General features: G+C 36.7%; 2 protein-coding genes across 2 annotated transcripts; one reads left to right on the forward strand and one right to left on the reverse strand.

Annotated features, from left to right (window-relative positions):
- Positions 1-4,921: 4,921 nt before the first annotated feature.
- On the forward strand, positions 4,922-5,356 carry LOC122011084. Its single transcript, XM_042567520.1, has one exon. The coding sequence runs from the start codon at positions 4,922-4,924 to the stop codon at positions 5,354-5,356; it is 435 nt and encodes a 144-aa protein (XP_042423454.1).
- A 5,048-nt stretch (positions 5,357-10,404) lies between these two features.
- Positions 10,405-59,357, reverse strand: LOC122009878 (CSC1-like protein At4g02900). The gene is made up of 11 exons (XM_042566188.1): positions 59,029-59,357; positions 54,074-54,223; positions 31,302-31,437; positions 24,827-24,928; positions 14,249-14,368; positions 14,078-14,158; positions 13,372-13,712; positions 12,867-13,112; positions 11,771-12,095; positions 11,264-11,494; positions 10,405-11,152 (listed from the first exon to the last, which is right to left on the reverse strand). The coding sequence occupies exons 1-11, from the start codon at positions 59,340-59,342 to the stop codon at positions 10,919-10,921; spliced, it is 2,280 nt and encodes a 759-aa protein (XP_042422122.1). The 5' UTR covers positions 59,343-59,357; the 3' UTR covers positions 10,405-10,918.
- Positions 59,358-72,089: the final 12,732 nt, after the last annotated feature.

Here is a 72,089-nt window from a genome sequence, read left to right on the forward strand (position 1 = left end):
TCTTCGATCCTTGAGATCTGGTCCACCCCCTGCATCATCTCAGTAGCTTTAGTGATGACCTACTTCTGTAGCTACACTACTTGTAAAATATTTTGGATTTATCTAGTGGCACTTCAAACTTACATTGCATATGTTCTATCTTAATAGACTAGGATCTTTCAAAAATACCTTCAAAAATGATTTTACCAACTTATAGGCTAAAATTGCTTGTCTTTCAAACTTTCCATTTTTAGACTTTCAAAAATAGTTTTGGCCTTAGACTAGTTTTACATCTTTAGAAAGCATGTACCCATAGGACTAGTTTTTAAGCATCTCACCAACACCCTAGGGCTACCTTGCTTGTGTTTGACAAACATAGAAAGGGGTGAGATGCATAGGCCAACTGTCTAGACTTAAGATGCTTATTTCAGTGCATCAACATAAGTCTGGACGTTAAATACAATTCAGATATTAATCAGATTAAAGTTCATCAGTCAAGTCAAACACTGACTGATTATAATTAACTTTATCTGACTAACCAGGTGAAAGCTACTATCTTCTGATAGTTAGTTAGTACCTAATTGGTTAGACAGCTGGTTAAAGTTATGTCAGGTTCAGGGGGAGGAATTAATTAAAAATTTTCCTTTATATAAAATATTTTAAATCTTGTTTGAAAAATGTTCTCCTAAAAATTTCTTAAACCTACTTTTGAAAAATAACACTTATAAAACTAAGTTGTTTTTAAGAATTGGGTTTTACTTTTTATTGAAAATTGATTCTAAAAATTAGATTTAACTTAGTTTTGAAAATTGTGGAAATTAGATTTTTCAAAACTTAAGTTTACAAACTAAGCTTCTCAAAATCAACTTGCTTAAAATTGTGAAATTTTTTTCAAAATTGTTTGTTTTAAATCACAAACTTTTTATCCTTTTTACTTAGTCTTTGAAAACTCAACTTTTCAAGTATTTTAAACCATGGTTTTGAAACTAGTACTTTTGAACTTTAAAATTTTGATTTTTGAAAATTAGATTTAATTATTTTACTTTATCAAAATTAGTTCTACCAAACTCCTTTGAAAATTAAAAGTAAAGTTCAAAATCAATATTTACAAACTGAAATTTGATTTGCAAAGTGTTAAAAATTATGAAAGTTAGATTTTTCAAACTTAAATCACTGTCAAAACTTAAGTTTTAAATTAAATCGTTTACAAACTTAGTGTTGAAAAATAAAATTTTCAAACTTAGTTTTGGAATTCTGGTTTTTGAAAACTTGTGTTTGAAAATGAAAACTTAGCTAGCTTTCTAAAAGCTAAAAGCTAATGCTTTAAACAAATTTTCAAAAGCTTAAACTCCCCCAAGTCAACTTGACTAATTTTTTTTTTTTTTTTGCTGTTAAAAATTATACTTTTATCAATATCTTTGAATTTTTTTTAACCAAACTTTTTATTACTCTACACTATGCTTGTTTACCCCTGCTTACTTTTTTATGAATGCCAAAGGGGGAGAAGGGTTAGGTGGTTAAGTTAGCTAAACCAATTTGAAAACACAAACTAACTTTAAAACCACACAAATGCATGTTGTTTCGTACATATGCTTTCACTAACTTAACCAGGTTGTCATTCCATCAAAAAGGGGGAGATTGTTGGTGCGGGTAGCACTAACGGTCTAACCCAGGTTTTGATGAATGACAAATAGGTTAAGTTAGTTGTGTTGTTGTCTGACACTTTGATCGAGTGTGCAGGAGAAGTCTAGACAGGTCGACGGGATGCACGAAGTCCGGCTAGGTCGACGGGCTGACCGGATAGGCGAGAAGTCCAAGCGGGTCGACGGGCTGACCGGACGCTTGGCGAGAAGTCCACTAGGTCGATGGGCTGACCGGATAGGTGGCGAGAAGTCCAAGCGGTCGACGGGTGACCGGACGCTGAAGAAGTCCGACGGTCGACGGGCCGACCAAGCGTCTGGCGGTAAGTAAGGTAAGTCGGAGGGTGATCGAGGACGCGTTCCCGGGAAGGGGACATTAGGCGTCGATCCGGCTTAGATCCATTTCGGATATCTAAGTCGAGATCGTGACTAGATTCCGGTCTCGGAAAGACGGAATCTAAGTCATACTCTTGATGCTAATTTTTATTACTTAGCGTATCTGTAAAAATGTGCTAACAAACTGTGCTGCAGGATTTATTTGCCTCGGACTAACACTGTTTTGCAGGTAGGGAACAGTGAGGGTCCGGGTGCCCGGAATGGCTCCAGGCGCCCGGAAGTCCGGGCGCCCGGAAGGGATCCAGGCGCCCGGAAGGGATCCAGGCGCCCGGAGGCAAATTTTATCCCCAGGACGACGTTGACACTTGGAGCATGCTGGTTGGGAGTGTTACGTCACACTCCAGGCGCCCGGAAGGGATCCAGGCGCCCGGAGCAGCATATAAAAGAAGCCCCAGGCAGGAGCTTCAACACATCAGTCTTCTGAGAACTCTGAGTCCAATCACTCTGCTGCTCTGCGCTCCAACAACGTTCACAAAGCTCCGACGACTCACTCCGGCTCTCCTTTTAATTCATTGTTTGTCGGTTAGCTTTGTTTTCTTTCTTTTCATTAGCAATATTTGTACGTAAATTGTAATTATCCGAATTGCTAGTGAATTGCCCAACGAAGGTACTCAAGGAGTACGGGCCTTCGAGTAGGAGTCGTCACAGGCTCCGAACGAAGTAAAAATCAACCGTGTTCATTTCTTTACTTCCTTACTTTTCCGCTGCGTTTTAACTCGAGATTTTCGAATCGATATTCACCCCCCCTCTATCAAATCTAACGGTCTTACACTACGTACCAGCGACTCATGAACAAGGTGTTCCGAAAGCAGATCGGGCGAAAACCTAGAGGTATATGTTGATGATATACTCATTAAATCACTCCGAGCGGCCGACCTCTGTGTAGATATAGAAGAAACCTTCCGGACACTGGGAACGTACGGGGTCAAGTTGAACCCGCAAAAGTATCTGTTCAGAGCAAAAAGTGGTCGTTTCCTAGGCTACATAGTCATCGAGCGAGGCATTGAAGCCAACCCTAGCAAGGTCAAAGCGCTACAGGATATGCCGCCACCCAGAAGCTTGAAGGAAGTCCAACGCCTTACGGGTCGCATAACAGCACTATCCCGGTTCATCTCCAGGATGGCCGATCGGAGCATGCCCTTCTTCAGGATCCTGCGCCAAGCAACCAAATTCCAATGGGATGAGGAATGTGACCGGACATTCGAAGAATTGAAGGCCTACCTAAACTCATTACCTATATTAGCTAAGCCATCGATCGACGAGCCTCTCCGCATTTATTTGTCTTCAATCGAGCGCGCGGTCAGTTCGGTGCTAGTCCGGCAGAACGGCGAAGAACAACCAGTGTATTTCCTTAGCCACATTCTAAAAGATGCTGAGTCTCGCTACATTGGTCTTGAGATGCTTGTCTTCGCACTTGTTCTCGCCGCTCGGAGGCTCCGACCCTATTTCCTGGGGCATACGATCATTGTCATGACAAATAGTCCCTTAGGCCGAGTTCTCCTTAACCCCGAGGCATCCGAGCGACTGATCAAATGGACCACGAAGCTCAGCGAGTTCGACATACAATATCAGCCTCGAACGGCTATCAAGGCGCAATCGTTGGCAGACTTCGTCACTGAGGTACAAAATCCCGAGCCCGAAGCCACCTGGAAGGTGTACGTAGACGGATCATCCACTCGGCAAGGAAGTGGGGTTGGCGTGCTACTGGTTTCCCCCCACGGAGAACGGATGCACCTGTCCGTACGGCTGGACTATCGAGTAACCAACAATGAAGCATAGTATGAGGCGCTAATAGCAGGGTTGCAGGCCGCTCGGCATGTGGGAGCTAGCAATGTTTTGATTCATTCAGATTCACAGTTGGCTGCTCAGCAACTTCGGAAGCATTTGAGATAAGCAACGTCAGGCTCAAGCTTTATGCGGAAGCCTTCGCAAAACTAAAAGCTGGTTTCCGAGAGGTGCTGATACAGAAGATCCCCCGAGTGGAGAATCAGGCTGCAGATGAGCTGGCTAAGCTAGCCAGCTCGATATCACTGATCGTCATCGAGCAGCCAGTCGAGCAAGTGTCTCTGGTCGCCCACATCGACCGGATGGAGGGGTTCACATTCTCAAACGACTGGCGGACAGCCATAGCGGAGTTCCTAAAGTCAGGAGCAACACCGTCCAGTCGAGAGGAAGCACATCTGCTCAGGAGGAGAGCTGGTCGGTTCATCCTCATTGGCGACCATCTTTACAAAAAAGCATTTTCCAGGCCCCTGCTCAAGTGCGTCGGTCCGGATGACGTGGACTATATCCTACAAGAGGTGCACCAAGGCTCGTGTGATGGGCATCCGGGCGGTCGCTCGTTAGCAAGGAAGATTCTTTTGGCCGGTTATTTCTGGCCGACTCTACAAGAAGACGCCGCTCGGATTGTCACCACGTGCCTATCTTGCCATAAATACCATAACTTCTCACATCGCCCTGCGGAGGAGCTAAAGACGTCCACAGTATCCTGCCCGCTCGACCAATGGAGCCTAGACATTGTGGGACTATTTCCAATGGCGACCGGACAACGAAAGTTCTTACTAGTAGCAGTGGACTATTTTTCCAAGTGGATTGAAGCCGAGCCGCTAGCTAAAATAACCGAGGAGATGGTCAAAAAATTTATATGGCAGCATATCATCTGTCGGTTCGGCATTCCGCGGCGGCTCATCTCCGATAATGGGAGGCAGTTCTCGAGTCAGCAACTCAGGGAATGGTGCGACGGGTATGGCATCCAGCAAGCCTTCACCTCCGTAGTGTATCCCCAGAGTAACGGGCAAACTGAAGTCACCAATCGGGAGATCCTATGAATTCTTTGGGCTCGGCTCGACCATGAAGGTGGGAGTTGGGTAGACAAGCTACCCGGGGTATTATGGGCACTCCGAACGATGCCCAAGGAAGGAACAGGAGCGACCTCCTTCCACCTGGTGTATGGGGGAGAGGTCATCGTCCCAATAGAAGTCATAGTAGAATCCGATCGGATCCGAGTCTACGACGAGAACAATGCTGAGCGGAGGCATTTGGAAATGGACTTGGTGGACAAGACGCGAGCCAAAGCCGTCATCCGGTTGATGGCGTATCGGCAGAGGATGAAGCAAAACTACAACAGACGAATAATTCCCAAATCTTTTCAGGTCGGTGACCTCATCTGGAAGAAAGTCAAGCCGGTCGGCGATATGACCAAGCTGGGAGCTCCTTGGGCTGGACCGTTCAAGATTGTAGAAAAGCTCCGTTCGGGCGCCTATTACCTCGAGGATGAAGACGGACGGAAGCTAGTGCGACCCTGGACTGCAAGCCACCTCCAGCCTTACCGAGCTGGATAAAAGGTACGACAATGTAATATACAACATATATTTGTCACTCTTTGTCTCCTTCAACCGCAGGAAGTAAAAACAGAAGGGTTTTTGCAAAATCACGGCCGAGCGGCTAGTCTTCCCAAACCGTCGAACAGCAACGTTAAACTCTAGAGTCGAACCAGCGACTATAAACCCCCCGACCTGAAGACCGTCGAGCGGCGACGTTAAACTCTAGAGTCGAACCGGCGACTATAAACCCTCCGGCCTGAAGACCGTCGAGCGGCGATGTTAAACTCTAGAGTCGAACCGGCGACTATAAACCCCCTGGCCTGAAGACCGTTGAGCGGCGACGTTAAACTTTAGAGTCGAACCGCAACTATAAACCCCCCGGCCTGAAGACCGTCGAGCGGCGACGTTAAACTCTAGAGTCGAACCGGCGACTATAAACCCTCCGGCCTGAAGACCGTCGAGTGGTGACGTTAAACTTTAGAGTCGAACCGGCAACTATAAACCCCTCGGCCTGAAGACCGTCGAGCGGAGACGTTAAACTCTAGAGTCGAACCGGTGACTATAAACCCCCCAGCCTGAAGACCGTCAAGCGGCGACGTTAAACTCTAGAGTCGAACCGGCAACTATAAACCCCCCGGCCTAAAGACCGTCAAGCGGCGACGTTAAACTCTAGAGTCGGCGCGACGACTATAAATACCCCACCTAAAAAACCGTCAAGTGCCGCTCGGGAAGAATGCGTTTTAAAAAGTAACAAAATTGAGAGGTTATATTAATTCTCCGAATGACGGGTACACAGATAAAGGCTGGGTAATTCTAACTCGCTTATCGGCAAGCGTACAGATGAAACTTCAAAAATTCAGAAGCACTTCTCACTCCAAGTAATCAAAAATCAGCTCGGGGATGGCATCGAGTAGCCCGGCCAGGTCCTTGGGAGGGATACATGTCGCTTCGGGAAGTTGACCCTTGCTCTTCAGATAAGCAGTCGTCGAATTAATGGCTTCCTCGAAGGCAATAACAAGTCGATCACACACCTTCTGGGCAAAGTCATCTGAGCGGATATAACCCTGCCTCATCACAGCAAAGCGGCTCGATTCGCCGTCTTGGTACTCCTTGAGGGCGGCTCGGGAATCTTCAAGGGCATCTAGGAGATTCTTCAATTCTCCTTGGAGTTCAGTCTTCTCCACCGATCGGCCTTTCCGTTCGGCGAACAGCATGTCAGCTAATTCCTGAACACGTTGCTCCAGCGCCCGGGCCTCAATATTTTTTGCGTCTAGATTAGCAATGGCCTTGTCCTTCCTCGAAGTCGCCAGACTGATCTCCTGGTCATGTGTCTTGATCATGGCTTCAAGTTGAGCCGCCGTGGTTTCCATTTCGAAGGATTTATGCCACTCATCTTCCAGGAGTCTCTTTGTTTTAGCCAGCTCGGCCTTCAGCTCAACAGGAGAAGGCTCCTGGACCGTGCCTCCCCTGGAGATCTTAAGCTTCTTCAGCTCTTCCTCTAGCATCGCCAAACAGTTGCTGACTGTGATGCTCTCCACCCAGTTCTGCACTTAGAAAAAAATGATATTTAGGAGTCAAGCAAAATAACAATGTAAAAGGAGGTTGGGAAGGCATACGCGCAGTGGCCTGCTGCAGATGGTTGTCGCCGAGCTGACCGGGAGTCATCAGGGCAACACGGGCCCTCGCATCCTCCCATAATTTGACGAGCGACCCCCGAATGGTGATCTGATGTTCAGGAACTGTAGGTCGGTCCGCTGCCAGGAGGAACTCTTCTGTTGGAAGGTGTAGAACGGCGATGACCGCTCGGAGCAGACTGAGCTAAACTCGAAGGACCGGAGGACTGACCGATCAGAGAAGAGGTAATATCGGAGCGACGAATACGTCGACGGGCCGGGGGCAGAGAGCTGACTGGTTGCGCGTCAATCAGATCTGCCGGTAGATCGAGCTGTGAAGGAGTCTGATCCAAGGAAATTGCTTCGACCAAGGCCGGAGCCAGGTCAACCCCTGAGGAAGGAACGTCGGCTCGATCAGACACCTGTTCCGCGGGTGTGGCCGACCGGGCGGGTATCTCCGTCCGGCATCGTTTAAAGATTATCAAAGGAGCATCCTCGGCTGAGCGCTCTGCGTCCTCGGCTTAAACAGAAGGAAGTCCAGCGGACGAAGTAGCATCGCCACAACTTTGGTTATAGAAATCCGAGCGGCCGATCTGCCAGCAGCAGAAGGTGCTTCGCCGCTCTCACCTTCGTGGGAGCCGACCGGCGCAATGCCAAGGTCGGCCATCTCCTTAGCAGCTGCCGCTTCGATCTCGGCCGCCCTCAACCTCATCCGCTCGGTAGCACGAGCACGCATCATGATGTCAGCTGCAGCAAATGAAAACAAATCAGTTAGATTAAAAGGAAAGAAGGATCAAGAATGATCTTACCCATGCTGCTCGGAAGCTTTGAGCGGATCAGACTCAGCCCGAACACGTACAACACGCCTTCACAAAGCAGCTTGTGGATGTTGAACTTTTGGCCGGCCGGCATGTTGGCTGCGTGAAGGTAGTCCGGCTGGCTCCTATATTTTCCAAGATCTGGTGGAAGCGGTATGGCGGTCTGGCACTTGGTTCGGAAAGATGGCAGCTCGGGAAGACGCAAGTAAAAGAAATACTATTTCCAATGTTTGTTCGAGGTCGGCATTTTGTCGAAGAAAACAAGGCTGATCCGCGACTGAAAGAGGAAGGTGCCCGACTCGGACTGTTTGGGGTAGTAGAAATAATGGAAGATCTTGGGGACTAAGGGGATGTCGTGTAGCCTAAATAGGACAACTACTCCGCACAACAGCCTGAAGGAGTTTGGGACGAGCTGGCCGAGCGGGAGGTGAAAGTAATTGCACACTTCATGGACGAACGGATGTAGAGGAAAGCGCAGGCCGCCTATAAACTGGTCCAGGAAAAAACAAATGGTGCCGATCAGCGGGTCATGTGGCCGATCGGATGGGGTAGCTAATATTAGTTCGTGGTCAGAAGGAAGTTCGAAGGTTCGGACGAGGCTCAGCGCGCCCCCTTCATCAAACCGGCTCTCCATGGTAGCATACCAGAGGACGGGGGTGGGGTCGGACTGGCGAGAGGAACTAGCCATTACCGAGACAAGGGGCGAAGCAAAGAAGAGACAGCAGGGTCGACGGGAAAGATGACTGGAACAGTGCCAAAAGGGGGCCAACACTGCGAGAGTGCGAAGAAAAACACAAAAGAACGGAAAGACGAGGGGCAAAGAAGCCTTACAGAGAAGAAGGTGATCGAAGAAGGAGACGAGGGGTCGTCAGAATGCTGAAGAACGAAGTCGCCGGAGCACCAAACGTGAGCAGGAGCCCGAAAACACAAACGCAAGCAGTGGCGAAGGAAGGCGATAAGAGCATTATAAAGGTTGGGCTCGATTACTCCGAGCCGTTGGATTCAGGTCACAGGGCCCGAAGACCGGATCATGCCGTGGAATTCAAAAGGCCAAGGGTCGCATCAGCCCTGACAACCTGATCGCGTGGTGTCGGCGGCAGCGCCACGCGTCACTCGCTCATAGGGGCACATTTAATAGGATCCATTACTAAGGCATGGTCGCATGCTCGCCCTCAATGGTGAGGATTTACGCGAATCCCGGGGAAATCCTAAAGACGCCAGCATTGATCGCCGTTGGATCCCAAAACTCTCAAGTTCCAGGGAATGTGCTGCCGAGCGGCAAGGTTCGCCTCCAGGGTTCCCGAGTGGTTAAGCATTTTCAGCAGAGCGGCTGTCAGATCACCAGGCTAATAGTCCAGTCAGTCGGACTTGAGGCATCCTTCGACTATACTTGAAGGGGAGGCACGTGATCTGGCGGTAAGCATAGGAGGACCCGCATGGACAAGGGTCAACGACACATAGGGGTCAACCTACGGGTTTGACCGATCGGAGAGGTCTCATGACTGCCCGCCCAAGAGAAGTCTCATGGCCGCTCGGCCAGGATCGCGCCAGGACTGGTGCGAAGACAGCTCGACCACGAGTCGGGCTTCCGACGCTCATAAGTTGCCAAGTACAGAGAAATTGCCGAGCCGAGCAGCCTGTCCGCTCGGCTGAACTGCAGCTCAACCAAGAAAGCGTTCACGCTCGGTCTGGCATGCCTTCATGGCCGAGCCCTATGGTGTCGAGCGGCTCTCCCGCTCGGCCCAAAACGAACAAAGCGCAGAGGGAGACAAAGGGAGCAACTAAGGATATCCTTCTTAAGATGTGTGTCGCCGATAGATAGCATGGTTGGCGGCTGGACCGGACAAAAAATCGTACAATGGAAGTTTCCACTGTCACGTCAGAGATATGCCCAGACGATTGCGACATGACGCCAGACATATTTTTCTGACACGACCATTTATGTATGCTTTGAGGAGCGTGCACGCTTTGAGACACGTGCACACATCCTCTCGGGAGTCCTATATAAGGACCCCCAAGCTTCGACGGAGATATGCATTCTACATCACTGTAATTACAATTTTCATTCTCGTCATCTTGTTTCGATCTCTTCCCGCCGAAGCTGACTTGAGCGTCGGAGGACCGTCGCCAGGAACCCCTTCCCGGCTCGATTTTGTGCTTACAGGTTCTCACCGGAGGTTCACAACAGTCGGAAGTCTATACGTCACCAACGGGAGCGCCACGTCCCCAACATTCATCGACTCAGTACACAGACAGAATCACATATGATGAACTAAACTTCAAATTATTAATTTCTAAAAATCAATTTCTAATTATTATATTAGAGATATCATACGTCCATCGTCATCGTTATTTCCAAAAAAATTTTATACACGAATGCTTTTAAAATGAGCCATTTTCTCTCCGGAAATCTGCACTCCAAAAAGTCAAAAACCACAAGTGTTTCCTTTTAATAAAGTTTCAGATAAGTACAGCTTGCCATAACTTTATTGTAGTTTCTAAAAATAAATTGAAAGGAAATATTTTGTTAGGCTTTAACAATGAATAACAGAGATAAATTTGTGGCTGCTGATTTTCACAGTGGCCAAGTGTAAAAATGTTCTAAATTTAGTATGATTTCGTATTTTTATTTTGATAACAGTGTATTTTCCACTTAGGATTAGACGTTAAACTCCTACTAACAATATCTATTAACAGTACCGTCATACAAATGCAAAAGTACTTTTAACTCGGAGTCTTAAATTTAACTGGCTTATCAGTAGACCGAATGACTGTTGATAATAAGCATCATCTGCTACTATATCACAGTCTAAACGTAACCACCATCGTCAGACCAAGGCCATCCATAGTTGAACCATCATCACGCAGATATCTATCCTCCTATCTTTTTACTGCTCTGTGGGTCCTTATTATGATATGCTTCTGGACTTTCATTCACCTCTCCAAAATCAAAGGAAACAAAAATGCACTATAAGTTTGATAAAAAGCTAGTTTATCCAAACGTGTACAACTTCTCTCTGTCATCCTGAATCTCCATGTAGGGTTTGAATTTAAGCATCAATGCCATTGTTGAATAGAGACGGTGGACCGAAGGATTCCGAACAAGCTCATATGGACCTCTGGGCAGAGAGAATATGTAGGATGACAAGTCAGACATCACAATCAGAACCTATCTCCGAATTGTATTTGCTGTCTTTGGGTGTGCTCCTATATGAAGTCCGTTTTGTAGGCACCAGTAGATTGTTTTCTTCTTCATCAATTGCCAATGGGCGTTCAATATCTTCTCTGTGAAAATCAGGGTGCACATATGCATCTTGAAGGTAAGCTCTCAAATTTAGGAGTGGTTCTGTTGCCCGTTCTAGTGTGTCCTTCACCATTGCATCCTACAAACACATAAATTATCGCTTTAGACAATGTTTTTTCGGTTCATTTCAAAAATAAATAAACTCCTATTTGCTTTTTTTTTCAATCAAAGTGGCTATGTCTGAGCAAACCTGCAAAGGAAACTTGACAAATGCAGGCTCAAATCGGGTCTTGCAATATATGTGGAACCATATTGTCAACAGAGGAAGAACAAGTATAGGAATGGTGAGGGAGCCATCCTTGGTGCTCATCAAGCCCATAAGTAGAAGTTGTGAGATGATCATTGCAATAATCACTCGTTTAACGACATCTGGCCAGAATGCTGCAGCACTTTCATATTGCTGGTTGTATACATTTATGATCTTGGAGCATATCACACAGAACGTCAGGAAAAAATGAACAAGTAATATGCATATAGTAAACAATATTTCTAAAATGAACGGCATCTCAATTCCAGATTCAGAAAAAAAAAAATTGTGTCGATACAAGGAAAATAGAAGCAACAGGCAAACTTTAACTGGAATTCGTAAACTGATGTCATGGAATACAGGTAGATGAGTGAAAAGTTCTCAAATTATCCTGGTCAAAATATCATCATAAAAGTAAAGAAGATAACTATAAGACACTGAACACTATACCTGATGGCGAAATACCACATATGCTAGGCCGAAGAACACAAGTAGGAAGGGAAGAAAAATTGGAGCCACGACAAAATATACGAACCCAAGCAAGAAGTATAGTTGTATCCTTGGTTCTGAAGAAGCAAATTCTAAACACCCTGGATCCATAGCCTGTTCACGATCTTGGTCAGTTTTAACAATGAATGTGTTCTTCAGATGAAAAACAATTAATGGTTTGAGTCGAAGTATTTCTGCAGCAACACTAGCCCATCCGTCAACCATTATATATGTGATGAAAAATGTTGCTTTCATTGGAATGGACATCCCAACAGTTTTTGGAATTCTGTTTTTTTAAAATGAAAAAAAAATATATATCAAACTTACAATGTGAAAAAAGGAATTAAATCGTCAATCATTTTGAGTAAAGCTTGCAAAGACTAACAAATGAGAAGAAAGTAACTGTTTTCCCAAGTGGGTTTCAAGAATGTATTCAGCCAAAAGAAAATTAAATTATATATATATACAGATTTGATATGGTGCTCACCTCTTGTGCATGATTCATACGTAGCTCTGAGCACTTCCGAGTGCCTAGATCACTTCAGGGCGCCCCGCGTGGGCTGACCCTCTCAGTCGGGCACGGGAGTCAGATACAAGAGGTGAGCACCATATCACTACCATATATATATATGTTTTAGATCTTGCATCAGATAATATCTATATATTTTTAATTTAGCATGCAGAATGAAATTTGTTATTTAACTGATCTACGGTCATTTAAAGGATCCCACATTAAATGTCTAAAACAAAAGAATTTTATGTCAACCTATTCTAGGAAAGGAGATGTATATGCGGTCAGGTAATATATAAAATAGAACGATACTCGATCGATTTGACACAGTTTCCATGTTTCTCATATGTTAACATCAAGCAAGGCAAGGAAGAAAAGTACAATATAGAAACAATTCAATTTTCAGATAAAAAAAATCCTATTATATTAATGATCTAATTGTGTGAGCATCCATGACATGCATAAATCACTTCTGTTTCTAAGTAACTAAAAATAGGAAAATCTAAACATGTACAAGATAATAAGTAAAGCAAAATTTTCACATACGCATCAGCTGATTGGTGGAGGAAACTATCTAGTTGTTGGAATGCTGTTCCAGTAATAACACTCCCAAGAAATACATTAACCAGAATGAAAAGATAGTACTTAGAAGCAGATCTCCTGTCCAATGATGATAGGGATATATAACCTTCTATCTTGGACATCGTCATGAGAATTGTGGGTAGAAGAATAAGAAATATCTTTAATGCAATGCCCGGTAGAATACCTTGTATAAACGACTTAGTGAGTTCCCTGCAATGGGATTTGACAATTCAAGATTAGACATTGTGTACAAACATATATAAAACAAAAATTAATTATGCTTTGTTTTAAGATTTGAACAATGGCCTACAAATGCAAGGAGATTAAGAATCATGTAAATGTACAAGAGAGTAATTCTGGGGAGGTCCTTTTGTGTCCTCACAATTTCCTATACAAATAATTTTGACAAAAAATGAAATGTCTCATTACAAAGATGAATGTTAAAAAGAAGAGAACAATACAAACTTACCATTCCATTACAGGCCTTAAAAACGGCATGACCTTCTCAATTCCCTCAATATTGGCTAGAGACTGAACAAATGCAATTGGGATCATGAAGAAAAAGGTAAGAAAGAAAAGTGCAACAGCCATAAGGAACCTCCTAATTGTGAGCTCCACAAAAGGGATGGAAAGATTGGACCAATAAACATCACGTGGCTCAGGAGCCCAATCTGTTAACCACAAAGTTGGATTACTTGATTGCTGTGTTTGAGCACAAACTGCTGCCCCCCATCTGCTTTTGAAGGAGACAAAAGCTGCTGGCATTAGAGCGGCAGGATCACTGATTATCCTTTCTCGTTCTGCTGCTTCCTTTATCAAATAAAGGTAGCTATTATGAAGAATTAATTTTAAGTAAACAATGAACAAACCCTAGGCAAACCATTTCTAAGGGGCAAGAACAAATGCAGCATTATTTTTTCTAGTTTCCAGGATTTGTTTTGAGATTATGTAATTGACACTAATTGATTCCATCATGTAAACTAGAAACAAAATCAAACTAAGGAATTCAACTAAAGCTACCTTTGGGTATATATATAGTACATTGGAGAGATGCTTAAAACAGTCAAAGAACCTTAAATGAAAAAAATGTAACTTTCATTATGAATACTGCAAGAACAATATTTATATCATGATTATTGTTTCTTAAGAAAATCTGAAGAATACTAAATGCTTACTTCCTTCCGTAGCTTCTCTATCTCAGCCTTATAGTAGTCAATCGCATCCACAGTCTTTCCCAGTATACCAAAAAGCCCTGTCTATGAAAAATATAGCAGGCCAATATATAAAATGTTGTTAATGTCAGTCATGTTAAGAAGAGAGGCTTCATGCATCATCATTACATGTACCTTTGTAGTTGGTCTTTTGTTAGGATTTCGAATAGACTTGTTTTCATAATAAACAAACCAGTTCTCCAAGCTTTTCCTATTCTCCACCAATTTTGCAAGTTCATTAGTATTGTATACCACCTATCACCATTAGAAAGAAGCATCATATGGGGTTAATGGATTCATGAAAATCTTTCATTCTGCATATTATGTATAAAAAACAAAGAACCATGCTCCAACATATAACTTTGGTGATTTTCTTAATGTATGGACTTTTCATTTTCAAAACACAATAGAATATTATTAGCACAAGGAAAATTATTGCCAGAGTAACAAGCATACATTTTTGCAGGTCTTTTCAAATCACAGAAAACATGTCTCCATTATATGAATGTTTTAACATTTTAGGCTACTCCACCAAATTAGTCCACAAAGGGATGCAGTAGAGGATTAGGCACTTAGGAAATCAAGGCTAACCATTTTTCAAAGCAATTGCATAAGACATTTATGCAGTTGGGGAAACTTGAGACTACCTATTTTGGCATAATTGTTACACTGGCTTAATCAACCTCTATCTTGTTAAAGTCATACCCAAGTTTATACCAGTTTCATTTAAAAATAAACAAGCATAATCTATCAAATGCTTAGATTGGTTAGGGAACTAAATAAAGACATTAGAGCTTAATTATAAATAACTATGCATTATAAGGACCAAAGTATACTACAACAACAAGCCTTATCCCACTAGGTGGGATCAGGTATATGGATCCTTTTACACCATTGAATTCTATCCCTTACTATATCATCATTTATATTTAAAAATCTTCTTTGGTCTTCCTCTTCCTCGTTTGATATGTATAATTATCACAGTTTCACATCGCCTAATTGGAGCATCTATTGATCGTCTACATACATATTCATATCATCTTAAACATGTCTCCCGAATTTTCCTGAATAGGTGCAACCTTGACTTCCTCTCTAATATTTTCATTTTTTATCTTATCCATCCTTGTATATCCGCACATCCACCTTAACATCCTCATCTTTATAACTCTCATCTTCTACTCATATGCTCAAGTCATAGTCTAACATTCAACTTCATATAACATAACAAGTCTAACCACTCTTTTGTAAAACTTTCCTTTTAGTCTTAGAGATACTTTACGATCGCAAAGAACACCTGACGCTCTCCTTCATTTCAACTATCCTGCTTGTATTCTATGTAAGACATCTCTCACAATCCCTATTCTTTTGCAAAAATGATCATAAATACTTAAAGCTCTCGTCATCTTTTTTTTTATCAATTATCTCATTACGTCTAATTTTACTAAACTTAAATTTCATATATTTTGTCTTTACTCTACTAAGTCTAAAACCTTTCACTTCTAGCGTTTCCCACCATGATTTGAGTTTAACATTTATACCTTCACGTGTCTCATCTACCAAAATAAGGCTAAAATATAGATTGCATAAATATTACGTTTAAGTAAAGGGGACTACTGAGGGTGAGATTTAATCCACATAATTTCACAATTTCGTGGTACTAGAGCCAAATCGATCCTTATAACTTATTCTCTCAGCATTGAGATTTCTTGTTAATCATCATCTCAAGCATCATCTTCCCCGCATAGAAAATGCCCATGAGACGACAACCTCGACTCCTTAGCCTCCCATTAGACCATCTCACTTCCTCCTTGACACTATTCTTCTTCCTAATCTACTTCTTCCTGATATGGTTAGCTATCAAAAACAGAATCTCTCTGTTCTGCCTTTTCCTCAAAGAGACTGCTTCCTTCTAGTCCATGGGATTCTGATATGCTTCTGGTTGTGGTTTTCAATGCTAGATAGCAACACCGAGCAAATAAATTCTTCATCTTATTGCCACTGTTGCTACACTTTTGGCCAGCATAAGGATAATCTTCACTAACTTGCCCAAGATTCTCAGTGATCGTTAACTAGTTTTCAAGTATTTTTGGATTTCTAGCCCACCTGCAATGCATCTATCCTTTATCTAGTTGAACATACTAACCGCTTTTGTCTATTGCAGCAAACGACCTAAGAAACCAACTGTATTGAGTTGCCTTCAATTCCAAAATATCAGATTGCTCAACAATATCAGAGCTTATTCAGTCTATTGCTTCATTCAACCCTTTAGGTTTTATGATTGTTACCCTAGAGAATCTTAGTGAGAATAGTTATGCTTCATGAGCTACAAGAGTTCGAGTTTGATTAATAGGTTAACTTGAATTGGAACACGTCATCACCTGGACTGCCAAGATTTCTAATTTCACCAAAGCCTCATTGGAGCATATTGATGCTCAATTGCTTTCACTTCTTTGGCAACAAATTGATCAAAACCTCACAAGCATCTTCCAATATTTCTTCTCTTGCTTGGAGAGTTGAACATGGGCTAGGTCTCCAAACAGGGGTGATAACTATCTATGTGATTGGCAGCAATCTGACACAGAGATGACCACACACACACATATATATTGGATAGTCCTAAGTTGCTATTGCTGATATTTGAGCTATCTTCTTGATTACATTTGTTGTTAAGGTTATACACATTTCAACACATTATTATATTACTTCATATAGTTCATCATGAGTTGGAGACTGTAAAGATTTAAATCTTGAAAGGCCAAAAAACAATTAAAATCTTGAGAGGCACTTACATTCCACCTCAATTATGTTTTTATATGAAGATGCAGAGGGTGTTCATCACATTTGGGCCATCATTTGAACCATTAGTGAAAATATCTACTTTCGTTATACAGTTGACATTTTAAGGATCTCATACTGATGGAGGTAGCTAGTGGAGCCATGGAAGTTATATTTGGTGGATAGGAAAATCCCAAATATACTTATTATAAGAAATATAGATATGCTAAGAACACTTGTTAATCCCTCTATTATAGTAGTCAAATGGTTGGACCAAATTGTAAATTTATAAAATTTATGGACTAAATTGCAAAGTTGCCAATTAAAACTAGAACACTATTTCTCCTCTCCACTATGTGCATGCCAGCTTTTTTTTCCAGGTTTTTGTTTATTCTTCCTGTCCCCTTCACCGCAAACACCGCCTTCTTCCCTTTTATTTTTATTCTGTCTCTCACCACAACAGTGTCGTGTCATTGCTCGGTTGTCACTACCACCGCCCTACCATCGTTGCCAAGCGGCCCTTGGAACCACTGTTGGTGGTTGCTGCAAGTGCATAAGGCATTGATCTGTGTGAAACAAATCATGCTGTTGATATGTAACGATACTTTCTTTCCTTGGCGAAACACAAGATCTAGACCCAATCATTTAGGGTAGGCTTTCTCTTATATTATTGAAACTTTCAAGGGCCCTAATTGTGATTCATAGGAAAATTTGGACCTTTTGCAAATTTACCATTAAATAACTACCATCCCACTTCTCTTCTCTTCACGTAGATACCTAGCTTGTTGCCATTTTGCTCCAGGCTTTGTTGGGACTTCCCAGCAGGGAGAGAAAGAGCAACAAGTGAACCTCCACAGTCGACAGCGAAATCGGCGCCATTGCATGTGCCGCTATGTGGTGTCATCACCATCGTAACTTGCGGCATTGATTCATGTGCTACACACTAACAAGCTGCACGCTGCCGCTACCGCTGCCGCTACCACTGCCACCAATGCTACATATTGTCGTTGTGGTCGTTGCTACGCACCATTATCACTGTTGCAATAGTCCCACGACGTTGTAGTTTTGCGGAATTTCCATTCCACATCGCTTTCTATTAGAGTTCCCAACAAAGGTAATCCTCAAACGAGGACCTCTTAACCAGAACAACTTTGAACCTTTTAACTAATCAGGTGGATTTTTTTTTCTTGATTCACTATAGAAATTACCTTATGCATGATTAATTGGATAAAATAGATGATATAGACTATCTATGATTTTTAGTTTAGCATAAATGAATTAGTTATGATCCTTATTACACTTGATGCCTGAGAAATTTCTCCTAAATTGCTTGACTTTATATTATAGTCTATTCCCTATTGAGACTTACCAATTAGACTACCACAAGATAATTCTAAATTATACGAAAATTTATGGAAACATAGGGAAGTCCCTTTAAAGAATTAGAACTACCATGGAAATTATGGTAAATTGAATTAAACAATCAATTATGCTAAACTAGCCAAATGACGGATGAATCATATAAGAGAGCATCAACTCTACTCTTCAAAGGAGTCAATTATGCAACTTGGACATCATGGAGCTTCAACTCAATGCTTTATTAGAGGGCATGACTATTTATGTTAGAATAGAAATATAATAATTCTCATAATTACAAAGGATTAGCTCCGCACGCAACAAGCACTCTCAAGTCCTTTTGCGTGTTTTTAGGCTTCGACCATATTACAGGAGATATCACTAACAGGGTGGATTTTAGATCATTCACTCTATTCTTATATGAGGTGCATTTCGGGTGGATTGAGGATCGTTCGACCTGTATATATATGCATATATGCATACACATGATGTATTTCATTACAAGTGGATTATGGGACATTCACTCTTATATAAGATGTATCGTTCTCTGGTTTATAGGTTGTTCGCCCTTATGTTACATTTATATATGATGTAATTTATATTGGGTGGATTATGAGTCATTCACCTCAAGTATATACGATACATCTATCGGGTGAATTGCGAGTTGGTCGGCTTATATATATTTATATATGTTTAGGATGCACTTGGTCATTCATCTCTATATATTAGGCATCTTTTATTGAGCAAATTATGAGTCGTTTGCCCTTATATAATTTAAAAGGGCATGTAAGTGTAAAACAAGAAACACGAGAAGAAAATGAAACCGTCTAAGAAAATTTGTGTTAACCGAACAATGAGATTAAATCGATAGAGAATGATAACCTTAATTACTTATCATTCGTTGGTTATCATTCTGCCATTACATTCATTAGGAGACAACTCGAGTCATCCCTATGCTACATTAGTGTAGAGAGGGAATTAATTGAGTTTGAAATCGTAATACGACACAATTATCAACGCCCTTTTGATTTTTTTTAAAAGAGGCACTCATTTGATGATTTGCATAATTTAGGATGTCCTTTTGATTATTGCCCTAGTTTTATTCTCTTGTACAATATTGTCATATTTAACCAAAAAAAATGATATTATCACCTCTAGTGATGAGCAATATGCAGCTAAAAAAAAAAAAAACTTTTTAAACACATTCAAATCAAGGATTTGAATGACCTAAGTTATTGTCATGGTACAAAGGTGGGCAAGGAGAGAATTTATATCACCCTTATGGTCATAGAAACATATTTGAAACTGATGTTTATGACAGAAGACATCATTAACTAATCTAGAAATGTATAAAAGATTGGTGGAAAAACTAGACTACCTTGTAGTTATAATACCGAACTTTTTTTGCTGTGAGCATGATTATAATTTCCTGAGCCATGTCATGATTATTTAAAGATATCCTTGAAAATCCAATAGTACTTGATGGATGAAAAGAATGCCCAAGAAAAATGTCTTTTGAACCATAACCAAAGTCACTTTTAGATGGTGGGATATACTGAAGTTACCTAGACAAGCTTTCTCATGGACAATATCAACAATGAATGACCAAGTTGAGACATGCTACTACAAAGTGAAGTATAGGGTTATGACCCTAGCTATGTATAAACTTATTTGATTAAAGTAAGGTTTGAAATCTCGAGCCGTGCGGCTCATGTTTTGATCTTTAACTGGAATAATACTATTTTGGTATTATGTTGACGTTCCGATGTATAACGTCGGTGGTAAATTGAACATAAAAGAAGAAAAAAAATGAAGAAGAAAAAGATAAACAATTAAGTTTAATATTTACTTTGCATTAGGAATGTTATGCTATGATTTTGACATTATCATGTCAAACTACAAAATAAATAAAAATAAAAATATTATTTCAATTTTCTAAGAAATTTTAAAAATTTTTCGGGATTTAAACAGAGTTTGTATGACATATCTAAGGAGATAAATCGATTAAACGTAGAGAAATACTGTTTGGAATATCATTTAAGTTGAAAGTTAATTGATTTAATCAACCTAAAGTTAAGATTAATTAACCTATCTATATTAATCGAAAACCTAGGTTTCCTCTCCTATTTACGTCGATTTCCCTTTCTCCTCTTATCACTGCCGACTCTCTCCCTGCTTCCCCAGCCAATCACAGACGTTGTCATCACAACGAGCCGGCCATCATCAGTGCAACCTCCACATAGCCACTGTCGTCAGCTATAGCAGCGGCTAGTATCGTGGCTAACACAATCGGCCCCTTTTTCGCTGAGATTATCCCAATCCGGTCGCTGCCCCTCTTCCATCTCCGATCCATCGCCGCTTGTCGCGAGAGGCGCCACCACCAGCTATTGTGAGAGATGTTGTCGCTCTCTCTCTCACTTGCGGACCCGAGCAGGGCAACAACTACTGCCACAAGTGAGTTTATCGCCTCGATATCCTTCCTTTATCCTTATTACCACGCCGCCCATAGCCAGTACTAGAAGCCAGCAACAAGCAGGCCGTGTTTAGACCACCCGATCTGCCACCATCTTGCTCATTGCTTGTCGTTGTTAGTCGTCGCTGGAGGATTCGAGTGCTGTCGGATTAGGTAACGGGTTAATTAATTCGAGTTATGCACTGATAAATCCATAGTAGCTAGATTAATTTGGGTAAACTGGTAATTAATTGATTAATTGTACGTTGACAGGATTGAAGGAATGGAGTTGATAATTTAGTTGTGGATTAATTTGGTATTGAGTTACATATTGAATTTATTAGTAAATCATTTATTTGGAGAATTGAATGGGAGCTTGGCACAACGGTAAAGTTGTTGCCATGTGACCAAAAAGGTCACGGATTCGAATCCTGGAAACAGCCTCTTGTAAAAAGCAGAGTAAGGTTGTGTACAATGGATCCTTCCCCGGGATCCCGCATGGCGGGAGCTTCGTGCACCAGGCTGCCCTTTTTTTTTATTTGGAGAATGGTTAACGTGGATTATATTAGTTGAGATTGATTATGGGTTGGATCAATCGGAGCTCAGTTGATCACTTTAGATTGATTCAATTTGGGGTTCTTTGATCAGAAAGGGAATAGGGTTTTCTATTTGGTCCTGATATTCAGTTTAGCTAAATGATACTTGTTAGAGTAGCTAAATTGTATATGTTTATGCGGGACTCTGAGTACGGGACAAGCGTCTCGACGTGGGAGTTATTTAGGCACAAACTATAATTAAGACAGGTACTTCTTCCTTGGCCTTTATAGTTCATTGAACTTAGTGCATGATTTTTAACTGATGGATTATGTCACTTTACCTTAAATATACTCGTATTTATCCATGCTTGATACTTACCTGATTGACCTTTGAGATGATCTAGTTATTATTTATACAATCTTAGCTTTGGATATCTATACTCTATAGAGTATGCACATGTATGGTATGTACCCTAGGAGATACCATGTTGATTGCTTTTATGCATGTATGGTGCACAAGTGTATGATATGTACTATAGGTACTCAATTCGATTACACATGTTAATAGATACCTGATGGATCTTTTAATATATATAGATACATGTGATTGATACACTTATGTTTATTATGCTAGTTGCATTGATGATGACTGTGTTTGAGACATAGATACTAACATCCTGTACATCATACGCACTGTTTGCATGCTGACGACCATTGTCTCCCTTGTGGTGTGAGAGTCGCCAGTCATATTCGCTGTCCACTAGGCCACTCAGGGGTAGTGGCAGCTAGAGTTGGGTGCAGCTTGTCTTCTAATGCCCACTCAGCCACTCAGTGAACCTCCTTGTTATGTAGCTCGATAGCTACTCAGCATCCTGCCCAACCGGCCACTCCAGAACAGTGGTAGTCGGAGTCGTGAGCAATCGTCACAGTCTTATCTATTCGGGCACACAGATGTCGTGATAGCTTGAGTGGAGTGTAGGAGTGGCACATACATGTTCATATGCACAGATGATGCGTGTTGCATAACTTGGAAATACTTATTGTGCATATGCATGTGATATGTTGCATTTGCTTGGGATATGATTGTTGTATATGGTTGTCATGATTTATACATGTTCATTTATCATACATGTATATGTTGTCATATATATTACTCAGGTATTACGAACAGATCTGTTGTTGATCCCTAGTGATTTAATAATCATACTATGTGTGTTAGACCGGTACTGGTATGCACATTTATTATATTATATATGATCATATTCTTATTTCCCTACTGAAACTGTATATTTTGATCTCCATATTCTACATTGACCATGCACTATCATGTCTATTACCCGTTAAGTCACCCGAACTCACCACCCTTTGTATGTTTTATATTCCTTAGATAACATGTAGATGTTGCAGAGTCATTCGACATATCAGAGAACAACTTTATTTTATCTTTTGCTTATTTGTATTTCCTTGGATTTTATGGGCTTGGCATTGTAATAATTTTGACTTCGACTTGGTGTTTAGCATTGTGGCATGGCGTTTTTAGTTTGGGTGACCTACCTTATCTCTTCCGCTATGTTCTTATTTCAACAGTGTGGGTTGCTTATTATCCTGCATGGTTATGTATATTTCCAGACGTGTGAGTTGTAGTTATTATACATGTTCAACTATGTGGTTACGTATCCAAGTTCCATACGTTGTCATAAGGAAGGAGATGTTGTCCGTTTGTCGGACAAGGACTCCTTCGGAGCATAACAGTTTTGGTATTATGTTGATGTTCCGATGTATAACGTCGGCGATAAATTGAACATAGAAAAAGGAAAGAAATGAAGAAGAAAAGATAAACAATTAAGTTTAATATTTGCTTTCCATCATGAATGTTATGTTATGATTTTGACATTATCTTGACAAACTGCAAAATAAAAATAATAAAAATATTATTTCAATTTTAGCATGTAAAAGAGTGTCGAATGTTACATAAAATGATACTCATCGACATACTTAACATAAACAATACAAGGGTGCTGAGTTTCAGACATTTATTGAAATAATATATTTTGGCAATTTCAGTGAGCATAATATGAGATTTCAAATGGGATAAACAATGGATGACCAAGTTGAGACATGCTACTATAGAGCTTGACATTGAACTATGACAAATGTCATAGAAAGAGCTATTTAGTATTCCTAAGACACAGATATTGATAAAAGTTATTTAAAGAAAATATAATTTAATGAAGTTATCACATCATTTGTTAGCTCAAATGATATGATAGGATTGACTTTATCGATTTTTATGATATTGTTGAGTAAGCTCGAGGGGAATGTTACAAACCTAAATATATATACCAAGGTATACATACCGAGGTTCTATTGTAAATACTATGTACTCTAGGGACCAAAGTGTTATGTTAAGAGTTATGAATAGTACAAATAGGTAAAAGGATTTTTACCAAGGAGACAATTAACCCTAATAATTTCTCCATTAAAAGAACAAGTTGATTTCCTTCTATATGATTTGCTTCTATCGATTAACACGCAACTACTCATAATTCATATTACGTATTTTCTGTTATAAAGAATGCGTAAATTCATACATAAAATTTTAAAATAGGATAATGTATTGCTTAGGATGTTAATTTAATTAGTGAGGTTACAGAAGTGGTTTTTATTACTTAGGTAGATCATTTTGATATATCGTGTGATAGATGAAAACATGGTGAAATGTGATATTATGTGTTATTGTTAATAGAATTAAATATACTTTTGAAAAAATAGGCAATCATATGCTCATATGCATTATGTGGTGGCTCAATCATATATTCCTTGCATATCTTTTTTACAATACTGCAAGGCACTTAATATTAACTCTAAAAACAGAAGAAAGAAATGTTCAGAGCTAATGTAATCACAAAACATCTAATATTGCACAAGAGGAAAATGAGTTTAATAGCAATATATCGATGTGCAATATATTCATTCTGTAATGAATTAAAAGTACAAATTTACGTAAGCAATATTTTAGATCTATAATGAACAAAACACCAATTTTACGTAAATCAGAATTTTATACATGTCACAGCAATTAACATGTTCATTGATATGATATATATCATACAATAAATATGATCTGTAGTATTTGTAATATATGCTAAGCTATGATTCTGGCAGCATTAATTTCAACTTACAAATGGCCTGGACCATCACAGTTATAAGGACGAAAGCTACAATGACAATCCTTCCTCTCACTCATGATAGGAATTCTGTTGAATCCCTGTTCCATTAAGCTACATGCTATTCAAATTTGGATAATTATTTCCCTTACAACTGTGAGAAACCAAGAATCCATAAAGTTGATGCATTTTAGGCAAACATTGAAGAACAAATACAATTAAAAGGAATAGTTTAAGGAGCCATATGCTTTCTTCCTATCTAAATTCATGAAACCAATAGGTAAATCACATTGAGGTTTCTCAAAGATGACTTAAGATGAAAGGATAACATGCAAACTGTGAAGTAGAATGACAACAGAGTAGAGAAGCAAAAACTTAAACAAGTTTTAGCACTATGGATTTGGTAAGGTCTTTTACATATACAAACCTGGTGAGTTAGATAATGATCATGATGATTCACAGAAAAGAAATGCTCAACATGCTCACTAACTGATTCATCAGGATCAGGCGGAACATTTCTCACAAGAACCTAAATAAGCCATGAAAAAGTTAGCACTACAAGCTATAAAAGTTACAATTGGATACCAGAATATATAGATCAAGTGGTTCGTCAGAACTAATCAAAGATGACAAAACTTGAGAAACCAAAGCAAAAATTTTCTACTGTCAACACATTTATAAGCTATGTATTAGATTATGTGAATATGTTACCTAATTCATACAAAGTTTTGTGTCATTTGTTTGAAATATAATTTCAATATGTCCACAGCCATGACTGTTCTGTAAGATCAACAATCAAACCAAAATAGTTTTAGCAAGACAGATTATCTTATAGAAATTCAGCACAGAAAGTTGTTAGTAAATTGTCTAAGTAATAAGGTACCGATATGACTGTTTAAAGGAAATAGACAATAAATCATTAGGAAAAAGTATCTCTCCAACAATTCTTTGAAGTAATCAGGATATTTTTATAGTATCAAAAGGCTTATAAGATGTCTGAAAAATATCTCTAGAAGCACTTCATAGACCTGAATGGATGTTAGCATTCTTGGCAAGTCATGAATTTATAGATGTTATGCATAAGTTATAGATTTAGGCATAAGCTAGGATATGCCTTGGACAAGGTTTCTTATTTTTATCTAACACTCTCCCTCAAGTTGGACAAATATTATGTATGTTTAACTGGCTAGATAAACCATAAAATGGTATCACAAAAGAAAAAAACAAAACAGTATAGACAGTTGGAAGTTTACAAATACTAGTGTAGCTAGATTAACATGCAGGGCTCTGATCGATCAGCAAAACTCATCAATTAGAATGTGGTGACAATTTTACTTAATATGACATCCTTGACTCTATCTCAAATTGAAGACACCACATGATTGTGAAGTTTGTAAGGATGCGAGAGGTTGCTTAATGAAATTGATGGATTATGCTGTATCATCTACTCTTGAAATGAGGATTCAATATAAAGAAGAAACTAGAGACCGAGTAAAGGCTGAATATTACTCCAAGAGACAAAATTTCCTATAAAGTTTGAAGTTATAATATCTACTAGAGAAAGAGGATACTAGAAAAGAGACAAAAGTATGAATCCATTTTCTCCATGTTGCACTAGAAGTGTGGAAACAAGTGAGCTTAAATTTAAACATCCAGTTTTAGAAGGGAGAAATGCTAGGACACATAATTTTTACTCCAAGAGAGAGCGGATTTAAAGTAACAAATAATAATTAATCTCATCTTAAATCAGGCATAAAAAAACATGTGAAAGAGGAAGAAAAAGATGAAATTGAATCCTGATTATACTTACGATGACAAGAGGAAAAGAAATTGTGAAAATTGTAAAAATATAATAAGTCACCTTTCTTTATTATATATCTCTCTCTCTTCTCCACAATTATAATTTTTTTTAATTTCTGATTTCTTTTTTATTAAAATATATTGCAGCTATTTATCTCTCTCCCTTTCATTCTTCTCTTTTTTTGGTATTCATCTCTTTCATTCTTATTTTTCTTCAAAGCTTGCCTTTTCTTACATCTTCAAAAATTTGGAAAGGTGGCTTGCCTCGATCAAGCCACATATTGAGGCAAAGTAGATGAGCGCATTTAATAAGGGACTGAGAACCAGAGCAAGCAAGTACCTTGTTCCTCCACGAGTAAGGTTTAAGACATATGGCGAGCTTATGAAATGGAGCATATTGAATCAAGGGCCAAGAGTCATTAGTAGGAGAGTTTGCAAATACCTTGAACCGGCACGAGCAAGATTTAAAGGATACTCCATTAATGAGCCCATTGAAAGAAGAGGGAGGCATAACTTCCTCAAGCCATGCACTCTCGATTAGAACTGATAGGGGTCAAGTTAATAACCTAAAATAAGTGCTTCTTGAGAGGCATCTCAAGTTCTTTTTCATTTGCGTCCACGAGTTGGCCGTAGCAACCACCCTAGGTGTGGGGAGCATTCCAGAGATCAACACGGGCATGTCGTATGAGAAACACGGCCATGCCACATTCTGGCCATAAAAACATCAAAAACAGCTAGCAATACAGGGTGGTCGTGCCCATAGGCATGACCGTGTCGCTTGCTCAACACCGGCATACAAAATTTTAAACGGTCATAACTTTTGATCTAGAATGAACCACGGGACATACAACCAATCAAATCGAAGCTCTTTCAAAGATTTACAATTGGTGGTTGAACAAAGATGATGGGATCAACCAATAATAACCCCGTCTTAGGCCTGAAAAACATCATTTAAAGCATTTTTTGAGACTAGTACATACTTGAAGATTTTAGAAGGAAAGGCTCAAGCTTGCAGGCGAAGGGGAAGAGCACATCATCTGGAAGGGGATGCCTTTTCAGAGATTCGCACATTCCTTGACATTATTATTGAGCTCGAACAACAAAGGCAAGGACAAAACACGCGACAAGGTAATGATTCTAACCCCTTTGGCATTATTTTTCGAGGTGCTAAGCATAGGGATCGTTATGTTAACTTGCCATGAGAAAAATTGTTAATACCCGATATTTAGACAATCATATTTTGACTAGGCTTAGCCTTAGGAATATTATTGATTTGATGATAAGTTGAGTAGGATTGAATAAATTGATGAGTATGAAGTATCTTGCTTATCTTAGGATTACCCTTAAGTTTTTGAGTTCAATGGAGGTTGATATTTTACAAGGTGAAGGATTTCAAGAATGTTGAATTACTTTTCAGTTGTTAAATAATGATTATTTTGTGACATTAGATGAATTTGATTTGATATTGAATTTGAACTACCTTGTGGTGAGGAAAGGAGTGAATCAAGAAATATTGTTGGAGAATTGATCATTGACATAGCCCAAGCCCTTGATTATGATTTGATCAAATTTGAGGTAGCTCGAGGATGGATATGGAAGCTTGTGTAGCGGTATGCATGACTGTTAGGGATTATGATTATTATTGTCGAATTTTTAAGGACCAATTACCCTATCCCGTGAGCCTATTGATACGGAGCCACCACTTCACCCATCCACACGAGCCTCTCCACTTAAACATTCTTTTCTTTCTTTTTCTAGTTCTTCAACAAGGTATTTGATGTATAATTTTTGACACCATGACTACCTTCTCCGCCAATAGAGAGGAGCAAACTAAGTAAAGACAAAGAATGGAGGAGTACCGTTGGTAGTGGAACGACTTATATGCTTGGCATGCGTCATTTAGTAGCCTCCCTAACTTTCCTCTTTTTCCACCTCCTCAATAAATTTAGTAATCATTCAAGACAATGCTTTATTCAAGTCTGGGGATGTTAGTTAGTTGGTCCGTTTTGTTAGTTTTTAGTTTAGTTTTGTTAGTTTCATCATGTTTCATTTTGCATCATCATTTTTTTTTAATTATTTTATCGCATAATCATGCTTACCATGTCACATGCATTGTTTGTTTATTCTTTATAGTATGACATTAGCATGATGGACTCTATGTTTTTGTGAAAAGCATGCTCATATCTTTAGCAATTTAGTTTTTTTTCCTATCTATGGTAGCGCGACCTAAGCATTGTTGAGTTGGAAAATTTTGGTGTTAGCCTACTTGCTAGTATCTTTATACTGTTTTCACTAATACTTGATATTGAAGGTTGATATATATCTAGGAAAAGTTATAATTCATAAAGTTGGACTAGTACCTTTGTTTTCCTAGATGACCCCTTATTGCATTTTGGTCACGAGAGAAACATTCGAGTCGTGGTACTTATTTGAAAAAATCAAAATAGCAAAAGAAAAAAAAATAGAAAAAAAATTGTGTGAAGAAAGAAAAAAAAATGTGTAGTGTGAAAAAGAAAAAAAAGGATAAAAAAGTAATCGTCATGGGTGGAAACGATATGGTACTCTTTGAGACTGAGTTAGGTTAGCACCTTGAGGGGGACAAATCTTACGTATGGCAGATAAGTGTCTATCGCCGGAGGTATTGGGAACACAGTTAGACAATGACTTAACTAGAATTGGTGATTGAAACTTGAGAGTCGAGTCACATTGCACTATGCACGTAGAACTTTCATGTTAGGCCACATTAAGATAATCCGTATGCCTTTGCTCACTAGTGAAACTATTTGATAGGATTTGATAAATTCTCTAGGGATTATAAGTAACATTCACACACATAGGTTTAGATTATAGTTTTTCCTTGAGGATAGTCAAAAGTTCAAGTCCAAGGGTATTTGATGTGAGTTTCGTGCATAGTTTTTGGTATTGTTTTACATACATTAGCACATTTTGCATATTTTCATCTTTTTTGCATTGTTTTTACTCTTTTAGTTCCGAGAATTGCTCTTTGCACTTTTTTATTGACAGAACATGAAGATCTGGACGTTGGGAGCGAATTTAGAGACGAAAAGCTAAAGGAATACTCATTGCAGCATGATCCATGGTCATCCCGTGTTGCCCAACACGGTCGTGGATCATTAAGGAAGAAGAGGCACCCGAAAAGCATCAAATCGGAGCATATAGAGTATAACACAACTAGGCCGTGTTGGCCGACATGGTCGTGTTCTCTGCTGCCCCATGACGAAAAGTGCACGCCAAACTTCAAACAGACATAACTTTAACTCGAGTTGAGCCACGGGGCCCACAACCTATCAAATCGAAGCTCATTCTGAGATCTACAGTTTGGTATAGAGTGGAAACCATAACAGTCGAGTTTTAGGCCCCAAAACATCATTTTTGTGGGCATGTGGCAATGCCCCTATTTTTGCTGAAATTTTGTATTTTAGGAAAGTATCCCCAATTTGTTAGGAAAGTTTATTAGTTTTGGTATCCTTAGAGGCTATAAAGGAACCAAGGGAGCACTTGTTTAAGGCATCTAGGGATCCATGGATTCTGCCCTCCCTATCAAGAGGATTTCCTTATGACAAGGAATCTTAGGAGAGTGTTGTTTCCAAGGAGTTGTCGAGATTTCATCTTCCAGATAGCTTGGAGATCAAGTCGAAGACAAACATGAACACCTTGACTAAGCCTTTCTTCTTTTTTTCTCTTTGATTTGAATTGTAAAATGCTTTCCTTCATGTCTTTTGCTTGTTCCTCTATCTCCATGGAATAGTCTCTTGATTCTAGGATGAGGGAGTAGCCCGATACATTGTTGACACCTATTTTGTATTTATTCGTCTCTTTTTATCACATAATATGTTTGATTTATGATCCAAATTTAGTATGCATACACACCAGTATAATTCTAAAAGTCTATACCGGTACCTTGGTATAAACTACCTTCATAATTATCAAACACATACGTAAAAGAGTGAATAGCATTTAGAGTGTCAATGACCATCATGATGAAACCAAAATTCTAAAATTGCTTCCCAAAACTAATTTTCTCCCACAAACACTTCTTGTTTTCTTAGTTAGTTTTCTTTCTCTTACGATTCTTTCGACTTTGATTGATTTGTATAGCATGTTTCATGATTCTAACTAGTACTCGATTTAAAGTCTCGTAGGATTGATATTTTATTATTTGATGACAATCATGCTCTTGGGGATTTCGCCCATTAATATACTACCATTTCTTGTTGTTGGCTCTAGTATTGATATAACAAACAACCAAGCCTTTATCCCACTAAGTGGGATTGGTTATATAGATCCTCCTACGTCATTAGGTTCAACCCCCCTACTATATCTCATTTATATTTAAATAAATTTTATTTTATTTTATTATTTCTAACCAAATCTTCTTTAGTCTTTCTTCCTTGATTAATATATATATTTGTCATGGTTTCATATCACCTGAAAATATTTATTAATGGCCTAAGTATATTTTGTATCATCTTAAATGCATCACTCATAAATTTTACTCAATAGGTGAAACTCGACTTTTATCTTTAATGTTTTCATTTCTCATCCTCCTCATCCTCGTATGTCTGCACATCCACCTTAATATTCTGATCTCTATGACTCTCATCTTTTGCTCATGTGCTCACTATATCGCCTAACATTCAGCTCTATATAATATTAATAGGGGGAACAAAGGAAGCCATGAAATTATGGTCATATCACATGGACAGAGACATAGTATGCAAGCAACACACTCCAGGAGGTAATTAGACAAGAAGGCTTCCATAGAGAGTTTGTAAGGATGCCAATAGAGATGCAAGGACGCCCATTAAGGAGACATCTAAAGGCAGACTCATGTTTTGGAGAAGGGGGAGACTGCCACACTACATTAAATCATGGCCTCTCTTCAAACCTGAAACTTAACCAAAGCAACCAAAAAGTTGTGTTGCCAAGTGAAAAGTATAAATTTCTTCGATAAGAAAACGGTGCAATTACAGTTAATATAAAATATCCATGCAGAACTAAAGAAAATGTTGTAAACTTTAAATTCTAACACAAGATGTTGAAGAAACTTGACAGAATGAAGAATATTGGACAGAACTTACTGTAAAATGATCTGGTCGCCGACCAGCAGTAGCCAGAAAATGCAACCTCATCGATTGTATTTTTTTGTATTCCATGTAGAGTACATAATATGTCCAAAACGTAAATACATAGGCCATTCCCACATGTGCCCAGAACCTGACAAGGGAAAAACCTACTTATAAAACACTATACATGCAACCCTCAGTGCAAAAAGCAAGGGAAAATCAAAGCCAATGCACTATTTTGGAAATGAAGGATTTTGGCAATAGAACAACTATCCAAAGAAATAGTGTTCAAATAACAGATTTACAAAATCAACAGAAGACTTATATGTGAAATTTCAGAGTCGCAGACATATTTAACAGTAGTCGTATCAGAATTCTGAACACTTGTCCTTGAAAACTATGCAAATCTAAACCTAATCCAATTGTTCATACAACAAAGGCACCAATCAATCAGAAATTAGTTAAGACGACAAAGATAGAGTTTATTTTCCTAAACAAATCATCCCACCATTGAATTCTATGTAAGGCCAAAATTCTCATAATACTCGAATCTTTTCTCATAATATTCTTGTTAATCATCTTAAACTCGTATATTCATATTCATTATGCTAACATAATCTATGTGTTCTTTTCTAACCATCCAACAGTTTTTATTACAACCCTAGAAATTAAATAAAAGCAAATTGATAAAATTAATAGCTACAGGTGATTATAATAGTTGTTATTGAGGCATTCATTTAATTGGAGCAGGTTAGCTGTGCTTAGAGGTTGATTATGAGTTGGGTTTGAGCTGGACTCGGATCTAAGTCAGTTCGATTAGGTTTATTCTGAACCTAAACTAATTTAAAGTTAATAGGGAACCACTTTCTGTTTGATTTTGGAGAAGTGGGGTCCATAAGGAGGGCCTTGTGACTAACATTCTGTGGACTTGATTTGGATTAAAATAGATCAGTTTAGATTAGTTGATTCATTTGTATCCTTTTTGGTTCGAGGAGTTTTTTAGTTAGGAATTATATATAAATTGCCTCTCTCAGCCCGACCTGTTCCAATCAATTTAGTTCCTCTTCCTCCTTAGCATGCCCAAATGTGAGCACAATCGGCTCAACGATTAACCCCCATAGCTCGCTCCTTATGTCCCTTACTATCTTTCCACCTCCCCTCCCTCTCTTGATTTCTGCCTTTGTGGTTGTCATGAGCCATGACCCAACACTAAGGCATGGACCTTCCCAGCGACCTCAAATAATAGTGTTGATCCCTTGTCCCATCTCTCAATTTCTCTCCAACATGATTTCAACTACTCCACTATTGCCGCCAAGCCCATTAGTTCCCTTCCCTAGCACGGCAGCAAATGAATCTAAAACCCTAATCCCCCCCCCCCCTGGGTTCACCGTCCCCCCGGTTATAGTTTGGGTCGAGGCGAATGGCTGGAGGCTACCGGCAATGGGCAAGTGGCCAGGCTGGCTGGCGCCGAGCGAGGGGCAGCCTCCGACTACCCGCCCCGACCCAAACTATAGCCTGGGGTGGACGGTGAACACAGAGAAGGATCACAATTTGCATTGGGATTTCATCTCTCACCATCTAATCTGACCACTTAGAGTTGTTGGGACTAGAGACCATCTTTCATTGCTAGCTGTAAACCTTTGCTAGAATCCCTTTGTTTTCCAAATTGGTGAGATCTCTTAATCCTTTTTGTTTTTTAGATCTTTGTTGATATTAACTTTCTCATCGTTGTAATTAGGGTGGTAGCTAGGCGCAAGAATTTGCCATCCTCTAGGTTTGGATAGGTCCTTATGATCTGAATCTTGAGTTCTAATGAAGTATATCTTGCAACATGAAATGAGACCCAATTTTCGTTAATTTTTTTTATCAAAAACTAAACAAGGTTAAATTGCAAATGAGTGTCTCATACGAGATGATCAAAGTGATGATAATACAAGAGGATATAACATTGTTCAGAGACATTGTTCCTATGATGCAGTGACAACAAGATCCTATAATCTATCATCCTCCATGTTCGGGTAAAGGATGTCTTGTTTTCTCTTCTCCTTGCTCAAATAGGTTTCTTATGATTGAATCTTCAGTTCTAATGATGTATATTTTGGAATATGATAGTCAGCTAAGGCAAAAGGGGTGAATAGGCAGCATTAAATTTTTGTTGATTCTTCCAAGCACAAACCTCAAACACAAATACAAGTTTAAATTGCATGTGTGATGCAACAGAAATAAATAAACTAAATGCATAGCACATTAGCAAGAGAATTTAACATTGTTTAGAGTCTTGCTTTTACTCAACGGCCTATGATGGGGTGGCAAATAAGGTCCAGAATTTGTCATCCTCCATGTTTCAAGTAAACATGTCTGCGTTCCTCTTCTTGTTGCTTGGATGAGCTTCTTTTAATTTGACTCTTGGGTTCTAATGATACATATGCTGGAAATTTATGGTTCAACTAAAGGTGAATGAATTACATGATTTTCGACAATTCTTGCAAGTACAAAACTCAAATATAAGGTTGAATTGCAAGTGGGTGTGTGACGATCAAATTGATAATAGTGAAGAGGAAATAAGTAACTGAAAGGCTATAAAATTGTTTAGAAATCCTTCGCCTATATTACGGTCCGTGATGTGCCTGATGCATCAGTTTTCAATGATCAATTAATCCACATCTTTAAATGAGTCAATGGGATAAGCATCTACTAGTATGAATGATAAGTTGCTAAAATCCCTCACAAGGACAAGCTTTAGATCATCTTTGGTGCAACTCTCAACTAGATTCCCTCCACTTGAGCAAACCCTTGAGCTAAACTTGTTGTTAGATCAAGAAACCCATAGGGTAGAAACCCTCTACCCAAGCACAACATTGACTCATGCTCACATCCTGCAACCCCATCCAAGGTCGCCTCAAACAAGCTCCTGTTGTCACAAGAATCCTTCTAGCTAATGATTACAATACAGGAAATACAACCATTTCTAGACCCCCTTTAGAAGCACAAAAGCTCTCAACAAGAAAAAGCTCATACTCACATAAATAAATGCAATGAAAGAATAGGAAAAGAAGTGATTATTGAGAGCTCAATAGGTGAGAAAGCCTGAGTCTTGTCAAGGCTCTTGGATTGCTTTGAGCACTTTATGAATAAACCACAACCAAATGAAAATGTACTAAATGGCGGTTCTATACCACAAGCTCTTTATGAACTTATATATCTAATGCTCCAACACTCACATAGTTGATTTATACCCGAGTTGACTAGCATTTTGATTCAATTGATTGGACCACTTCAAAATGAACCTTGGATTCCGATGGCTATATTTTCAATCAACTTAAATGAAATAATGATTGTATTGAATGCTCATAACTCCAATCGATTGAAAAGTCTTTTAGTACATTGTTGCTTTGAGCACTTTATGAATAAACCACAACCAAATGAAAATGTACTAAATGGCGGTTCTATACCACAAGCTCTTTATGAACTTATATATCTAATGCTCCAACACTCACATAGTTGATTTATACCCGAGTTGACTAGCATTTTGATTCAATTGATTGGACCACTTCAAAATGAACCTTGGATTCCGATGGCTATATTTTCAATCAACTTAAATGAAATAATGATTGTATTGAATGCTCATAACTCCAATCGATTGAAAAGTCTTTTAGTACATTGTTGTTTAAACAAAAATATTCTATTTGCCCAACCCACAACCCTTCCAAACTTGAAACTCATACAATATGAATGACTTGCATCTAGTCGACTGTTTGTGCTAGTCAATTGGTATTATCTGGGAAGTTCAAATTTACACGCAACTCATCAAAAGTTGCATAACACCCACACTTGAATTAATGAACAAACATGATTTGAAAACACCTAAAAGTAATGAGGCTTTATCATACAAGCGCTACATAATCAACCCTCTGCCTAAACAATGACAACATCATTACAAAAACATCTGATAACAAAACCAAGATTGCATTGCACACACAATATATGGGCATAATCTTTGAGTTCACCTCAAGCTTGAGGACCATCTACAAGCCTAATGCCCTTTCTAGCTCCTCACTAGCTCCAAGGAATCATTCATCCTCCAAGCTTGATCTCCAATCTTTAGTCTTGTACAACAAATCCTATAGACTTGATGCGCGACATTAAATAGACATCTAACTTAATTTGGATTGTCAAAGCATAGGTTATATTCTCAAAACATCAAAACACTTTGGTTAAAACCAACCACAAGTGAGACTATTGTCTCAATAGCATACAGGGTGATTCGATGTGCAATAGATAGAGTGGTGGTATACTAGTTGGATTGTGAGTTGTGGTTAGCTGTTGAAGTGTTGTTTAATCTAGATTATATCCTATCCTTAATCTTTTTGGTATGTTTTAAATTATTTGTGATAGAATCAATCTTTTAATAGGATTTCTTACTAATGTCATTTAGGGGAGCAACTAAGGTATTTTCTTTAGCTTGGAGTTTTGGATGCTTAATCCTATCATGGAATGCATCTCCATTTGAGTCTGTAATTAATTTTTGAGATGAATCTTTTGTGCGATTTTGTAATTTAATGTGTGATGTTGGGGTTCATAATTTGCAAGGATTGGGGAAATCAATTAGTTTACCCCTTCTTAATGTGGGTCGAGAACTAGGTAAATTTTTTTGTTATGACTAGTAATTCATGATGTAGAGTCAAAACTAACAGTCGTTCTCATTCACATTTTCCATATTTAGTTTCTATTAGAGTATCAAGGTTCTTTTGAGACAATTGCATGTAACATGAAGTTTCATCCTCAAGGTCTTTTGGGGATAGTTGCATGTGATGTCAAGCTTCATTTTTGAGGTTGGATAAATGTACTTTTTCTCTCTTATTAACAATTCTTTATGCCTGAAATAAAATATGAGAAAGACTATTTAGTTTAATATGTTGCTACAATTGTTCTTTAAAGGAGATTAAAATGATGCTTAATTAGTGGATTCTAAATGAACTAAATTGTTACATTTTAACTAATTGGTTAAATAATGTTAACATTCCATGTTACTTCCACATCTAATATTACTTTCGTCTTACATGCTATTAATTAGATCTACAAACTTCTAATACATTCTTAAAATAGAAAAACTTTTCCAAAATAGTGACAAGGCTTCCTCAACTAATTATACCTTAAATGTGAAATTAACACTAAAGAGAATAAATGACTATTTTAAATATTGAATAAATGCTAAAAATATTATCTATGAACTTAGCCAAGATGAGAGCTCCTAGTTGCCCACAAACTACCAAACAACGTTCCTTACATGCTATGCGATATAACTATCTGCTAGTGAGGATCGCAACCCACATGTTATATGATACTAATATATATACCAATAGGCATAGCTACAGTGAGTCACTTAATAAATTCATTGCAGGGTTAAAGATGGTTTGGGTAGAGCAGTGAAAAGATGGTGAGCCTAACCTTCTTCTTAAACAAACAAAAACAAGATTTGTAATATGAATGTGCTCGTGTCTGATGATTTGCGTCAAGTATATGATCACAACACAATAAATTAACTGAAACAAGTCACACTAACACATGGATGTAATAAGGTTCAGAGACTTCATTTCCACCACAAGAATCCTACTGTAAATCTATGGCTAAGGAGATGCTTTCTTTAATGACATGTGTGGTATTCATCTACATATAAGAATCCACAACCTTTTGTTGCATCTATGGCTAAGGAGATGCTTGAAAATTTGAACAATGCTGGGACAGTCTATGTTGCTTGATGAAAGCTATTGTTGTGCTTCATGTGGAAAGGTATCAGGAATAATGAGATGCTGGAAGAGGCAAACTTATGGTAGCAAAAGATGCTCGTTGAGTGGATGTTCTTTGTTATCGAATATTTTTAAGCTGACTACTTCTGGATGTCACTCCAGGTTTCAAAGAGTTGCACCAAATTGTGGAGGAAGCAAAGGCAATGCTAGAAACAATAGTTGGTCACATGGATGGCATGTCTGACCAGATGACCCACGGCATTGCCAACATGTTGTCTATTAACAGAGATGTCCAGAAGATTTGCTTCACTACAATAGAGAAAGCAGATGAATGGTTGAGTTTGAGATCAAATGGGCACAAACACTTATTTCCAGCTGCCTATAGGATCCAATTTGAAGAAATAAATGTTGTTGGAGATTGTCATTGTTGATCAAACAACTAAGTCTGATCAACTAACTCGACGATGAGTCGATGTCTCGAACCAATGGAGCTCGATATGACGACATGCATCTTGTCCCCTTTATACTATTGAAACAACCTTTCAGTTATCAAGACACCCCTTTAGGTAATAGACATACTCTTCTTGGTATCATCGTTATCGACTTAATTTTGTCGGCTGTCGAGTTATCCCTTTGGATATCGACACACCCCTTTGGGTAAATTTATCCCAACTTAAGGTTGACATGACGGCAAAGCCTCCTTTCCTTAAAATGATATTGCCCCATCCAAGTGCTCTTTATCGACAATTGTCTCTCGAGATACAAGGATCTACGATTTGAAATAGGAGCACTCTAAATTTCGAGTCCTGATTAATTTTCGAGCCCTCGAACTCTTAAAAGAAGAGAGGGAGAGAAGAGAGCTCAAGACAAGATTTCACATGGATGAATTTTTTTTAGTGAATTGAGGAGTGGAATTCCTTTTATAGGGATGAAGGGTTACTCCCAAAGGGTGGGAGGATTTCTACCAAGAGGTGAAGAGTAATGGGTGTGTCTTTTAATCAATACAACTAATATATCAATTAATTGATTAATTATTCATATAATATTTCTGCCCATATTATGCTTAATCAATTAATTAATTAATCAATGTTGTTGAATATAATTAGTTGACTAATTAACATTTAATTAATCAATTAATCTACTAACTAATTATTTAATCCATTAATTAATTAATTCCTCTTAATTTGCATCCAAATCTTGAAAATCAATTCCTCTTTACCCCTCAATGGTTTCACACAAATTGACATTTACGCATACTCAAGTCCATGTTCGTGTATTCACATCCATGAACCTAGTTTGTGTGTAAGTCAATGCTTTTGTTCGATCATACGAAACCAACCCTTCATTACTCAATAATTTTAGACATTAATTTCTCGTTAACTCGAGAAATTAGTTTACGACGGTTTGCTCACGAAATAGTCATCCTATCCCTATTCAACTTATTGGTTATCAAAATCAATTTTTCAACAATCTCCCCGCATGAATGGAAATTATGGATAAGTTTCAAGTCTCAAACAAGAGTTTCAACAAGAGACTATTGCATTAGGAGAGGTAGCTTGTGGCTTTGACCCTTTCGTAGTGAAATACAATAGGATTTACTTAGCTAGTCAATGAACTATGTCCTAAATTATTCAATCATACCCACACAATAGCCACCTTAAGCTTCTACCAATTCTCTATCGTGTTCATTTTGGCCATGGATAACGCTTAAGAATTCATAAGTGCTTACATTTTTTAAGCATGACCCTCACTTCATACCTATACAAGTGACCTCCTATTAAAAGTATCCTGCAATACCCTATTATATCCTCTATGATATAATATAGAAATCATTAAGAGTTTTTGCTCACCCTTTATCCACTTTAGAATTCACACCTTTCCATCTCCGAGAATAAGTTGGAGTAATTACCCCTAATTGCATTGAATCTTGTAGGTTGTCCTTTTTTAATCATGATCTTGGGATCTCCAATCAACATGGCTGGGTTACCACTATTCGATTCAAATGTTGGATTTTAGACCTATTCCCTAGACATACAATATATTTGATCTCTCGATAAGCATTTTTAATTAGCAAATCCGCACAATTCTCCATAGTCAATGGAAATCTCACCATTAGAGATATACTGCTTAAATGGTGTTTAAGTCTTTGATAATTATTTCAAACCTTACCATTTCACACGGTGCCCTTCTTGCAACTTCTTGGCTACTATAGTGTATCATATATATTGACACATATCAATGTATTTTATGCAATCAATTCTTTTTGACCCTAAATTAAGTATTTGTACCTTAGCCAAATATCGTCATCTTTATTAGTTCACCACCTTATTTATGAACTCCATAGGAAAGTTCCTGACCATTCTATGACTCATAGTTTCATCAGTATCTCACTAAGCTTGTGATTTGCCAAGAGGACAACTTCCCTCCACAACTTTGGGAACTCAAAATTTATCAACATAGCCTTTATCATCTTCCTTAATGTAAAGTTCTCGTGTTCCACAACATTATACAATTAAGGTGAGTGAGATATAGTTGATTAATGAATGTTGCTCTTTTCCAAGAAACATTCCTCGAACATTACCTTGCATTCTCTTCCTTGATCACCATAGATTGATCTTGCTTAGTTAATCTTTTTTTCAACCACATTTATAGTGTTTTCTAAATACTTCAAGGGCCTCAGTTTTGCTCAGGAACAAGTCTCAATAAATCCTTCAATAATCGATGAACGATATCCTTTGCGAGGACAGGCAAAGCTTGTAACACCTTTGGTAAAATTCCCCTTGCACATCCATAAGACCACAATCTCATTCAGAACCACTCATCCTCATTGGGCTTGTTAATCGTGTTGAACCAAAAGTTACAACTGTCTAATCAAAGTTTGATCAAGATTTGAGTATGTTCTTAATCACTTTATCTAGAGAGCATGTATCCCTTGGTCTTTCAATTTCAATAAGTCAAAATTACAATTGGTTAATCATAATGACAATTAAGATTGTACTTGTTCTTGAAAAGTGCTCAATCTAGAAAACATGAATACTTTAGTCTTTCGAATGCATTTATTCTTCGAGAAACACTCAATAAGTATGCGCCCCTTGCTCTTCCAATCTCACCAAGACAAAGCTGCAGTCATCTGATTGGATTGTTGACTATGATTGTGTTTACTTTTCAAGAAACACTTAAAGAGTATACATGTCTTGGTCTTTCGATCTCAACGAGCAAGAGTTGCAATCGTTTGATCGGAATGATTACCTGTAGTGAAGGTTACATGATTGCACATTCAACCTGACTCTAAGGATGTGTCCTTTGATTACAATTGAAGCAATGCAAGTAAGAAATATTTTTGGCTTCAGCATAACAGGAATTAGACTCAATCTCTTGATCAATTGCAACACGTATAATGCAATCCTTCTAACTCATCCATTTTGACCTCCATATAAGTCTCATTATCTGGAGTTAGACTCAAGTTTAGCTTTCAACTAAGCGGGCCTAATCTTCTATCTGAAGTCTTTCATTGCCCCTCTTTTGGGAAAATTAAAAGTCACCATCCTCAACTTTGTAATTTTAGCTTAACGACCCCTACAAAGCATTAACCATCATTGGTTATATTATACTCATTGAATAGTTTTGTCGTCTAGCCTTTTAAGGCATGGTTCTCGCATAGGAAATTCGATTCTTCCTTGCGAATAACTCTCCCTTTGCTTAAGGCTCATCCTCAGATGTGTTGGGGCATATTTTGATAGTAACCGTGAGAGGAACAATTTCTTCAAGTAATATCTTTTATTGTCATCGTTGAAGGCGGTTACAAAGAATTTCTCTTATTTCTCTTAAGTAGAGTGGGATTCACGATCATCATAATTGCTAATATCGTCTTAAGATTGTTATTAGAGATTGTCGATGATGATCCAACTGCTAGGTTTGATCAATCAATTCAAAGATGAGTCGACATTTCACACCAATAGAGCTTGGTATGGTGATGTAGATCTTGTCACACTTATACTCTCAATACAACCTTTTAGTTAGAATAATAGACATGTCCTTCTTGGTATCATCGTTATCGACTTAATCTTATCGATCTTCGAGTTATCTCTTCGAATGTCAACACATCCATTCAGTTAAACTTATCCCTATAGATAAAAGTTTTAAGGTCAAAGTGACGATGACGTCTTCTTTCCTTAAGACGATATTGTCAGCCTAGGTGTTTAAGGTTTTATCAACAACCTACGACTCGAAATAGAAGCACTATAAATTTTAGGTCTTAATGAACTTTTGAAGTCTTGGAACTCTTAAGAGAAGAAAGAGAAGAGAGCTCAAGAGAATATTTCACAACTTGAGAATTAAATTGAATTTTTTTTAGTGAGTTGAGGAGTGGGGTTCCTTATAGGGCTGAAAGGTTACTCCCAAAGGATAGAGCGTTTCTTCTACAAAGTGGAAAGTAATGGGTGTGTCCTCCAATTAATACAACCCATATATCAATTAATTGATTAATTATTCAATTAATATTGTTGCCCATATTATCAATTAATTGCTTGATTAATTAATCAATATTGTTGCATATAATTAATTGACTAATTAATATTTAATTAATCTATTAACTAATTAATTAATATATTAATTCCTAATAATTTGCAGCTAAATCTCAGTAATCCAATTTCTTTACCCCTTAATGGTTCCACGCGAATTGCCATTTACGCATACTCGAGTTAACATTCGTGTATTCACATCTATGACCCTAGATCGTGTGCAAGCTAATGTTTTTGTCCGATCCTATCAGACCAACCCTTTATTACTCAAATAATCATAGATATTAATTTTATATTCACTCATGAAATTGGTTTACGACAGTCTACTCACCAAATAATCATTCTGGCCCTATTCAATTTATTGCTTATCAGAACCAATTTTACAACAATAACATTATTTTTTATCATGATTGTTTTGAAAGAAACAATTTCTTTAACATTTAATGACATCTAAGGTTATATTGCTTTTATATTGCCAATCTAGAGATCAACCCTAATCCTGCCATCTTCCAAAGAGCCCAGGGAAGAATTATAATTGTCAACCCTTAGCCATGCACAAAATATGCCTTTCACATTATTTCATTCATGGAAGGTGGGAATTTTGGCCCCTCCAAGTCGAAAGACTTTACAAAGAGCAAAGAGATCAACAAGCATATTGAGAATAACGGGATTGAGCTAGGACATCTTCGCAATAATGAGAACTTCCTTAACTCCTTTTATAACCCTTGATTTACAAATTTTTTAATGATTGCTTCTCTTGAATTATTAATTTTAGGCTTGTGTTTATTTCCTTTGATTACTTTTGGAAATTCCAAGTACTTCCCTAAACATTGGCAAGTCTCAGTATTAGCCTTATCTCTCTCGAAATTAGGCAGGTCTTGGGATCGAGATATTTCCCCCTTAATATCAGTGGGCCACCTAAATGCTAAGTGGTCAACTCAGATATTTCTTTCACCAACTTCAAGAGTACTCAGGAGTCGTGGGATCAAGGTATTTTCCCCTTAGCATCAGTGAATCACCTAAATGATAATTTGGTCAACTAGGTAGTTCTCTTGATTCTGCGAATATTCAAGAGTTGCGAATTGAGGTATTTCTCTTTAGTGTCAGTGATCACCTAAACACTATAGGGACGATTCACGATTCATCTATTCTCTCCTAGACTCTATGGGTACTCAAGGGTCACAAGATCGAGGCATTTCCCAATTAGTGTAAAGGTCACCTAAACACTAAGGGGTCAACTAGATTATTCTATCCCCGACTCCACGAGTATTCAAGAGTTGTAGGATCGAGGTATTTCCTCATTAGTGTGAGTGGGTGACCTAAAATCTAACGAATTGATTTGGTTATTCTCTCCTTGACTCAATCGAATATTTGAGAGTTACCGAATAGAATTATTTCCTCCTCAATATCAATGGGTCACATAAATGCTAAGGGGACAATTCACCATTCTCTCTCATACTTCGTGGGTATTTAGGAGCTGATAAATAAAGTATTTCCCTTTTAGTGTTGATGGGTCACCAACTCAGTCTCTCCTCGACTCCGTGGGTATTTGGGAGACGCAAAATCGAGATATTTTCCCTTTAGAATGAGTGGGTAACTTAAATTCTAATCGATCGATTCAACTATTCTCTCCCTGATTCAAGAGTTGTCAAATCGAGGTATTTCCCTATTAGCTTCAATTGGTCACCAAAATGCTACGAGTTGAATCGTCTATTCTCTCCGACCTAACAAGTATTCGAGAATCACAGGTTTAAGCTTTCCTACTTAGTGCCAGTGTTACCTAAACACTAAAGGCTTGACTCGGCTATTTCTCACCCTGACTCCATGGGAATTCTAGAATTGTGAGATTGAGATATTTCCCTATTACGTAATGGGCCACCTAAATGCTAAGAAATTGATTCGATTATTCTCTCCTAGACTCTATAGGTATTAAAGAGTAATGTGATGGAGGTGTTTCCCCTTAGTATCAATGGGTCATCACTAGGCTATTTCTTAATCATATTCCATGAGTATTTAGAAGTCGTGGGATTAAGGTATTTCTCACTTAACGTCAATGTTTCACCTAAACTTTAAGGGGTCGACTAATTTATTTCTCTCCCCGATGATACGGATATTCAAGGGTTGTGGGATTGAGGTACTTCCTCTTAATGTTAGTGGATCACCTAAACATTAAGGGTCAACTCAGTTATTCTCTCTCCAATATTGTGGATATTCGGAAGTCGCAGAATCGAGGTATTTTCTCATAGCATTGGTAACTCACCTAAGTGCTAAGGGGTTGACTTAGCTATTCTCTCCCTTACTCTATGGGTATTTAGAAGTCACGGGATCATGATATTTCCCCTTTACGTTAGTGGGTCACACGAATGCTAAGGTCAATCGATAATTACTCTTCCAACCCACAGTCTGGAGATCAAGTTCTCCCCTGACTTTGTCGATCTATCCAAGTTGTGAGATCAATCCTAGTCTTCTATTATTCTCTTCCCAACTTCGTCTATCTATCTAAGTCGTGGGATCGAGCCTCATCTTTTAGTATCCTCTACCTAACTTCGTTGATCTATTCGAGTCACGAGATCAAGATTGGTCTTCTATTATCCTCTCCTCAAATTTATCAACCTATCCAAATCACAGGATCGATCTTGGTCTCTTATTATTGTCTCCCCAACTTTATTGGTTTGTCAGAGTCGTTGCATCGAGTTGTCCATGTATTCTACTATTATTCTCTCCTTAACTTCATTGGGTTGTCCGACTCTAGGGATGAAGTTACAAGGACATTATCTCTCGTATTATTCCCTCCTCAACTTCATTAGGTCATCAAAGTCAAGGGCATGAGCTATAATGGTATTTACTTTCTATATTTTTCCCTATTAGCCACATGGCCCAGGAATTGACCTTCGAATCTCTCCTAGACCTCATCTCAGGATCATTCTTTCCCGCTAAACCTCAATAGGCTATAAGGATTACTTCTTCACATGGTTCAGTTGCATTAAATTAACTTTAAGCATAATCATTGCCTTAATCTAAAAAAGTTCCTCACATCTTCATTTGAACTTACATTCCAAAATGTACTTGAACTCATCAAGACATCCACACTATGCTTACAACTCAACCTTGGATCTCAGCTCAGCATGTGCCAACTCTGCTCTTTTTTGATCCAACACCACTATCAAGGAAAGTTCTTCTCTAATTGCTCTCTAGTTCAACCTTTTTAATTTAGTCCAGCTATTCGGGCCCACTTTGGCATCCTACTGACCTAAACATCCTATCGAGTCTCGTATCGACCTCAACGGGGACTAAGGATACCACTAATATTGACCCCACTTTGGGTTAGCAGGACATGCCTACATGGCCCTGCTACAATGAAGTTACTTATGGGCTATGATTGGGCATGGCCTTTACATGACCCACAATCCATAATCCCTAGGACCCAATAACCTTAGGCTTAAAGTTTTGGAGCAGGATCCTCTATGAATATCACAGTCAACGGCGGACTGCCTTCACCCCGACTAAGGCATCTACTTCAGCATCTAGTGAGGCAGCATATTTTTACCTCATCAAGACCATTAGAAACCAATGACCATATCATCATACAACTTACCAATTGACTGATCAAGCCTATAGCCATCGGAATATTATTTAGTCAAGTCAACTATTGCTTGAAAAAAAATTTATGTTCACTGAGAACCTACCTTCGGTCAAGTCATTATTGCTTTGATGGTTGCATCTTGACTTGGTTTACAATCTCCATAAGTCCACACAAAGAGTCATCAACAAACTATAATTTAAGACACACAATCCTCTACCCCTATTGAAAGCTTCATAATTATGCCCTAGGTAGCCTACACCTACCTAGAAAACAAACACATTATTTGCATAATGTTGCCCAAAATTACAAAAAAAAAAAAACAACAAAAGATTACAGTTAGTCTATAATGTCTCAACTCTCATATCCCTAGGTCTTCAACTCCTTGATCAAGGTTGAACCATCAAGTGTGCTGAGCTTTTGCAGCTCACTCTATGTCACTCTTCTAATGCTCAATGACATTGAGTCCAACTACTTCCATTTCTTAGTCCTCTAAGCTCCATTATAACTCTCCATAATTTTACCAAGTTTACAACTCGTCGCATGGAGCCAAAAAGCTCCACAAGCTTCATGTTCACTATCCAAGTCATTGCACACTAAATGCACAAACTAAAAACATTGAAAACATCTATGTAGATAATATTGTCAACACGTTAAAATAACATGGTCTAGCCTAACCACAAGGCAAGAGTTGTTTCCCCAACATTTATTTGCTATAAATAAAGGTGAAAATGAATAAATATGAATATAAATACATTATGATCACTAATTAAATAAGTATAAATACGACATATAATAAGATAACCCAAAGTTTAAATAAAATGAAAATGCTTCAATGTGAATTTTAATAGTTGTTATTCTTTCACTTCTTAATTTAAGATAATAATTTCATACAAATCTCTCCTATTTAGCTACTCTACAAATTTATAATCACTTTTTGTAGTTCTTGGGTGTTTAGGTGCAAGTTGGTTGATGTGGCAATTGTGTTATAAATGTTTTCCAATGAGGTATGTGCTTATTTTTTTATGTTTTACTCTAATATTATTATGGACCACAAGTGACAAGCAAAACTTGCTCCTTGACGGGCTAGCTCAGGAGAGGTGCTAATAATAAATTTATTATTTGATTAAATTAGCATCATAATTGTTTTCGCTTAAAGAGCATATGATGATCAAACGAGAGTTGATCTACTTGGCATCCTATAAATTAAAATCTTCATTGATATATTATCTTATTGATTAATAAATCTTGGATATCAAATTCTCTTAGACATCTTATGATAAAACAACAAATATGTAGTACAAAATATCATTATAATTTGTTGTTGATGACTGATGTCCCATGTTTAATATATACATCTCCACCAATAGCAAAATAATTCCAAGATCCACAAAACATCATGCTAAATATGCATAGAAAAAATTAACAATATCAATAAAGACTACATTTCTTGACCGTGTCAAATTAAAAATAAAAAATGTAATAGTTTAATTAAATATGTCTTGATCATACTAATGCTTGTAACCAAATGAGTTCACTACTAAGATTAGAGTAAGTTGTTCCTTTACAAGGACAATAACAACTAAGTCTTATAACACTAAGTATGGTCGGCTATATTATTCCTCCTACGTCATTAGGTTATATTATCATTTTTATTTAAATCTAATTTAATCCTATTTTATCGTTATTAACCAAATCTTCTTTAATCTTTCTCTTCCTCATTTAATGTGTTTTTATCATAGTTTCATATTGTCTAACTGAAGCATTTATTGGTCGCCTAAATACATGTCTGTATAATCTTAAAGTTTTCCCTCAATAGGCACAACCTTAACTTTTTCATTAATGTTCTCATTTCTTATCCAATCAACCCTCGCATTCCCTACACATCCACCTTAGTATCCTCATCTATACAACTTTCATCTTCTATTCGTGTGCTAGAATCATTGCCCACATTCTACTCCATATAAAAAAGCAAGTCTAAATGTTATTTTGTAGAACTTCTCTTTAAGTTTTAAAGGTAGTTTACGATCACAAAAAACATCTAACACTCTCATCTATCACAAAGAACATCTCTTTAGTCTTTTTCTATCACTCTTTCCCAAAATTTCATAATATGACTCATTAGCTTAATGTCTCTATAATTTGCACAATTTTATACGTCTCCTTTGTTTTTACAAGGGGACTAAAGTGCTTACCCTCCACTGATTTTTTTTTTTTTTTTATTTTCAATATCAGATTGAATAACTTCATAAATTATTCATTACACTACCTTACTAAGCAATTTCATACTTCTATCAAAATATCAATTGATCCAACCACATTTTCATTTTGCATCCCATTTAAAACTTGTTCTATTTCTGAAGTTTGAATTTTCTGATAAAAATTTAAATTTATACTCCTCTGAGCTACTTAAATTCTCCAGAGTAGTCACCTAACCTTCATTAAAAAGTTGATGACAATACCTCTTCTATCTCTCTTTTATTTCATCATCAATCACTAGTATCACATTGCATTCATCTTTAATACATTTGATTTGAGTAAGATTTCTTGTCTTCCTATCTCTCGCTTTAGTTATTTTATAAATATCTCTTTCCCCTTCTTTTGTATCTAACTGTCAAAACAAGCATTCAAAAGTTTTATTCTTGGCTTCACTCACTTTCTAAGCCTCTTTCTTAGCTACTATATATGTTTTAAAGATTTCTTCCTTCTTACAAGTATATAAAAACTTATACACAGTTTATTTTTCCTTCACCTTCTCCTTCTCCTGTACTTTCTCGTTGCACCACTGAGATTCTCTACTTGGTGGTGAGAGTTATTTTGAATCACCAAGTTCTCTCTTAGCCACCATTTTTAAATTTAATGTCATCTTATCCCATGTCGTATTCGAGTCGTATATATTTCTCTAAATACTTGTGCTCCTACCTTATCCTTAATATACTTTATTTTCCTTCCTTTAACTTCCACCACTTGATTTTAGGGATCGTGCACATTTTTATTTTATTAATACTAAGCTTGGAGTACATATTTAATATTACTAACCTATATTGAGTAGTTGAGTTTTCTCTAAAGATGACCTTGTGATACAAATCCTTTTTTCATATTTCCTAACCATAAGAAAGTAAATTTATGAATTATTGTTCTGACTTTTGAATGTAACCAAGTGTGTTTTTTTTAAAACGTATTACCTATTATAAGTTCATACGCTATTGCAAAATTCAATATAGTTTTCTTCTTCATTTCTTATTCCAAAATCATTACTCCTATGTAACATATCATATTCCACATTTCTTACTCCTATATGCACATTTAGATCTATTAAAATCATCTCATTTTATTGAATTTTGTATACTACCTCATCTCGATCTTCCCAAAACCTATATTTGATGTCTTCATCTTTTTTTAAGGGAAAGGTAAATATATATAAAGATCCCAATGATTAAATTAATACAGATTCTAGATGCCTACCAACTCAAAACAAAAGTGTCTTCAAACCTTGCGAGCAAACAATCCACGCAAGAGTGATACCCCAACTCTCAAGCATTAATTCCGGTGCATTTGCGATGGCTGCTCGATACCCCAATTCTCGGGCACTCGCAAACCTCTTTGGTGTGATCATTGTAACCGTCCACGTCACACCAAAGAAACCTACTGGAAGCTTTATGGTAAACCCACAGATTGGGTCCCATGCAACCAACGCAAGAGCGACGAATCCAAGCCTCTGATTGCAGCCAAATCCAATGCAGCATCCTCATCATCTTTGACCTTCACCTAGGCCTAACTCAATCAGATTGGTCAAATGTTCTCATCCTCTACATCCTTGATGGCTCATGGTATTTCCTCCTCTACTATGAATGAGTCAACCACATCAAGTGAGTCTTGGATTATTGATTCTGGTGCTTCTAAGCATATGTCTAGTACTCGTACTATTTTTTGTTCATACAGTCAATATTCTGATACTCATACTATTACTTTGGCAGATGGATCTATTTCAACAGTAGTAGGAATTGGAACTGTGACTCTTAGTCCCAATCTTTTACTACATAAAGTTTTATTTGTTCCCAAGTTGTCATATAACTCACTCTCAATTAACAAACTAACTCGGGATTCAAATTGTGTGGCTAATTTTTCCAAAAACTCGTGTCTTTTTCAGGATCGGAACTCGAGGAGGACGATTGGGTGTGTTGTTGAGGTGGCTGGACTGTACTACTTTCTATGTGCTAACTCTCAGGCTTGTTGTTGTCAAGTTGTTCGTAGTTCAGTCTGTTCTTACTGCCACCACCAAATAAAGCTACTCCATCACCGCCTTGGCCATCCTAGCTTCTCTTATGTGTCGCTTATTTCCTTCGTTGTTCCTTCCTTCGGATCACTTTGTGTGTGAAATCTGTCAATTAGCTAAACACACTAGGGTTCCTTTTTCAATTCATTCATATCATGCTTCGAAACCTTTTTCCCTTGTTCATAGTGACCTATGTGGTCCTTCACGAATCTCTTTAATTTCAAATAAAAGGTGGTTTATTTCCTTTATTGGTGATCATTCTCGGGTTTGTTGGATATTTCTTTTAAGTGAAAAATCTGAAGTTGCGCATATATTTGAGCAATTTTATAACATGATTCTCACGCAATTTAGCTCTCATATCCAAATTCTTCGAACTGATAATAGAACCAAATGTTTTAATTCCTCACTAAATGATTTTTCTTCAAAAAGGGGTATTATTCATCAAAGCTCCTGTGTCAATACACCACAACAAAATGGTATATCCGAAAAAAAAAAAATCATCATCTTCTAGAAGTTGCTCGCACACTATTTTTTACTAACAATCTACCTAAACATTTTTTGGGACGTTATTTTAACTGCTAGCTATTTGATAAATCGGTTACCATCTCGGGTGTTAAAATTTAAAACCCCAATTTCCATTCTTCAAGAATGTTTTCCAAAATCTCATATCTTTTCTGATCTTCCTTTACGCATATTTGGATGTTTGGTTTTCGTTCATATTCATAATCATCTGAGATCTAAGTTAGATCCTAGAAATCACAAGTGTGTTTTTGTTGGGTACTCTTCCACCAAAAAGGATTATAGATGTTATTCTCCTTCAAAGAGAAAATATTTTATCTCTAGAAACGTCAACTTTTTTGAACATCAACCCTTTAATTCGAAGCCTTCTACCCAAGGGGAGTCTCTGATTAAAAATTTGGCCCTACCGCATATTTCTCTAAATAATTGGGAATATTTTTGGAAAACAAATCCACCTCCTAATCGAGCTCGGGGGAGATCTTAACTCTACAAAATCAAGAACCTATCTTACTTCCACAAGACCCAGAAATTTAAAATCAAGAACCTATCTTACTTCCATAAGACCCAAAAATTCAAAATCAGGCGCCTATCTTACTTCCACAAGACCTATAAATTCAAAATTACCCTCCTTTTGCAGATCCAAAAATTTCAAGTCAGAAAAATACACAATCACCTCAAATATCTCCCTGTATCACTCCAATATCCAAAATTTCCAGACCCATTGAATTTTCGCCAATGACTTACAGCAGAAGAAAGCGCGTAGAAGTCAAGTCTGATCTGATATCTCTAGCGCCTCACTTGTTGGCTCAAGTTTTGATCCTGATGATACTAAGCTGCCACAATTGGATATGCCAATCGCACTTCGTAAAGGTACTTGTTTGTGTACTCAATATCCTATCTTAGATTTTTTTTTAGGATACTCTCATCTATCTAGACATATGCATGCTTTGGTAACAAATCTCTCAAAAACAACAGTACAAGCCAATATTGACGAGGCTCTTAAATACAAAAATTGGCGTACAACGGTCTATGAAGAGATCAAAGCCTTAGAAAACAAATATACATGGGACATAGTCAATCGACTAGTAGGAAAGAACCTGGCTAGCTGTAGGTGGGTCTTCAGAATTAAGTGCGAAAGTGATGGTTCAATTGAAAGATAGTGGCCACGAGGTATACTCAAACCTACGAAATTGACCACCAAGAGACTTACTCCTATGGAAAATATCAACACTATTGTGTTGCTATCTCTTGCAGCAAACTTAGATTGGCCACTTACCAACTAGATGTCAATGACTTTCTTAACGGTGATATAGCAAAAGAGGTGTACATGGATCTGCCACTTGGGTTCAACAAGAATAAAGAAGCCTCGGTTTGTCCTCTAAAGAAGGCTCTCTACGGTCTAAAGCAATCTCCTAAGGCTTGGTGTGACAGGTCTGCTAAGAAGGTTCAGCAGCTTGATTACAAGCAAGCTCACACCGACCATACTCTATTGCACCATAGAATAAAGGGAAAGATTGCCATACTGATTGTTTATTTACACGACATTATAATCATCGATAATAACCTTGAAGAGATAGAAAGGATCAAGAAACATCTTGCAACAACATTTGAAATGAAGGATCTTGGGAAACTTCGATTTTTCCTTGGAATGGAAGTTGCTCAAAGCAAAGAATATTTGTCTCACAACGAAAATATATTCTCGGCTTGCTAAGAGACACCGGGTTAATGGGATGTAAACCTGTTAATACTCCCATGGATCCAAATGTAAAACTTGAGACTCACCCAAAAGATTTACAAGTAGACCGAGGCATGTTTCAATGACTTGTTGGCAGATTGATTTATCTTGTGCACACCAGACCTGACATCGCATTTCCAATGAGTTGTATTAGCCAATTTATGTACTCACCATATCAATGTCACTTGAATGCTGCAAACAGAATTTTGAAGTATCTAAAGGGAACTCATAGCAAAGGGTTTGTGTTTAGAAAAAATGTCACAAGAAATATTGAAGTACTTATTGATGCTAATCGGGCAAGGTGTCTGAATGATTGGAGATCCTCTTCGAGTTATTATTCTTTTGTGTTCGAAAATCTAGTCACTTGGCGAAGTAGGAAGCAGTCTGTTATAGCAAGAAGTAGTGCCAAATCTGAGCTTCATTCCACTGCTCTTGGTATATGTGAAGCCCTTTGGCTGAAACAATTCCTTGAAGAACTACATATACCGAAGCAAAGTTCCATAATTATTTGGTGCGATAACAAAACTGTGGTCTCAATTTCACACAACCCCGTTCATCATAATAGAACGAAGCATGTTGAGATTGACCGACATTTCATTAAGGAGAAGATTGATGAAGGCATTATCAAAGTCTCCTGCGTACCTTCCACATAGCAGGCTGCAGACATTCTTACAAAGGCTCTCTTTAAGCCTATGTTTGACCGGTTAATAGACAAACTTGGGATGTATAACATATACCATCCAGCTTGTAGGGAGTGTAGAATATCTTATCCTATCTTCTTATTTTATCTCCTATTATATCTTTAGCTTATCTTCCTATTTCATCTCCTATTTTATCTCTAGCTTATCTTTATCTCTTGTAAACATATAACTATAAATATATGTTCCTGTAATTCATTAGATAATAAGATATATAGTTTAGTTCTGAGTTTCATCCTATTTTTAGTGCTTTTACAAACCAATCAATTAACTTCATGTTCACATCACCTAGACTCCCCAATCTTTATAATAGATCGTCTCTCATATGTGATAACCTCTTAATCAATGGAGAATCTAATGCCTTACTGCACCATTGCCAAAAATCTGCACCGTAGTGGTGTTGCACCCATCTTACCCATAATGAGTCTATCTTACTTTCGATGTTCCATAGCGTCCGACACGATAATGCATTGTTCCAAGCATGTAGATCCCAAAGCCCATAGTCGCCTTCATCTTTCAATAGACATATTGTCGCCCAAGAGATCGATGGATGTTTGATGGACCACATGAAAGACCAGTAAAGACCATATAAATTATCAATCACTACTCTTATTATTTCATCCTTAAACGAACTATTTACAACAATAACTATCTCAATTTCTTATTTTACTCTTTACTATGTACCATGGCTTAAAATGTGAGTTCTCTATCATCTTTACCTTCTACCCATTTTGTCTCTTATAAATACAAAATATTAATCATTCTCTTAATCATCATATCTACTATCTCCTTCTTTACTAGTGACCGTTCATATGTTTTATGTTCCAAAACTAAGACTATCGGTATTCCTATAATATTTATTTTTATCCAACCTATAATATAGCAGTCCTTGTCAAGACATTGCAATCAGACCCTACCATCCATTCTTTCTTGGGAAGGACTTAACATTAGCATAATAATTTGATGGATCTTTTCATAGAACATTCACCTAACTTTGGCTAGCAACCTTTTTTCATCCAGACTTGAGACCAGCATTGGCAGTTTCTAAATTGTTCCTTTACTATATAAAATATTGAGTAATTAATGTTTAGTTAATTGTTAGAATTAACTTCAAGTTAATAAATTTTAAAGTACAACATAACATTTGATTTAGCTCCATAAAAATAAGAAAAGTTTTAGCAATTGTAAGCTTTGATATATCCAAAAGCTTAGTTAATTACTAACTTACATTCAAAAGGTGGATACAAATGAAAGTGGCATAAGTTTGAAACTAATATATTTATTGGGATATATAGGCAGCATTAGCATTATAGGAGCAAACATAGTTACAGAATTTTAAAGGATTATTAATATATAAGAATAAATAGTACTAGTTGACTTATCGGCAATTAGCATGTTGCAAGCTTATTTAGTGTTATTATTGGTGTTTCTATTGAGTGTCTTCCCACTCAACTATGTAAGAGCCTTGAAATAATTATTTGACCTTAATGTTACAAGAGGCAAATGTGGCATATATTAATTACCAAATGACCAAAAAAAGCATGGAATTTATGTATTATGTGAGTTATGAGTCATTTTTTAGGTAGGCTAGAATAACAACTCTTACAAATACTTGGAATATGCTGCAACATTTAGTCCTTGTTCTAGAGCCAATTATTTATTTATTAGTAGTTAGATCTCTACTAAGTAAAAAAGGGAAAGAGAGGAAGAACCTTTGTGAACCAAGTTCAATATTTGATATAGAGAGTTTATCTAAGTCACTAAATGTCAAGTCTTTGTTCTTCTCTAGTGTTCCACCAGTCCAATTGACAGGAACCAAGATACCAAAAGCAAGAACAGTTATAGGCGCAAATATTTTCAACCTGCAGAAGAATAAAACTATAGATAAATATTGGTGAGAAGCCATAAAAGAGGATATGTTGTAGTTAAATAAGAAAAAGAATTCTAACTTTAACATAATAGCTAGAGCAACATAAAATCCTAAATTAAAATGCACTAGAAAGCAACATATTGTTAGAGTTTTATGTGACTAGAGATATTAGTTATATGTGTTTTAGGATTAATTTCACATCCAGTATTATGGCTGTAGAGTACCATGTTGAGGCTGATATGTAAAAGGTAATATAGCAGGTAATAGGTGTCTCTTATTAAATAATATAAAATCTCCTCTTGCTCAATTTAGTATCTAATAGAGGCATTAGATTAATAGGGCTATTGCTCTAAGTTGTCACATTAGTTTTAGATTTAATTTGACCATGAGCCTGCGAATAGCCATGTAACAATTACCTCATTAAAAAAGTAAACATTTCTTCTTTTTTTTTCAAATTCTAGATGATATCATAGCCTTTTCTAAAGTTAGAATTTTCCAAAGAGATATTCCCCTATGGGGGAAGGCTGATAGTCACTCCCTTATCTCTCCATCCTTTATCTTCTTCTTCTCTCTCTCTCTCTACGACACAAGTTTAACACAACCCAGATGTGTGAATTCATTGGACCAATAGACTTCCCTCCTAGTCTATGATATTTATCCATCTTGAACATCATACATGGGCCTTTAAAGGCTTTGCTTATGCCCCCAGGGCGTAACACAGACGGTGGGCGCATGGCATCTCTGGTGTAATGGCCAGGGTCAATTCTCAGGAACTGACGACCTGGGGTTTATCCCACCATGCGTCTGACGCCTGTGTACCTGCATGTACCTCCCTCCATATCCGTGGAGCCGGCACTAAGGGGGTCGTTAATGTAGCAGATCTACATTTTTTTTGAAGGCTTTGCCTATTCTAGATCAATCTTCTCTCCCATGGACCTTCCCTTATGCATATGAGTAGCAGAAAAAGAAAGCAATCTCCATTCAAGATTCCATCCATGCAACCGGCTACCAATACCCTTTGTACATAATTGCTTGCTACCTCCACCTAAGTGAGCATGTCTCATCCGATGCTTGCGCCTCCACTACATATGGAAGCTATCACAGAGCCCTCCTACTCCTAATAGAAACTAGGAGATCCAACCTCGCCTTTATTTTATCCTTCCTTGTCATGTGAGGTGCTCGTCTTTGGATGCTCTCAAACATGTGAAGATCATGCAAGATCAAAAGATAACAACTCTCCATTTGAAGATCTAAAAGCAATACCAAAACCATTCAAATGGGAGTAGCTATGTTCGCATCAATTGTAGCTTCAACCTGTTAATTTTGTTGTTGTCATTCTTTTCCAGCATCGCTAGCTAATCGAAGAGCTCTTCCACCTATTGTAGTCTATTGGATGTTATTCCAACTAATTGCATCTTGTATCAGTAGGTTCATCTTCCCTTCCCTTTGGAATGAGTGAAACAGTTAAAGGAATTTGTTGAAGGGAGTAAGGAGTTTATGCACGAGAACATAGTAGGATAATTTGTGGGCAAAATCTATACGGGTGGAGTGGACAAATCTTTGCCAATGTTGTTATAATCCTTATTTGAGGATTCTTGCAGTGTTTACAAGCTATTGCATTGAGGCATGATGAAATGGGTATGTTAGGGAAGGATGGTATGCACTAAGAGGTGAAGCCGAGATCTGAGTTGTGCGAGCTTAAAAAGGAAGATTTGGGTAATGATTGGTGTGTGAGTTATGGAAATAAGAAGATGATGGTTCTATGTTGCCAATGAGTCACCAAGAGTTGCTAGTCTTATGGCTGTATCTTGGTTGTTGAGTTGAGGGATTATATTGGCTTAAGGTAGCTTGAGTGAGGATAGGAGTTGAGTTATACCTACTGATTCTTATGGAGAACCCCAATACCCTGTTGACTCTTTTGCTTGCCTTAATTTTACTGTTTTTGGTAGTTTTCCTTTGTTCATACATCATATTAGTTGTTATGCATGTGGATTACATTCAAATTACATGTGTTGTTTAACATGATAGTCTTATATGTTGATATCATTCTGTGTGCCTTTTATGTAAGTAATTAGGATAAGTAGTTCTGAAGTATAACATGATTTAGTGATGGTACGCACTGAGAATTGCAAATAATAAGAATCCTTTTGTAACACCCCAAAATTTAAAAGTCCCCGTAAACCACATGCATAAAAATATTAAATATGCTAAATTGATTTAATTAAATGATTTTAATAAATGATGATATTTGAAAATGATTATATGATTAATTGTGTAATTCTGCATGATTTCAAAGTCGAGGATTTTCAGGCGAATATTCGATGCTTGGCCGAGGAAAGAAGATCAGGGATGATTAAGATAAAAATATATATTTTTAAAATATTTCTTTTTTAGGACCGAGAATATGATTAATTAAGTTTGAAACTTTCTAAAATTTATAGATTTTATATATATTTACAAACCACGAGTTTTTGAGTTTGAGAAGCCGAATTTTGATAAAATAGAGGACTTTAACTTTTTAATTACCCATAATTTCGAAATTTATATATATTAAACATATATCATATTAAAAATGGGCCTAATTAACTTAAGTTTACATGGGTTAGTGGGTCTAGACTTGCATTAAACATAAAAGACATAAACCCTAACTTAGATGACGATATTTTTGGAAAAAAAAAATAGAAAAGAGAATCTAGGGTTCTTAAAGGGAGGCAACAGTCATGACCCTTGCTGCAGATTTCAAAGGGAAAAATCATATGCGTTGAGAGGAGAAAGTAAAGCCAAGTCGATCCCTGTTCATCCTCTTCGTCTCATCGCGCCAGTATTCGAATTTCGAACATTTTAAACCGAAAGGCACATTTTAAACCCTTCTTTTTGCACCATTCAAATCATAGTATGTATGTTTATCGTGTTTATGCATGAAAATATGTGGAATCACATTTTTGTTGAATAAAAATTATGTTTCTTGAAGTTCTTTCTTGAAAGATTCTTGAGTTTTCTTGATTGTTTGATGAAGTTTATAATTGCATGGGACGTTGCTGCCATTAGAGGAGTTCAGGACTAAGAGGAGCCATGGACACTAGGGCTCAGCCAAGGACTATTTCGATCCAGGTGGGTTGCAGCAGCTTGGGACTGGATTCCTAGTGTCTGAATCATTCTTAGGATGTTAGTAAAGGTCTGGTTGTGTCTTAGTTCAAGTCAGGGAAAAAGTTATTAAAGTTTGAGTCAGTAAGAGTCTAAAACGAGTAAGTTGCGAAGTGACTAAGTAAAGTTATGTCGTGAGGAAAGGTTAGAAGTCATGGCGATGTCCTGAGTAACCATAATAAGTGTTTGAAAGGTTATATGAAAAGTTTTAAAAGTTTCAAAGCCATGTGTTAACGGTATGAAATGTACCGATGCATGCTTATTTTATGTAAATGATGAAAAAGGTAATTTCTTTTTAGAAAGGAAAGGAAAAATATTTTTTGAGGAATGTGATTGACTGTGACAAAGGGGATGTGTGAGGAATCCGTCGAAAATTGAGCGGTGAACTTATAAAAAATGATTAATGGGAATATCGAGAGGGAAAATGCCCCAAAGAGAGTCCGATTATGGGAAAAGGCCCCAGAGGGGCCAGTATTGGATTATCATATATAGCCCAAGGGATGCAACGAAGTGATCGCTGAACTCAAATGACCTTACAAAATGATTAATGGGAATACCGCGAGGGAAAAGGTCCCAGAGGGAGCTTGGTTACGGGAAAAGGCCTTAGAGAGAGCCTAGTATCAAATTCTCGTATATAGGCCAAAGGAATGCAACGAAGGGGGGTCTCTAAACTCCGTCGCTTGGTACCATGGTTTATAGATCGATCAATTGAATAGAGGATAGAGGAGTCACTTTCAATGATCAAACTTCACCTAAAATGTCTAGGATTAATGATGAGAAAAAAGTATATGATGCTTAAAATATTTTAAATATTTATGTGAATGTAAATGCAAATGATTTAAAAGTTAAATGTATTTTTATTAAAAGTATTTTTAAATGCATGTGATTGTATATTTATGTATTTGCTATTAGGGTTGGAATATGCTAAGTCATTAGACTCACTAGGGTTGAATGGTTACAATAGAGGCAGGAGGCTCTAACTCTTGATTAGACCAAGCATGATAGTACACTCCCGAGGACCTTGCATTTCCACAAAACTATGTTAAATGAATTGTTTTTTGAGGATTTTTAAATTGAGAGAGTTGAATATTCTTGAAAGTTAAAATGTTGAATTTTTATTTAAAGATTTGATTTTGAATGGTTTTAGATAGTTTGTTTAGACTAATGTTTGTGTGACTGACAAATTTGGGTTTTAATACAGTTGAGATTTTATTTCAAAAATATTAGTAAAATAGTTTTTAAATATTGATTTTATAAGTATAGGTTGCAGCCATATAAATTATAAAAAAAATCGAGTATAATTTAAATAAAGTGAGAGTTAGGGTCGTTTCACCTTTACCTTGTCCTATTGCTTATGTAATTGAAGTTATAGTTTGTTCAATACTAATGCTTCTCTCAATGTCTAAGAACTTAGTTGTGGATGTTTTTAAGCTGTCTGGATTTTACTTAATAAATTTGTCATGGTGTGATTTAGTAAATGTGGTTGTGAATATTAACATATTTCTTGTGATGGAGGGTAAACTGATAATGGATCACAAACCTGGAAAGCTAACTGACACTTTAAAAGTTAAAAATATAGTTATCACTTATGGATTATTTTACAGCTATCATTTCAGCAAGAGATAATTGAAACAATGTGACTTTTGGACTCACCCAAGAAGATATATCCGGACATATACAGAAGAATCAAGGCCTGCATGGTCGATTAATTCAGGTTCTGGCATTCTTAATGCAGCAGGCATCCAATTCAAAAATCTCAAATATGTTCTGCAGTCCAAGTTGACAAACTTTCTCATAATGTTCCCTGAATGGGTTGGGCTGCTTCTTATTCCCTTCAAGTACCACTTCGGAAAATACACTCTATCATTGAATGGTTGAAGCCGAAGCATAGCAAAAACCATCAAAAATATAAGAGCTGTTATAATGTTCACAGCAGCAGACATTCCAATATCCTGAAGAGACGCCATGTTTTAACAGAATCAAGTGATCCCTGGAAATGCAGGAGAAAGAAAACAAATAATTGTCTTGTAAAAGAGATAAAGTCTTCAGCACTACCAACATATATACTCTTCTCGACAACACAGATACTCCCTAGGCTATTAAAGCATAACTAGAAATCAGAGGAGGCAAACTGCCATTCAATTTAGAAATGAAGAAATTACTAGATTCATAAATTCTCACCCAAATTTTACTTACTAGACTTGGCATGTATAACAAGATTTAAAAAATATTGAACTTACGTGTAGAAAAACTTAAACAACATTATACAACATTTAAAAAAATGCAATGTCAAGTTAAACACAAAATTATTAAACCTAAAACTATAAAAAGTAAAAGCCTAGTCATCTAATCTTCAATCTCTTGAGAATGAATCATGTCAGTTGAGTAAATATACTAGGTCATCTTTGCCTAGGAGTGTTCATAAATGTACTTCTATATCTTTAGTTCATTCACATTATTTCAGATCCAAGTAGCGTTAGTTCTATTTTGGTTTTAGATATTTTGTTATTTTCATTAAAGATATATCTGAATGATTTAGTGTTTTCTGATCAAATAATATTCTAAACTATTCTCCTTTTTTTCCTTTTATACTAAAATCAAAAAACCAATTTGACATTCTATCAACACTCAACATAATAATTCTAGGAAATACTTATTTCACCCTTTTCAGTCATTTCCAATGAGTCGTGATTTTTTTATTAGTTCACCTGTCAACATATTTGAATGATTTGGTGTCTTCTAATTAAATAATATTCTAAACTTTTTTCCTTTTTTCCCTTTTATACTAAAATTAGAAACCAATTTTACATTCTATCAATGCTCTACGCTATGATAATTCTAGGAAATACTTATCTCACCCTTTAGTCATTTCCAATGAGTCATGGTTATTTTTTATTAGTCCACATATCTTTATACCAAAAAAAAAAAAAATCCAACATCATATTGACATTTCTCGGACATTTTTTTTTATATTCCACGTATCCAACTCTTCAAGAAGACTAATTATAGAGGTGACTGAATCGGCCCCACGAAAGTTTCCCACCAGCCAGGTTAAATCGAGAAACGCTCGCGGAACGGCCAACGTTCTTAGATTTGTAGTCCCACTAGATGAAAATCCATATAGTGCACCGCAACTGGGATTCAAACTTTAGATATCTGATTAATCGCTTGGAGGACCTAACCACTGCATTGTAGCCCCGAGGATAGAGACTTCTCGAGCATTACTTCTACACATGTATGCTCCCTTTTCTTTTTGGGGAGATTGGGATAATGTTATTCTCACTACATGTTATCTCATCGATTGTATGTCATCTTCTACAACAACAACAAAACCTTATTCCACTAGGTGAGGTCGGCTATACGGATCCTTTTACGTCATTCGGCTTTATCCCCTACTATATCATCATCTATACTTAAATAAATTTTATCTTGTTTTATTATTACTAACCAAGTTGTTTTTATCTTCCTCTTCCTTGTTTCATGTCTGTGTTTGTCATAGTTTCACATCCCTAACTAGAGTATTTAGGTCGTCTAAGTAGATATCCGTACCATTTTAAACATGTGTCACGAAGTTTTCCTCAATAGATGCAACCCTCATCTCTCTAATGCTCTTATTTATTATCCGGTCTATCCTCGTATGTCCATACATACATCATTACACCCTTATTTCTGCAACTCTCACATGTGCTCGAGTCATATCCCAACATTCAACTTCATATAACATAGTAGGTCTAACTGCGATTTTATAGAACTTTCCTTCAAATTTTAGAGGTATTTTACGATCACATAACACTCAGCACTCTCCTCCATTTCAACCATCCTGCTTGTATTCCAAGTAAGACATCTCTCTCAATCCCTCCATCATTTTTAAAAAATAATCTTGAATATTTAAAGTTGTTCAGGCAACTTATCATCTCATATCTTAACAATTGTCTTATTACGTCTAATATTGCTAAACTTAGATTTCATATATTCTGTCTTTATTCTACTAAGACAAGAATATTTCCCTTCTAGTATTTCCCGCCCAGATTTTAGTTTAACATTTACACCTTCACGTGTTTCATCTACCAAAACAATATCATCTGCAAACAACATGCACCACGGTACTGTGTCTTGAATGTGTGCAATGAATTCGTTTATAATTAGGGACTTATAGCTGATCCTTGATGTAACCCTCTCTTTATTGGAAAGTTTCAGTTACTCCGCCTGAAGTTTTTACTATGATCATTACATCCTCATACATATCCTTAATTAGTTCAATATATGTTACGTTAACACATCTCTTTTCTATAATTCTCCATATAATTTCTCTTAAAACTCTATTATAAACTTTTCTAAGTTAATGAATACCATGTGTAGATCTTGTTTTTGTTTTCGATATTTTTCAATTAGTTGTCTAAGAAGATGTATAGCTTATATTGTCGACCTTCCAAGCATAAACCCAAATTGATTTTCAGTCACCGGGTCCCCTTCCTTAATCTTTTTTCTATTACTCTTTTACAAAGTTTCATAGTATGACTTATAAATTTAATACCCCTATAGTTTGTACAATTTTGTATATGTTCTCATATAAGAAACTAGAATACTTACCCTCTATTGATAAGGTTTTTTTTTCATTTTCAATATTATATTAAATAATTTTATAAGTCATTCAATACATTATATTGAAAATTATTTAACATGAAAATAATCAATTGTGATAACCTGAAAAGTGACTTAAGAATAAATTTAGAAACTTTAGAATCATTAACAAGTCTAACAAAAAATTATAAGATTATATATATATAATTATATATAAAATATTTGGATTTTTAAGATCCGAACATGTTGCATAACTTTAAGCAATATCCTTTCAAGTTGATGGAATTGTTGTATTTTACATGATTAAGATTTAAGACTACTAAAATCAATAAATAAAATAATATAAATCAGTAAAACAAAATTATCATAATATAAATCTAATTTATATGAATTAATAAAATATATTTAAAAAATAATTTTACATATAAAATTATGAATATAAATATGATTTATATGAATTAATAATATTTATTAGAATTTTTAAAATTTTAAATATAAAATTATCAGAATATAAATTAATTAATAGTATTTATTAGAATTTTTTATATTTTAAATATAAAATTATCAGAATATAAATTAATTAATAGTATTTATTAGAATTTTTTATATTTTAAATATAAAATTATGAATATAAACTTAATTTATATGGATTAATAAAATTTATTAGAATTTTTTATATTTTAAATATAAAATTATGAATATAAACTTAATTTATATGGATTAATAAAATTTATTAGAATTTTTTAAATTTTAAGTATAAAATTATTAGAATATAAATATGATTTATATGTATTAATAATATTTATTAGAATTGTTTTAATTTTAAATATAAAAATATGAATATAAACCTACTTTATATGAATTAATAAAATTTATTAGAATTTTTTTACTTTTATAAAAAAAAATAATTTTAAGTATATTTTTATATATTTTACTGAGATAATTTAATTAGGATTTATAAAAGTCTATTCGAACTATCTCATTTAAGTGAAGAATTGTTTAAATTAAATAAATTGAAAAAACATCGGCAATGTCGCTGGCATCGCGGGAGACCTTCGACACCGTTAAAAGCATCCCGCGACGCTAGCATCGGACGCATCCCATGACGCTGGCACCTGACGCATCTTGCGACATCGAAAGCGTCATGGGAGGCCAAAAAAATGAATTGCATAAAATAAATTAACAAAAAAATTCTTATCGATCGGGCAAAAGCTTCCAGAGGTGAGAGGTATTTGAACCAGCGATGAGAAATAGATTAATTAACTTATGATAGGATTTAGTGTTTTAAACAAAAAAAAAAAAGGAAATTTCAGTGGTTCACGCAAAAGCGAAGGAGCGCCGAATCCGCCTAGCGACGCATAGGCCGCCAAGCAACTAGGCCGCCTAGGCTGGGCACCCAACACCTTTTTGGTGCGGTTGGCGGTTGCCTAATGCCTAGGTGGCCGCCTAGCCCAAAAATTAGAACACTATATTGTATGGAGATAAATTAAAAAAATAACAAATATTATCTCAATTTTAGTTTGCCAAGGTGTATCCAATGTTGACATGATATGATACTCTTTGACATGATTAACACGATGACATAGGAGATATTGGTTCAATGCAAAGATTGATTTTTGGTAATCTACAGGAACAATATGCGACGACGGTTTTGCTCGGCATGATATGAGACTACAAACCATGATTTTGAATTCTAGTCAAGTATGTTCTAAATAATTTATTACTTCTATTAATGACTATTAAGAGTGACTTGGGATTTTATTAATTAAAAAATATTCTAAAAATTACTCTTTTTTTCTTGCTTTTATATTAAGATAGTGTTAGTTAGAGCCCTAGAGTCAATCATGTGATGATTGTTGTATGGACTTGATGTATCATATTCCTATATGTTTATAAAGGCATTTCTTTATGGTTATTATACTTACTTGTATTGGTGACAAATAACTAAGTATAATATCGTCCTTGAGTAGAAGGTTCTTATCTATATCAATCGATTGGTTGAATCGATAGTGAGATGATATAGAGAACACTACTCTTAATCATTCCTAGTCAAGTATTAACATTCAAGGACAATGTTAATGCGCTAAGACTAGCATGTAAGTCAACTCGATGACTTGATCTCACAAGTCATGGATATAGAGATATCAAGTTGACACATGGGTATGCATTGGAGAATGTATACTGAATGACCCGCCATGAGAAAGTATCATGGATCATTATATGAGTGGCATATACTTTCTCATGTGACTATTAGTATAACTATTAGTCCTTGGACCTGAAGTCACCATAGTTCCCTACATAAGGCTTCGTCAAACGTCAAACGTCACCCGTAACTGGGTGGACTATAAAGGCGATTACGGTATGTAACAAATTATGCGGAGGGATGTGAGTGATGTAGATGGGATCTATCCCTCCTATATGACGGGAGAGGCATCATGATTCTTGATAGAGTTAGACCACTAAGTGCATGGTCATGCCCAAGTGAGTCAATATGAGATATTGAGCTCATTTGATTAGAGTGAGTCTACTTGGAGTTCAAGATATAGATTGATTAGAGGATGACACGGTCTATGCCTCAATTGATCAATCTAGATGTCAAGGATAGAAGGACATTGTCATATATTATGAGAGTCACAATTAGTAGTCACAAGGTGATGTTGGATCTCAACATTCTTGTAACTTGGTTAGTAATGATGTGTTGCTAGATACCGCTCATTACTTATGTTTCTAAATGGGTTTAGGAACATTGTCAACGCTACAAGAACCTATAGGGTCACACACAAAGGGCAATTAGATAGAGATTAGGTTCATTTGATGAACCTAGAGGATTAGGTTCATGTGATGAACCAAATTGGATTAAGAGTAATACAAATTAAACTAATTGAGTTGGACTCAATTTGATTCATGTGTCCAATGAGTATAATTTAGATTATGATTCATTGAGTCAATTTAATTCAATGAATAGAGATTCATTAAATCAAAATTGACTTGAATCAAAGGTTGGATTTGTTCAACCATGGGAGATAAGAGGTCAAGTTTGACTTGACTTGAGAGGGAAGATGAAGGGTCAAGTTTGACTTGTTCATTTGCCACCTCATTTATGACATGGCATGAGGTCGACCAATGATGGTGTTCCACATCATCAAAGCTAGCTCAAGTGTGTGCCACCTCATGAGGAAAACCAAGAGCCATGACTCTTGGTCTTCCATGAGTGGTCGGCCACTTAAAGAGGAGAGGAGTTACAAGTGTGTGAATAATATTTTTTTTTTAGTGTGCTCATTCAAGTGATCTTCCTCCTCCTCTCTTCCTCCCTCTCCCTCTCATCCTTGCCGTGACTTCTAAGGGTGCTAGCACACTCTTAGTTTGTTCTCTCCATCTCTTGTTCGTGTGGATACTTCTAGAGGTGTGTCCGCTTGAACACACTTGAGATTCGAAGAACCTTGGACGAGCGGGATTTGCGAAGGGCTTCGCTTCAAAGGTATATCCCTTGACATGTAGATCTAAAGTAGATCTAGAGTAGAAAAACTAAGTACATGAAAAATTTTATATTCGCACGGATCCAATGGCTAAGAACTTCGGGGTTTCCGCAACGCAAAAAGCGATTTTTGCGACTCGAAAGTTTTAACAGATAGGAAACCAATTTAGTTTATTTATTAAGATGTTATGAAATATTCAATCCCACCTAATGGGATAAGGCTTGGTTGTTGCTGTATTAAGATGTTATGAAATAATTTTTTCTTGCTTTTATACTAATATGTTTTTTGCCACTCTCAATGCTTTATCTCTAGGCAATGCATTTTTATTAATCATCTGGTTTTCGTTCACCCAACAAAATAGTGTAGCTGAAAGGAAGAATCACCACATGATTGGGCTTACTCATAAGATTTTCATTTATAAGGAGTTTCACTTGAGTATGATGTTGTTCTTACCATATGTTATGTTATCTTATCAACAATGTCTTCAAATATTCACCATAGTTAGGGCTAATTTACTATAATTTTGAATGAACTTGTATTTTCCATCTTTTATCAACCATAATCAAGATAATTTCACTTGGAAGAGTTAAGCATGTCTTGCTTGGTTATTCTTGGTTGTAATATGGTATCATTATCACTATCTTCTATCTTCAATTACAACACATGTTTATATCTATAAATGTAATCTTCTTTAGGTCAAATCCTTTTTTTTCCTTTAGACTCCTTAACATGTGATTGAAGTGCTTCCAATTGTTACACTTTTGTTCATTTTGTTAATTTATCATATAAGGCCATCGACACTAAAGTCTCCATTAGAGATGGAAATGTGTACCCATTTGATCAGGTATCTAAAATAAATGTCGGGCACCTATTTATCATAACGGATTGAATTTGCATATCGATGCGTAAAGCACTGAGAATGTGTATGTGGATATCAAGGTTTGAAATCTCGAGTCGTGCTGATGTTTCCATCATTGACTAGAACGATACTATTTTAGTATCATGCACACATTTCGATGTACGGTGTTTATGGGAAATTAAAGATGGAAGGAGGAAAGAGATGAAGAAGAAAATGAACTAGATAATTTTCTAATATTTACTTCCCATCTAGAATGCTATGATTTTTACCTTACCTTATATGGAGACAAAATAAAAAATAACAACATTATCTTAATTTTAACATGTCAAGGGGTATTAAGTGTTGACATAAAATGATACTCATCCATGTGAATAAAACAGTGACACAGGAGACATTGTCTTGATGCTAAGTAGTATTGAGTTTAGCTAATTTATCAAAATGATATATTTTGATTGTTTCGCTTGGTAATTTCAAACCATGGTGGATATCTAAACAAATTTAGGCATATGCAACTACTCTCAAATAAAATATATAATAAATTTTAAAATTGTGGTAATACACTAATGTCATAATTTACCAATAGTAAAATAATTTAACCACAATGATAAAATCTTGCTAATTTTGTTATAATATTAAAAGTTTAAAAATTAAATATGTCATGTACCCATTTATATAGATATCTATAAACCGTTATCGGTGGGTATGAGGGTATGACAAGTATCCATTTAATCAAATGGGTAAGTACATATCTTAATCTTTGGAGTTTATGTGGGTATTTAGTAGGTCAGATACCTAATTAATTAAATAGAAGAATTAGAAGAACAAAAATTGGGAGTAGCAGACCTATTAATTGAGGACCAATAAACAACAATGAGATTCTACTATTCACCTAGCACCACCTCTTGTTCTAGATCCTACCTAATTTAGATCTTATCTTCCTGTTGAACTCCCAAAAAAGTACTAGTGGTTTGTGCATCTCATCTCATTTCTCCTTTTCTATTTTTTGTTGCATTGACCTAGCTGTTTTTCTTTCTTTCTTTCTTCATGAACTTCGCGCTTTATTCCTAAGGTTGTTTTGGAGGTACTTTTATTCCTAGGCTGAAGATAGACTATGGTTGAGAAAGAAAATGATTTACATTCTGATGTCACATGGGTATGTATACCTCTATTTTTTAGTCCAGAATAGCTTGAAAATGATATTACAATTAAGACATCAGTTATTGGCATCATGGATCAATGAAGGCTTGATTGGTAGCCAAGGGATCCACTCAAGTTTATGAAGTTAATTCCCTTTATACCTTCTCATCTTTTAAGATTGCTTTAATCCATTGTTCCTCACTTTGGCAACATATTTCAATGGCCCATTTATTATTTTAATATCAAGAATGTTTTTCTACACAGTGGCTTCATGAAAGAAATATGCATAGAGCAACCCAAAAGGCAGTGTCAGATATCCATACAAAAGAATTTCCCTATATGGTTTGAAGCAAGCTCCTAAAGCATAGTTTGGTAAATTCAATTCAGCGCGCCTTGAATTTATATGATCAAAAGTGTGTCAAACCACTCACTATTTTATCTTACCTCTCTATTTAAGAAATGCATTCTCTATATTGTGTATGTGGATGATATCATTATAACGGGTAATTACTGCAAAGTTTACATTCTAGGTATTTTTTGGCATGAAAGTGGTTCACTAAGAGGAAACATTTATATATCTCAAGAAAAATATGCACTTAGGAAACTAGTATAATGGGAGTTAAGTCAGTCGGTACCCATAATGGATCTAAATATTAAAAGTCAACCTTCCTCTTAGAGGACAGAGCATATCATAAGCAATGAGCAAGATCCATTAGTCTTAAAGCTCTATGTCATGATCGTTTAGAGGCAGACTTAAGGAGCCTATGAAACTTGAAGATTGCTTCAGAAAGTATCTCTTCAATTAATAATGTGGTACTTCAAATTGTAGAGTACATTAACAAGCTCACACACAGTCACACTTAATGAAGATCAACTCAGACTACCAAGTACTTATGAGAGGAAATTTATTTCTTGGAAGAGCAAGAAGAAGATAAGTGTAGTTAGATCAAGTGCAAAGTTGGATTATGAGACTGTTACTTTAGTTGCATATGAATTTTGTTATGAGAAGAATCATTCCTACCAAATACCCTAGGCAGCTCTCAAGCTATGTATTATTGATAATTAGGTACTTTATATATAAATCCTTAGATATGTGTGTATTAATATGTTGGTCATTAGAATTGACAAAGGAGGTGATGATTTCTTTAGATTGTTCTCCCTGATAAACTAAAAATTAACCTCTATTTGATTTTCCCATCATAAAACATTTTCAAAGCTATGTACAAAGCAATTTGATTGTTACAATAAACCTTCATCAGTTCTAGAGGTGTGTACCCTAGCTCAGTCATCAATTGTTTAACCTAAATGAGTTCACATGTTGATAAGGATATGGCTCTACATTTGTCTCTGCACTTCATCTAGTTACAAGGTCTATTTCTTGCTCTTCCAATAAACCATATTGCCTACCAAAAATACAATATTCACTATTTGGATGCAGATTGTCTGGTAGTAAGAGAATCTACCAATCTGCTTCAAAATAACTACAATCTGAAAATAACCTCCATCATAGAACAAAATACCTTTCCTTGGAGCATTTTGGGAATATCATAGAATTTTTAAGGTTAATGCCCAATGGCCATGGCATGGATTCTCTAGAAACTATTTACCACACTAACAACAAAAGACATAGTCTAGTGATTGTGAGATAGTTCAGTTTCCTATCAGTCTAATTTGTATTTTTTTTATCAATCAATGACTCCCTCGTTTTGGTATTAATTTGACATTGATCCATATGTTTGATTTAGTCATTATAATGCTAACCTCCTCCTCGAGTATATTTAATACATACATGTGCTATAAGATATAAATACCTTCTTCAAAGAAAGCAACCTTTATACCTAGGAAGTATTTGAGGTTATCCAAGTTTTTAGTCTGGAAATGCTGATGAAAATAATCTTTCAATTTACAATTGTGATAGAGCAATTGTAAGTGATGATAATGTCATCCATATAAACAAAAAGAAGAATAAGTCTTCCTGACTATGAAACGACGTAGAAAAGTGAGTGATCTATAATACTTAATGTTCTTGTTGTAATGCGGAGTTAAGCTAAACTTCCCAAACTAAACTCTTCAAGATAGTTTCAATGCATACAATGACTTCTTCAACTTAAGCACCAGAGTAATCTCCCCTTCAGGATCAAACCCTAAAGAGATCACCATAAAGAGATTCTTGATTACCAAGCTGATCTCGCCAGGGTTATGGTGCCGCGGTAGGACATCCAAGTTGTCACCAGCTCCCACAGTTTGATTCCAAGCTCTGGCGTATTTGCAAGAATTTTTTCTCCAAATGAGGCGTGCAACCAATGGATGCTCGGCTTCTTGACTGCTCGCCACGCGTGCTTCCCGATTTACCCTGGTAGTTGGTGGAAACATTCTGTGGGGCCGAGTTGGTCACCCAGGGCTAGTCAATGAAGCTAACTAGGTTTATCTTTTTTTTTATTACCAAGATGATAAAGGGGAATAACAACCCGAGAAAGGAAGAGATGAATTGAAGTAAACTTAACCACTTGGGAAATGTATCAATATCGACAAACTTTAACGCAATCATTAGTATCATCCAAAGAACATTTAAAAACTTAACAGAAAAATATAATCCCAAGTGTCATTAGAGTGAAGAGAATTTATCTCATCGATTATAGTGTGCTGCCACGTTGGATCCCAAAGTGCCTCAAAGACTTAGGATGAATTTTTAAGGTTGAAGACATGAAGCCATAGTATTGTGGTGGCATAGCTGCATAGGATATAAAATGTGAAAATGAATGTGAAGTTAAATATTTATGAGTACCTATGTAAGAAGCAAATAGAAAAGTTCAAATTAGAACCGGGATCTAGGACAACAGCTAATGATAGGAAAGAGAGAGAGTCTCCAAAAGCTGTTGGCGTGTCTTTCAGATATGGTTGTCAATTGTACACCCATGATGGAGGTACCTCAAGTTGTAGGTCAACAATTACAAATGGTGGGGGAGGTCCACATGTAGGGTTCAAGATAATGCTACTGTAGATACATAGATACAGGGAAAACTTCCTACTGGGATACCGGTGAGATGGTGACAAAGGAAAGCAATGAGTTGCATCGAAAAGGATTATATCAATAGAGTTAAAGATACAATATGTTTGGAGACGATAATATTTGAGACAAATGCACTTAATGGCCTATAAAAAATAATTTATAGTGGCTAGGAGATACTAAGAGAACAAAGCAAGTGCATCCAAAGAGCACTAGTAGCAATGAGTAAAGGAAATTTAACACTAGAGAGTGGAGATCACGTATAATTACATACAGTGAGATGGTATCACCCCAAAAAGAATGCAGAACATGCATATGTAGAAGTAAAGTCCAAGTAGTCCCAACAAGATGTTGATACTTTAATTCTTTTATATTTTTTAATAAAGTGTATGTAGGCAAAGTGAACTAGTTAAAAAAACTAAGACTCAATAAAAAATAATTAAAAAGTGTGAGATAAACATTATCTAGAGTTATCACTATGTAGAAGAGATGTCAAAATGGTTTTAATTTCAGCATCAAAAGAGAAAATAGAAAATATTTTAAAATATTCTTTTTATTATTAGAAAAGATCATGTTATTCTAGTTAGCCATCAATAAAGGTAATAAAGTATCTGAATCAAAAGGCATAATTAAAACAGCTTGGACTGTAAACAATTTGAATGAACTGAAGTAGATGGTACAGAAGCACACCTATGAACACTGCTAGGGAAGGAGGACCTGGTATATTTACTTATGATACTCTTTGCTTATGGTACATAATTGATTTTCAAGAGATTGAAAATTATATAGCCTAGGAACCATTTGCCTCAAATTTTAAAATGTATGTAGACTGAGACGACTATATATCTAAAGGGATGAAGGGTGGCCAGTAGAGCCAAAAAGAATGGAAACACTTCCAATTGGTAAAACCTATGATACTCTTTCCCCGCACTAATTACTTTGTTTGTCCATGAATCTTGAATAGAAACAAAGTAGAACCAAAGGTGATAGAACTCAATGATTTAGTAAATTTATAGACAAAAGTGGAAAGAAAGTCTAGTTATAAAACACACAAAACAAATATAGCATAGGTGAGATGGAAACATCTCTAGTGCATTTAATTGTTGAGTGAGACTCATTAGCTATTGTAACATTAGCATAAAAAGAAAGTGGACCCAAAAATGTTATGATAGATATTGAATCTAGGGGATGGCCTAAAAATACAGAATAAACACTCAATTTATCTACCTCCATGAGCAAATAAGGTGCCAAGCTGGGTAAAACATTGACAAAAGTCTGGAATCAAGAGGCTCGAGTACTCCTCTAGAATATTAATATAGTAGAACTAAGTGGTGTTAGGGACACAACATGCATCCAAAAAATATCCAAATCTTCTACAATGTGAGCATCTAGGCCTACCTGGCAACTAGAGTGAGTCTTACAACTTTGTTGTCCACCTATTCAAGAATCTGACATTCTGAAAATAAAAATGAGCTGCTGACAGTGACATGAAAGGGTCAGATCAAACAAAGAGATTACTGTTTTTATGTCGGATAATGAATGGCTAGGTCAAAGAAGTTCTGATTTGGGCTTTGCTGCTGGTCCAAAAATGGGGGGTTGCTGGCTTCAGGATTGAGGCCTAAGGTAGATTGGGCACTGGTGTTGACCTAAAGGT

Source organism: Zingiber officinale, chromosome 8A (genome assembly GCF_018446385.1).
Source record: "Zingiber officinale cultivar Zhangliang chromosome 8A, Zo_v1.1, whole genome shotgun sequence".
NCBI lineage: Eukaryota > Viridiplantae > Streptophyta > Magnoliopsida > Zingiberales > Zingiberaceae > Zingiber > Zingiber officinale.

Coding starts and splice junctions, on each gene's coding strand:
- LOC122011084 (XM_042567520.1), top strand. CDS start 4,922: ATGCCCAAGGAAGGAACAGGAGCGACCTCCTTCCACCTGGTGTATGGG.
- LOC122009878 (XM_042566188.1), bottom strand. CDS start 59,342: ATGGCGTCTCTTCAGGATATTGGAATGTCTGCTGCTGTGAACATTATA. Junction 54,224..59,028: donor GTCCGGATATATCTTCTTGG/GTGAGTCCAAAA, acceptor ATTCTTCTGCAG/GTTGAAAATATTTGCGCCTA. Junction 14,159..14,248: donor ACAAAAGACCAACTACAAAG/GTACATGTAATG, acceptor TATTTTTCATAG/ACAGGGCTTTTTGGTATACT.